Genomic DNA, 66,415 nt, shown 5'->3' with positions numbered 1-66,415 from the left:
AGTCGAAACATGTAATGCCCATGTTCCACGGTGAATAAATTAGTTTCACTTCCTTCAAGATAAGGAAGTACTAAATAATCTTCATTTCAAAATCTTCTTGTACAAATATTACTTTGGGTGTGAAATGCCATCTATAAACCACACCGTTTTCATTAAATGCAAATCCATCATCAATTTCATTTTCACGTCTTCAGTCGAAGACGTCATCAACGCCGGGTGTTTCATTTTAGCCTGGAGCACATTATCTTTTATTATTTCTGGATTGTTTTAAGAAACTCCTCCACCTTGTCCATATTTCATTCGTAAGGCTGTTGTCTCAAGCCATCTCCGAAAGCTCTTCCATACATCATCCATGTGTCTTGACGGTCTCGTCTCGGTGTGACCGCAGTGCCAGGCTGAACGCAAACTGAATAATTCTGAATCAAGAAGGAATATTGCTTTATTCCATACATCATGGGTTTTAGAGTATGACTCATCCAGCTGGAAGATGCCATATTTATGTCTTGCTTTTTTCTTGGTTTGACTTTTTTTTTTTCATTTCCGTTTTATAATGGATTGGATTCCAGGTAGATCAATAAGTTATGACAATTTTCTTTTTGTTCATGGGATAGATTGCAAGTAAATTCCGGATTGGAGAATATCAGTTTCTATTTTTCCTGCTAGTGATGTATAATTATGTGTTTATGCGCCAAATCTCCAGGAGAGGGGACAGAGATGGTTAAGTAGCATTCTCCCCATGCATTATAAGCTAGTGTATCGGGCAAATGCTCTGAAATGCATACTGATACGCGCGAATTATATTCAATACCCCCCCCCCCCCCTTAAAAAAAGGGTCAAGATTAAAACTTTAGGAATGCCCCAGATCGCAGAGTTGAGATCAAAGATAAAAAGTCTGAAAACCTTGTGGGGGGTTTCGCCCTAGTCAGTAGCCTCTACTTTTAAATTTTTTATTTAAAATTTGTTGAGAAAGCCTTAACTAGACATTCTGTACTTGAACTTCTCCAGTAAGTAATTTTCTTGTTGTAGGCTCTGGTCCCAATCAATATACTGCAGAGATTCCACCACATATTACCTGAATGCACCATCAGTATGTTAGCAATGAACCATAAAACTGATTGGCATTGATTTATGTGAATAAGGGAAGATCACGGCTGCTTATGGGAGAGAAGGAATTTGGCGTTCAGCGATGAGCCTTTCACAAAATGCCAACCTCTGGAATGGGCTACGGACCGTCAATCATTGAATTCTCAGACGTGGGTTTGGATTCAAAGAAACACATCAGACATTTTTCTGGATGTTTTTAAATGTCATTGTGGACTTGCCATTCTTGTGTAAATACTGTGGCAGTTTTTGCTGTTTTCTCTGCAAGTAGACACTATTTCACAAAAACTTTTACGTGTGACTTTTGTTTCATCTTTCTTTATAATTTTTCCATTGAATCAGCATTACCGGGTATGTTGACAAAAACCCAATCTGTGACCGTTCATTTACAAAGGCGACTCAAATCTTTATTCATAATAATTCGTAATATGAAATAGGCCTAGGTACATGTGCTAAAAGCAAACAACCATGAACTTATCCCCAAATAATTGAACCCACCTACAGTGTACTTTCCCATTGTACTAAACTTGTTCAAGTATAATTCATTCACAAAAAAAGCGGTTGTAGAAATACGTGTTTCACTACTTAAAAACCGAAAGAAAACAAACATGCCTGTTTCCCCAGTGTTCCCTCCCCACATGCTGTTTTCAGTAATATTTTGCGGTTCACTGGGCAACTATTTTATCACACTTACGGTTCACTTGGCAACTCTTTTATGATGGCCCTCCTAATCACCCAAACCATAATCCTTAGCGCTGCCAGATGAGCCATTTTCTCAGCTCCCACCAAACAGGTCTAGATTTCCCAGCGGAAAATGGATTTCCGGTGATGCTTGAATAGTGAGCCAAGTTTGTGTAACGACTATTTGCTTTTCCTGAAAATCGAGTTCCATTCTCGGATGATGAAAACGAATCATTCAGGGATTTTGTGGGATTTCTTTTTTTAGGGCGCCCCTTTTTATTTCTCTTCTTTCGCGTTCCCTCTAACTGCGGTTTTCCACACCTGCAAAAACATGGAGGTTTGACAAACAACTTTTAGTCACATCAACTTTTTATTTACTTTTTTTTTTAAAAAGAAAAACATGTTTGTTGTTGATCTGCTCTTGATGGAGGATTTCATTAAACCCCAAAGTAATTTGTGTTTTTGAAAGCATGAACTCTAAAAGTTCCTGCAAGTTTTGATGAATGTTTTCCACTGTTACAAAAACTCTGCTTTAAAGACACTGGACACTTTTGGTAATTGTCAAAGACCAGTCTTCTCACTTGGTGTATTTCGACATATGCACAAAATAACAAACCTGTGAAAATTGAGCTCAATTGGTCGTTGAAGTTGTGAGATAATAATGAAAGAAAGAAAAAAGAAAAAAACCTTGTCACAATGAAGTTGTGTGCTTTCAGATGCTTGATTTCGAGACCTCAAAATCTAAATCTGAGGTCTCAAAATCAAATTCGAAAAATATGTACTTCAAAGGGAGCCGTTTCTCAAAATGTTTTATACTATCAACAGCTCTCCATTACTCGTTACCAAGTAAGTTTTTATGCTAGCAATTATTTTGAGTCATTACCAATAGTGTCACTGCCTTTCACAATCGTATTAATGTACTTCACTGTGATATACAAACTGTTTGTAAACCAGGCACCACCTGCCTGTACTTGAGTCCCAATTATAAGCAATTGAATACTGACGGCAGGACTTTACGCGGTTGAAAACATAATATTTAAAATGTGTCTCATTTGCATGATGAATGGACTACTTTTACTCATTTTTTTTCTCCCCTTCAATGGGTCATTCATTGACACATATTGCCTCCTGTCGAGAATGCTTTTTAAAGGTACATTTTCAAGACGCCCAGAAACTAGGTCATCCAATCTATGGTAACATTTAATAATAGAGTCCGTAGGGCGTCACTGACACTTCGCATTCAAATCAAGTACCCTGGCCCCCTAATTGCATCCACCGATGGTAGCACAAGGGGAGTTAGAAGAACTACCGAGTGCAGTGATAGAGAGGGGGGGGGGGGGGGCATTTTGTACGACGCTGCAGGGCTCGTAGCTAACCACCACGGTTTCGTTCCCCGTACCAGGGCTCTGGGCCGCGGTGCATTACTCACCCACTGTGCCTTGGCCAGGGAGAGCCCTCCTCTTGATGGATTGGCTGAGTGAATAATGCATTGGTGAAATGTTAGTTGGGTTTGGCGGCGGCGGGGAAGCTACTTGGGTCTGTTAATGCGAGGTGGTTGACCTCGTATCCAGGAAAAGCAAGTTTCTTTAGCATCCATATTGACTCTTTTTTCTGCAGTGGGTTTTCTATTTGTTCTCAAATAAACAGTGATAAGTTGACCACTGTCTATGCAGATGTCACTTACAGAGTTTTCCCCCACAAATAACATCTGTTCTGAATTGAAATCATTTCAAACTTTGTTTTTAAAAATTTCACAATATATATTCATTGTGAACAAAATACCTACCATAAAAATAAAGATGATGCTGTTTGGATTAAACAAAATGAGAGGTCATGGCCTCTGTTGCCTTTGTCTCCGCCTTGGTGCCCCTACAAAAGTTTTCCATTTATTTCCTATTGGAAGTGCTCTTTTCAAAATGAAAATGGCCTCGCCCTCTCAAAGATGATAATCAAGGCGTGATAGATACATAAAATGTAGGTCCTCCGTGGTTAAAAAAATAAAATAAAAATCATTAATTTCCTTTAAAATATCTGGGAAGCTTTCCTCCCCCACTTTTTGAAATGCACTTTTCCCTCCATCCTCTAAAAGTCATACACTTTCTTTAAAAGGTAAGAAGATTCAGACCGATATGAAAGTTTCCTTTTTCCATCGCAGGATACACTGCAGGCACAAGGCAAGGATTATGCTTGTGCTTTCATGCCCCCCTCCTTGAGTCAGGTGTACACACATTGCGAACCCACATACTATACACTCCAAATGAGTCATCAAATCTCTTCACAATTTAATAATAATTTCTCAATCTGTTGAGCTCGTACAGAAACAGAAATTGCAGAGAAAAATCTTGCCAGCCTTGTGGAGTTTTCCTTGTGCACGCTAATTCATCATGACGTTTCGCATCCTAAACGCATTAGGACCTGTCAGCGATGGATCACTTGCTACTCAAACTCAGGCTGAGATGCTACGCAGTGATTTTTGTAAAATCATTTTTTATCATCGGCGCTTCAAAGAGAGTGCACTATGCCACTCAATTGATGAGGACGAGTGAAGTCTCAGATTCTTAGGGAACCCAATTTGGGGTAACCCAATTTGTGGATCTCTGTCTGTTCTCCTTTGTTTCTTTCTTTGTTTTTTGCTAAAAGTGCATCTGTCAACAGAAATTTGGTACAAATTTGTAGATCTCTGTCTTTTCCTATTGTTTCTTTCAACAGATTTGTGTACACATTTTTTAGTCCTATATTATGGAGCTGCTTCAGTTCAAAAAGTAACAAACGATATCTTGCTGGGTGTGGTGGCGGGGGGATGTTTTGAACAAACATAAGAAATGTTCAGAAAACCCACGTAATCACTGAATCAGGTATGGACAGGAAAACCTATCCACATGTAAGGCTCGTTCTGAGGTGGGAATAGAACTGGGGTCCACTGACTTGAAAGGCTGGGAAACAAACCACTGAGCCAACATGATCACCAATGTAAACACTTATTCCAATACTTAAAGTATATCTACAAAAACTTTAATTAGGTCAACAAGGTTTAACTTTCATTATTAATTTAAGAATGTTCATAGAGACTAAAATCTTAAACCTGAAGCTACTTTTATTTCAAAAACAACTTTTTTTGTAAAATCATTGCATAAAAATATTCACAAGTTCTATGTTCACAGAGACTTTATGAAGCATAGAATAAAATGTATTTGATTTATTTAAATATATGCCTCTTTTGTGTTGACACCCAGTACGAAGGACATTTCCTTCCTCCATAATACTACACTTGTTGTCTTCAAGCTATTTCTGTGACCATAGAGTACCTGAGTACCTTTCTCTATGCTGTGACTATGTAATTTATTGATAGTGGATTTTTCAATAGAGGGCGCTATTGTGCATGACCACTAGTATTGCTACAGGTAGGTACATGTATTTGAAATGCAATGTTGGCTGCATACATGTACGCTTGTGTGATATGTGTACAATAACATGTGCAGTTGTATTTAGTGCATTATCAACATTCCACTTTTAATTAAGACATCATCTGAATTAACAATTAGGTGCATACTTCAGGCATGACGCCTAACCAAGATGACAGTACTAGTTATCTCATCTTGAAAATGCTTTATCTTTTACACTATTAAGATTTTCTTGACTGGAATATTTTAAGAACAAGAAGGATTTGCAAGTGAAATGGATTATAGGCCTACTCATTGATTTGTTAGTACATTATTTCCTACTGGCTCATCTCAAGAAACTTCTGTGGGATATTGAAATATGTGATAAATGTTTCTTTTTATGTTTGAAAAATATGTCATAAATTCATTGAAGTAAATTATATGATTTGTATATTTACTCAAACCTAGATGTGTGTAAAGCAATGTGAGTCCTGTGAAAAACAAAATCCACCGGCAACTGAGGTGGGATTTGAACCAGTAACCATATAGCCATTCTAGAGCAGAATGTCTAACCACTAGACCATCCAACTTGCCAGAGGAATCTATACATTTTGAATAATTTGTTTATTTTACTAGTGAGTACTGCTTTTTAAACTTGTGCCATTGAGAGCAAGTTGTCTCTGAGCAAGACACTTAACTATAATTGCTTCTCTCCACCCAGTGGTAAATGGGTACCTGTGAGGGCAGAGGTGGTTCTTGTGATTGATTTAGCCGAGTAGCGCATATTAATGTTGCACAGGCTGCATACTCCCCACCAGGGAGTTGAGATGGTTTAAGGAATGATTTAAAGCCCAGTGACCAGGGGTAATAATGTGAAGCGCTTTGGGACACCCTCCGGGTGTGAAAAGCGCTATATAAAAACGGGTTATTATTATTATTATTATTATTATTATTATTATTATTATTATTATTATTATTATTATTAAGTTGTTTCTATTTTTTTCCGGGGTTAAATGGTATGAGGGCAGATATTGTCTTTGTGATTGATTTAGCTTTGTGCGCTACTTACGTGCATGGAGCAATAATTGGCAGCGCAGGCTACATACTCCCAAGGGAGCTGAGATGGCTTAAGGAATCAAATAAATGTCCCATTGATCAGGGGTAAGTGTCTGTGAAGCCTAATAATCATTCCTAGAAGTGCACTATGTAAGAGCTGTTATAAGTTCTTCAATGTTTTTAATTTAAATCATTTTGTTTACTTCTTCTGAATTACACTCCTCGGTCCTTGGTATAGGATCAGCTGCAGTGAAGTGTCACTAACTTTGTCAAGTGGAGCCCCGTCTGAAAACCCATTTATCATCTATTTTGATGAAGTTCTGATTAATCCCCCCCCCCCCCCCCCCCCCCCCCCCCCCGTAAAGACCGTACACAATGCGGAGTGTTTGTAAAGCCGATGTTGCATTCATTGTGCATTGGTAAATCATCTCAAGCTCTGTTGACCTTTGATCGGATTTCCAAATCTAATCACGCACCAAACATTCAGTTCAACAGTGTTGTTCAACAGTGTTAATGAACATCGCTGAGTGTGTTAAATCAAGCTACAAGCTTTGTTACAAGCTGCAACCATCAACAAAGTAGAGTGGAACAAAATGTGGCTTTCTGCCCACTAGGCTTGTAGGGGTGTTGAATATCATCAGGACTGCATTCCAGGCAGGCCCTGTTCTCTGCCACTGCCAATTTAAGTTAACAATTAAATAGAATCCTCGCCATTGGCTCTCCACGCTGGACTCCACTGTGTGGTGGAGTGAAAACCCGTTAGCTTGTTGATCAAACAATTCTTTTATTGGAACCAGAGGACCAACTGATAAGTCAATACATGCAACTGTTCACAATTGCCTTTAAAGTGTACTCGGTGAAGAGAAAAAGCCATATAAAACGTCCATATAACACAAGTTAGATTGTTGTGTTATCCCCTGCTCGTCTCAGGAGCTGCCTTTGTTTGGCTTTGGATTTCAATGGAATGAGGACCATGTTTATACCCTAGTTGTTGTGTTGTTGGACTGCCTGTGGAATCTCATCCTTGAAAGCAATTGTTGTGTTGGGGGGGCTATTCACTCCGTAATCCCCTCAGGACAGGGCATTGTTGAGGGAAAAGGGGGAACCCTTTTATTGCTTAGGTCTTTGACATAGCAGTTTACCCCCTGACTGGCTGGACTCTTTTAGCTACTGGTAATGGAGGCTCGGGTGTTGGGAGAACGCATATCACAACACATTGGCTGGTGCCTTCCCTCTGTGGTGCTATCGACTGGAAATAAGCAGATCTGTCAGCTGTGGATGTATAGTGGGAATACAAAGTGACAAACGTGTTGTAAGTGCTGACATTTTCAACATGCCTTCATAGTATTCTTCAAATTTGTTTTCACTGTGACTACCGGTACCTGTCTGTACATCACTCACAGATTTAAGATTTTTTTTGGAAGTCATTTTTTTCACCGCAAGCAGAATCCCAGATTGGAGTGGTAGAATCTCTACATCAGAATTCCACCATTTATTCCAAAAGTAATTCCATATGTTCTGTTACTTCTAAACACAAGATTTGTTTAATGTAAACCGATAGCATTTCACATTGAGAGGATAATGGTATTATGCGCTGTTGGACTTTGACTGCAGGTACTGACTGGATAGATTACACATGTAGTAAGGAATGAACGACGACGACGCTGCATAGTTGGAAAGCCCCCAACATAAACAATCTACGATAGATCACGTAGTACACTAAGAAATCTTACGCAATGCTCATAGATGTTGTAACCGTTAGAGTTTTCAAGTACACGGATCAGCTAGACTGAAAAGATGCTAAACTGACCTGGTTTGGATTTGTTCTGAGGAAGTCAACAGCGATCTCTGGGAATTTATTGAGTATTTGATTGCTGGGAATTTATTGAGTTTTTGTGATTGACACCGAAGAGTGCCTTGCACATTTTTTTAATCAACGCCTTGGAGTTCATTTTTGTTATTGAACATTTACCAGCGAGTGATTGAACCAAAAGTTTATTGAAAGATGCAAAACCAACTACGGATTACTTGAGAAGTGTGAGCTAGTCTAGATTCCCAACACTCTAGAAGTAAACCAAACAGAGAGAGAGGTGTTATACACAAACAAGTAATAATGGATTTTGGAGTTGTTTGACGTTGCTGTGGCTACGCATCCCAGCGTTTCTTACCAATGTCCAGACCAGTTGTATTCAGTGATGGGTCGTCCTCTGCATCTGACGATTCACTATATGAACCCCAGCCAAATAAGGTAGTGTACATTTACATAAATTAACATAATTGAATAAATGTAGTTGAAATTTTCCCCAAAGAAAATAGTTTGTCCACCCATTTTACCTTAATTTTATCTAAGTGATTACAAAGTCACCACATCAACCATTACACAAGCCTGGAATTACATGCAGGCCATGGAGGCATTGGCCTCCATCGCCCCTGGTCGTTGCCTTGGTGCCCCTTCGAATGTTCCCCATAGACTTTATGACTGTTAATGTTTTCGGTCAGTATGCTCTGATCGTCTGAACCATTCTCATGAAGATGATCAGAGCATACTGAACGAAACATTGAGTTGTCAACCACCCATTATTTTCAAAACCAACACTATTTAAAAGAGATTTCACTTGCATGGTGCTACCTCAAACCTCACCTGATTAATTTATACCCTACCCCCACCATGCAAAGTTTCAAATCCTACTTTTTTTTTAAATGGTTGATTTCGCGTCTGGTAGTATAAAAAGCAGAGCGGATTTGAACACTATTAACAACTTGATGAATTCAAGATGGTTTTGAACTGCGTAGCTTTCTGCTTGGATCGCAGCTTGATGGTGTGTAAAGGCCTCTAGATTAGAATATGCCACTGCAAGTGAATTAAATTGTGTTTTTGGGGGACTGAGTTCAGTCAGAGCATACATGTAGTCAGAGCAACACACGTCACCAGACTGCTCGATGGTGCCAATGACGACCACCAAAGAACTCCTCATCAAATTTTTACTTCCAACAAAGTAGACATCATATATTTGTACATTCTTCTACCACAATGACTCATTGATTTGTATGCATTGTTAATGTGTGGGAAAACATGTAGTCATGTACCAGTAGATTTTAGGTGCATGTGAATTTTTCTTTTACGAGTGATTTGAGTGTCTTCAAAAAGGTTGGAAACCCCTAGAGGTGCCATCTTTTGTCTTTCGGATATCAATAAAATATGGACATTGTTTGCAGACGACGTCTCTAGCTGTAATAAGTGTCTAAATTACTGGGAGAAAACAATATGCATTTGTTGGATCATTTTGGGACTGCAATTTCAACGAAACATTATATTTATACATTGTGATTTCTTTAGAACGGAAATCTTTATTCACTTTTTGGAATTTGAATGACATTGCATGCATTTTTTTTTATGTCTGTCTGAGGCTAACAGAACACTGACAGAAAATTGTCATGGACATTGCAGACTATGAATTTATGACTTCAACAGCAAAGTATTTATAGCACACAGCGTTTTGATTTGAGCTTGTCCTTACACATAATACATAGGGCCTGCTGCTGTATGTTAATGAATACTCACTACACTGATATGTTCAATAGCGCCCTCTTTGGTCATAAGACTGTACATTATTTTGTGCACATTACTTGTGCTGGAATCTTGATGTTTGTGGTGAATATTGCAACAAAACTTACCGATTGCCTGACAAATTGTTATATTTTAGGCCACAGAGAGAAATCACCCATAATTTGTGATTTTTGTATCCTAGCTAGATTGATTTTAAAGGCCACAACATAAGGAAATACAGCGACAAATTGGCATATTTGGGGTTTGTTTTCGATTTGTGGAAACTTGGTTTGTTCTTTTTAATTATTTGTTAACCAGTTGTCTTTAATTTTGTTATGTGTAAATTTTACTCCCCTGAAAATTAAACAACAATCATCAGTTTTGTAAAAAGTTGAAGTTTTTAACATGGGGGTAAATAAAATCTGGTATAAACTCATATGAGCTTGTTGTAATTATGTTAAAAGGGTAAGCCAGGGATGTAGAGTCTGTGGATGAACTACCATGCTAAAGAACCTGTATTCTCTGTTACAGTTTACTGAAAGAGTGACCGTGTACATTCCAGGGCCTTTCTGGCAGGCAAGATATTACACTGGTCATATGGACATGTTGTGTCATAATTTCCACATTAATTCAAGAATTAGAAGTGCATACTTTCTTCATATTAAAAGTTGATGAAATTCAGACAGTGCGTTCTGTAGTGTATATTAAGTTGATGAAATTCAGACAGTGCGTTCTTTAGTGTATATTAAAATGTAAGATGTTATGTGTTCTTCCATTGGGCTGTGTACTAATTGTGTCTGCAGGAAGTCTACAATACATGTAGACTCTGTGGCTCTTTTGTAAACATGTGATGTCACATGTTACTTAGCTCTATACATGTACTTTAGACACAATGTGTTAATTACCGTTGTTCACTTTTTGAGAGAATGATTGAAAAGGAAGTATCACTTTCTTGCAAGTGGCTCCTATAATTCCTGTGTGGTCTACCTGATGTAGCAGCTGTAAACAGAGTTTCAAAATAGAGGCACCCCAGTATAGAGTTGTCACTATGCCCAGTTTTATTTTAAGACTGATGTTTATGTTGTTAACTACACTGGCTTGTGGAATCTCTTGTGTCTCCCAAATGGTCTGTGCCAGTGGGACTCTTTGGAATAAACAGCCCAAATTAAATTTCTGCCAGGGGCATTGTTGACACAAGGGGGTATAACAACAGGGTACCCTTTACTTGAGGGATAGGAGAGACTTCTTTCAAACAATATGAGTATGGTCGTGGAGCGTGGAGGCTTCTTCATTGTATGTGGAGAAAGCGTAGTCTGCTGGCCAATTGCGTCATTATGTATGCTACATGACTGGGCTTGATGCATGTGGAACGTAGAATGTGGTGTAGTTGGCTGTTTTTTTTCTTTTCAATTCTCTTCACCGTGTTGTGAGAGAGAGAGAGAGAGAGAGAGAGAGAGAGAGAGAGAGAGAGGGAGAGCGGACCATGCATCTTGAAAGTCCACATGCCGCCTCCCCAAACTAAGGTGAGGGAAGTCATTGTCCTTGTAGAGTCTACAAATTGTGTAAATTAATTACACATGAGTGCTTGGCAGCTCTTGGTGTAGAGTCCGAATGTGGGGGAGAAGTACATGATTTACCAGTGCACCATTTGGTTAGGTTCACACCATAGAGAAAGGACATTCACACAGACCCTCACCTCTCCAGGGTTGGTCAGTGGGTCAGTGGAGTGTCTGGATTGTGAGAAATACTGGTGCACCGTTTGGTTGGGCACGGATTTACTTCTCAAGGGTTGGTCAGCAGTAGGTACATAACCTTGATCACCTCAATGGGATCAAACACTTGAGATCAACATTCTGGATGTGCTAAGGGTTTTTGGACAGTGAGTCTGTGGTTACACAAACCACACGCACACTACGCACAGACATAACACAAGGAGAGTCACATGGCCACATTACACATGGGGACTTGTGTCTGCTGCTAGTGCTATTGTGTTGGTGAACACAGCCGTGCGTGTATTTTAATCAGAAGTCAGTGTGTGATTACATCTGTATGAATGAGGAGCTGTGTTGTTCGTCTTGTGTTGTACACGCTGCACAAGTCGGATCTTCATTGAGGTTGGTGCCTCTTTTTGGGGGCCTAGGCGCTGATGATAAAAGCTGTTGATGCAGATCTGTAGATGGATGGATACATGAAGGAAGTTATAAGAGGCAGATTTGTTTAGCAGTCATTCATTTTAACCATGGTTTAACAATTCTACCTCCATGGTTTAACTAACTGTCTACACAGTATTGACAAGACTGTCACAGTGATAAGCTGCTCTTATGGGACAATAAGAAGAACCCTATCATTTCTCTAACAGAGTTTTAATCGTTAAACTGGATTAGACACCTTGGAGATTTAGACCATGTGGATTTATTGTAACTTACTCAGGAATATTATGCTTCGATTAGGATGAATAGTATGCACAGCCAAAGACAGGTGCAAAAAGTGCCGCCAAATGAGGTAAGTGAAAAACGATGCATACCAGCATGTCTGTCTAAAAGTTGGTGTCAGAGTTGAATTTTTTAATAATGGTTTTAATGAGGCATCCCATTGATCAAACAATAATGATTACAACTGATGCTTTTCACTTGGATAATTAAGGATTTAAGCTGATGTATACTTCTAGAAAAATGAGGTTTGTTCCACTACTATGGCATGGTTAGGGGAACGAACCGCATACACACACTGTAGTTCTTAGAGTAATGTATCATAATTAATAGAAATATTGAGTGACATGCACCAAATTAAGTTTTTTAGTATTCAGTAACTGAAGTCTTTAGTTATTTGTTTAATAGATGATGAAAGCTCTTATTAAACAAGAAGCTGAATTATTCTTATGAAGTAGGGCATTTCCATTACTATATTACTTTTAAAGTCACCCGACAAAATTGTGAAAGGGCACCAAGTCCAAAGTTATTTGTTTTATTGATGATGAAAGCTCCTAAACAAGAAGCAGAATTATTCTTATGAAGCGGGGCATTTCTATTGCTGTATTACTATTAAAGTCAGCCGACAAAATTGTGAAAGGGCACCAAGTCCAGAACCTGGGCAATTTAGGGCTTAAAAGTGGTAATTTCTTTATTCTTGATAAGCGTCTACACATGTACACATGTGCGTCTGTGAACTTCTATACCTGTGGTTTAAGTTTTCTTGTGAAGGACTATCCCTTCCCGAGGCCTTGCCACTTCTAAAATTCTCCTTTCGAGTTGATGTTTTCTAATTATGACCTTGTAACTGAACCCGCCACCCCCATAAGGGAAGCAAAATCAAAATAAATAAAAACGTAGAACACTCCAAGAGAGTTTGAGAAAGCGGGTCAGATTCAGATCAGTTGCCATCTTAACCTTTGACTTCTAAATATCAAGGGATACATAATTTGTCAAAATACATACCATCATTATACAGTAATAAGATTTCTGAAGCAATAGTCCCCAAGCCTCCTTCAATACTTATTGAAACGGTGAAACCTTTACAACCTCAATTGGGATCATTGACAAGCCGCACTGCTTAGGTCCCCCCCCCCCTTTCTTGAGCAATGTAAACTTGAAGACATCTGTAATGTATTATAACCATCATCTAATAAACTAACCCATCTGTCTGGTGTTTACAGCAATTGGAACTGGCTGGCCTGTGTGGTAGTAGCCATATAAGGCAGTAACACATTGGAGAATTTTATTATCATCATTCACTGCCCCTCTCTCTCTGATGAGTTGATGATTAAATTAACTGTCGTTTCTAGCCTTGTGAACTGTGACAATTTTGTTTGGGAAATTTTTGTTTCTTTAGTTAGTGGCAGAACTCTGCACTCTTCTGGGAATTATATGAAGGAATTCTCATCATGCATTATCTGAAAATTCTGATTGATTAGGTAGTTTTGTGTTTGGATGTTTTTTTCTTTTTTTTCTTCTTTTGCACGTTGGAAGCTGGTTCTCTGAAGCATGTTGCCCTTGTGTAATATTTGTGTAGGTGTTAAGTAGTTATTTTTTGTGAATAAGAAGTTCAGCATTTTCAATTCTGAATAATTTCTCTAGCTGCCTCAGTACATGAACACTATTCAAAACATCCATAGAAAGCCTTTCATATTTCCACTCTCCTCTTTTTCAACTCGTGTTCGGGTCATTTTCCACAGACTTTCACTTTCACAATTATGACTCCCTTCGTCAGTTTTTGAAAATAATAAATAGATAATACAACAAAAATTATGGACACAATCTGAATGCTTTGCATACCACCAGCTCGATGTTCCGTTTGACTGGGTTGGCAAAACACGGTTTAATGATTTATGAGTTATTGTAGCCATGGCTGACAATTTGAATTGATGTGCGCTCAATGAATAAGTCAACATCACGCTCTCAACTGGAGAATGGGGCCCCCTCGTCCAGCCCTGAAGAAAGAAAACACTATCCCGGAGATTTGTGTTGGTACAAAATTCACCTCCATCGCCTCCAAGTTTAAGGGAAGGATAAACAACTGGAGGGTTTCATTCTATGGCAGTGGGAAAACTCTGAAAGGCATTTTTTTTACTTGTGGCAATTTTTACAGGCAGTTGAGTGAGAGGCAGAGGCAACTGACTGCACTGCATGCCAAAAGGAATCACAACATGAGCACGGGAGAGATCTATCTAAAATTCTACTTCTATTTTGCTACCTCCATGTATCAAGGATGAGCAATTTCAGACTCTTATCTTAATTTCAAATTTCTTGGGTCTAGTCTGCCTTGACACAAGAAAAAAGTAGTTGTTTTTTCTCTATTTCATGAAGAAATCCTGCCAAATTTATCTATTTCTCTACTGCTAAAGATACTGTTTCCAAAAGCTCCTAGATCCTTGAATTGAAGTTTATAACTCGAGGGGTTTACTAACCTGCTCATATTTGCTAAGCATATCTCTTCTCTTCAATCAGTATGATCAGGTCAAATAGTTTGAAGAGCAATAGTTTTTTTTTGCTTAGCAGTCAGTAAGTTTAGCGAAACCATTTCAAGCTGCATGAAATGGTGATTTAACTGTGGTCATAATAAGTGTAAATGTTGGTCTTGTGCTGTGTCATGTGAATTTAGGTCAGAGGTTAAATATAATAAAAGCAGTCTTTATCACTATGTGCTGGTTGGTTGAGTCAATACAAATATAGGTATTACAACTCTTGTCTGAATGGAAAGGAATTTAAAGACAATATTGACTTTACTTCACAATCATGACTCTGGTTTTGATAACTACTGTTATGTACACATCATACTGCATATATGTACGCAGTGCCTTCTCGTTAAAAAAAGGCTACGTGTGCCTAGAGGCCTAAGCACACGTGTACATTAATATGAACATGTGGGATGGATGATATGATTTTAGCCACCTAAACATTGCATCGATACTTAATGTACTGCTCTTAACATATTGGTTCTGTGCAAAATCTGAACAGTTAGGCGTACTACACAAATGTAGGCTATCGTGCTCTGTGGTATTACACACCCAACGATATTTATTCATTCCACTCATTCTAATGGCTTCCACTATACATATTTTGTGCTGGCTTTCCAAATGTTCCTGTCCCGCATGCAGTTGCCTATGGTCAAGCTAGAGTCCTCCCTTGTATAGCATAGCAAAATCCTAAAATGTAACAGTTGCTACTTCAAAATCATCATTAAAATTGCTTAGCAATACTAGCATTCATTGTGGGCAAAACATGTCCACGTTTTGCTATGCAAAATTTTCATACAAAATCGGTCCCTTGTACGCACAATGGTACAGTGCACTACACTCTAAAACACCCATATGAAGCCTATAGACACTTGTAATGTACCTGAGGTTCCCAACTACATGTATCATTGGGGACTGGAATTATAAACGGGAGCTTTGAACATGTCACGATCAAAGCTACACAAAAAAACGGTCAAAGGATTTCATCATAACCCGGGGTCTATGTTTCAAATCCCAGGTTGTATTTCTTGTCATTTTTTGTGTTCTAGATTCATGAGTTTCTGGTTTCATTGTCTATATCTTCATTACGATCAAAGCTATACACAAAATGGTGAAATATTTCATCGTAGCCCGGGGTCTATGTTTCAAATCCCAGGTTGTATTTCTTGTCATTTTTTTGGTTCTAGATCTTGAAGAAGAAGGATTGTTTCATTGTCCATATCTTCATGGTGTCTGTTTGCGGTTCCCTTTTCCCTTTTCCCTCCAGAGTCCTATGGTTCATTAATGACGCGGGATGGAGGGGTTGCTTTGAGTTTCGGTTACAGCATTGCCCGAGGGAGACTACCTAATTTCCCGCACCTTCAATTATTTGCATGTGTTACTCGTTTCTCGGCTTGTACAATGTGGCTATATTTAGAGCATGATGCAGTGCATACACCATGGAGGGAAGGGTTCAACTTACATGCATGTACAGGGGGAGGAACACTTATAAATCTATTCCTCTATTTTGGCATCAACAGCAACAGCACAACCCAACAAAGTTTGTCTTGAAGAGTTACGACTGTGTTTGCTGCAGGCCTGATACTTAGCAGAGGCAACGGAGGCGATTGCCCCCATGCCCCCAGGTCATTTTTGCCTTGGTTCCCTTAAAATGCTCCAGTAGAAGTTTACAATTTCCTCATAGGGTGCCCTTTACCAAGGAGAAAATGCCTTGGTACCCTTGCTCTTTCAAAATCGAAGCATACGGGCCTCGTCTGACATTGTTTTCCCCTGAATCTCCTTGTTTTCCCCTGAATCTACCTGAGGCAGTTCATTACTCATGAATGGGTATTTGTAATATGGAAGATTGTTATTTACATGCATGATGAAAGGCAGTTGCATGAAGCGTCTGGTGAACATTAACCACCTAGCATGATGTTTGTATATTAATAACTAAATGTATAGTTAATAACAGAAAATGTCAAACGGAACTGCAAAGTAGGCTAATGGGCATTCAACATTTTACAGGCCTACATGTTCGAGTAATGTTTACAGAAAAAAAAATTCTGGGAAGATTTACAATTGCTATAACAATGGTTACATTGTACTATAAAAAAACGAATAATTTTTTTATTATGCACACATTTACAAATAAAACTGTCCAAGCCTTGACTAGGAACTATTTATTTTATTTTAATTGTCACATGGAGCCAATTGAATTAATATGTTTCTACATTGTTAGTTGGTTAATATTTTTGCCCCAAAAACCTAATGATATTGGGTTCTGCACTTGTTTTGTTGTTGTGTGTGGAGCAAGTGTATTGTTCCAGGCTCTCAAATTTTGGACTTAATCTGAATTTAGACTTGTTTGTATCTGCTTGATGACAGAAATAGTCGTTTTCCCCCCCCCCCCCCCCCCCCGATATACATAAATCCTGCTCTTTGATCTACCTAGAACTCTTATATATGTAGCTCTGAGGAAACCACAGAAATGCCTTCAATTCTTTGACCTATGTTAAAGGGTTACCGAAAGGTTGAAATGCCATCATTTGAATATACCTTCTAAAAGTTTAGACCATAAGTTTCAGACTTTTATTGGAATGACTCTCACGCCTCTCCCCTTTATAATATACCCAACACTTTTTAATTTATTTTTTTATTTAAAAGCTTGACAGTTGCACAGTACATAGATTTTTTTCTGCATCGAAGGGCCACAAATCACAACTTGTTCACCGCCTTAAACAAGTAGAAAACTGCAGGCGTAATTATTAGCAATGGTAGGAGGTCTGCTCAGCTCAACACCTCCGTCTGCACAACTCCAAGTGACTCCCCAACCTGAACAATGTAGCCACTGTTACACCAGGATTTACTGAATCTTTCATTTTCTGACATTTGACTCTGATAAAAGGGCCTCTTAAATCCTGTGTGGTTTTGAGTGACAAATGTTTTTCTGTGGAGTTAGGTTTTGCCACTGGCCTTTATTACTGCTGCTGTATGATAATACTGGCTGGAATGGCCGATTTACCCAGATAAACGACAATAAAATCAGCGGTTTCCTCAGGATCAGTAAATATATTATCATGCTTGAGTTGTTCCTTTGACCTCAAGTGTGGTAACCTTTTATAACTTCCCCAATCAACATGACATGATTTATAGTTTATGGTTGTTCTTGGAGGTTTGTCCAAAGCCACAACAAAAAGAGAATTGCCAAAACAAAGGCAGTTGTTAGTTGATATTGACCTAGACCAAACTGGAAAAATCTTTCAAAAGTCTACTTTGTCATTGTGCACCTGTTCAATAATTTGAGATACTAACTCTAAAAATGCTCAGACAAACCCTTAAGGCACTTGACACTATTGGTAATTACTCAAAATAGTACTTGCAATGGTAGCGAGCAACGGAGAGTTAATTGGTAGTATAAAACATTGGGAGAAATGGCTCCCTCTGAAGTAACAGTGTTTTTGAGAAAGAGGTAATTTCTCACTCGAATAATAAAAGACTTCAGCTGAAGCCTTTTATTATGCATCTGAAAACACAAAGTAATGCAACAAGGGTTTTTTCTTCATTATTCTCTTGCAAATTCGATGACCAACTGAGCCCAAATTTGTACAGGTTTTTTATTTGATGCATTTGGATACACCATGTGAGAATACTGGTCTTTGACAAATTACCAAACATGTCCAGTGCCCTTAGTAGTAAACAGCCAAAATAAGAATGTCTGAATTGAATATTGTTGTGTTTGTAAAGTCACAGTTTAGTGTGGCAAGTTAAAAAAAAAAAAAAAATCTGACTGACCTCATCGGACATTTTTATAGTCTGCTTTTGATGTAAAAACCATCAAACAGAAACCAGGGTTTGTGGTTATGAAACTAGTGAAATGAGTCAGATCAGAGCTATGTATGGTATAAACCATAGAAGGAAAGCACCGGAAATGTCAAAGGGTTGTTTGGGGCCTTTTCTCAAGCGACAATTGCTGTCATATGTGTTTAGTTGACAGGCTTGCTGTACACATGTGCTTTTATTATGTAGGCAGGGCTCAAATTTGGGGGAAAAATCTCAACAAGACTGAGGACTCTTGGGGCTTAATATAATTTACTGGACCAGAATTTTGTTTACAAAACAGGAATCAAATTAAGAATAGACCAAAAACAAAAGGAGAAGACAGTTTGAATATTTGGATTAACAATGCCGTTAAGAAGACCACTCCAAATTCAGTGTTTGAAACCTACAATATCTGCTCTACACTATACCTCAGCTACTTAAGAAATTATTCAAAACTGTATTAATGCTAGTCGTGCTCCATCACCACAGTGCATTTATCTACAAGCCAACCTAGGATTTGTGCACTATTCAGGAACTTTTAATTATTAGACTTTTTGTTATGGTTATTAATTTATTAAATTGAGTTTCTTGACCACAGGGAGGGAACTTTATTGATCCTCAGCAATTTTAACCTTGACCATGAGATCACTGTTAGTGGAGAACACTGATGGTACCCTTCATGTACAGTATCCAATCAATCATTTGACCTGGTACCTTGTAATAAAGCCTTGTCCGAAGTAGATTTTGAATGAAGTCTGGTACTACAACGACCACAAGGAAAATGACCACAACTAAACAGTGTTTACTTGTAACCAGTCTGAAATTGGATTCCCCAGACCAGAGGCAGTGTTTCTAATTGGTTTCTATACCCATAGAGAAAGGACAACCACAAATGGGCGAAGCCTCACGTGCCTACTACCATTGTAGCATACACATTCAATTAAAAAATGTGTTATGGTTCGACATCTCTTACTTCACTATGCAATAGCTCATTCTCCGAACCATGTGATAGAGTAACTACTTCTAGTTACGTGGTCATTTGTGACTAAAATCGTGTCCGCGTTAGCAACTTACGGCTATGGCTGTATTGCTGCGTCATTATGCGTTGAAGACTAGAACGCCCTTAGCCAATTCGGATACGGCGCAAGCAAAAATTCATTTCATTTGTACCAAACAATATTCAAACGCAACTCACAATCGGCATATTCCATTGAAACCTCTCTCCCATTTTTGCACGTCCTCGCATCATGTAAGAAGTCTCAAGTACGTGTCTTTTCCCGGCCTCCCTCCCTCCTTCCCAATTAGCTAATACTGCTACTGTTAATGATTGATTAGTACATGCTAAAACTACTAATGGAAATCGTTAGCACCTCTCGACGTCAGGGTCTGCCCGGATAATTAAGAACAGTGAGTGCTCATTGAGGTGTTTCGGACATTGATCGGCACGCGCAAAATCAATATTGGTTTGGTTGGTGTCTGCAAATAGGTCACACTTGAGCGATTCTGACAAGACAGTTACAATACAACTAGGAGATTATCATTGTGAATTAGTGTATTACTGCGGGTTAATCTGTTTTGTTTATTAGTTACAGTTGTGTGTTATTTATTGTTGTTTACTTTGATTTGTGGAGAGGTGTAACTTGTAAGATGGGGGAAAAGCAGGTAATTTGCTCCAGATGTTTAATCCCATTCTAGTTAAATCTTTTTATTTGTATTTGTGATTTGAAGGCGTTATTCATTGTGGCGTATCAATATTTTATGTTTGGTTTGCGGCAACACCATTTGGATAGTATCTTCTTTCTTGTGTAGAATTGTTCTGATGTATCCAACTCTGATTAGTTGCCGCAGAGTAGATTGGGAAAATCAGGAGACCATCTTTTTCTCGCAAGAACTTGGCCGCTGGTTAGATTTGGAAAACTGGGAGACAAAGACATAATTAGGGGAAGGAGCTACCATTCATTAGTAATGCAGTCTCATTCAGATTTATACACAATTCATCCAAGGTATTTTGCAAGGAGGGTAGCTGCGGTTGTACATGTTCCTGTACATCTTTTAGAATTTAAAAACTATTAAATGTTAGCGCATTGTGGCCTTTTTATTAGCTTACTACAGACACAATTTGTTGACAAGTTTTTCAAGATTCTTGCTAAAGCCCCCAACCAAACAAGGTATTTGCTAATCAAAATAATACCACATGATCTTCAGGTGAGCTGTCACCACTTGCAAGGGGCCAGCCTAACAAACAAAATATTTATTGCTGACCAATCTCTTCTGGTTGTCTCATAAATCTTGCTTTGTCCCTGAATTAAATGTTCAAGTCTCTCTTCACCTTACCTGCAAGGACAAGAAAACATTGCAGGTAATTACTTCTCAGTTCTTATCGTTCCTCCTGCCCTGGGAGATTTGTGTAAGGCCTTGGATCACACATTTTAGGGGTGGACACAATTTGAGAAGAGAGGTTTAGAAATGTTATCAGTGTGTGTTCATCTCGTTTGAGTTTGTTGAACCGTAGAGCAAGATCCTTGCTTTACATCAGACCGGGCGTGCTCGGCTGTCTTTGACATGTTTCTTCCATCTTTCTCTGTCGTTAGTAGATCTGTGAACCTTACTGCATTGGGTACTCCTCCATCAATCAGTCAATATAGGTCTTTTTTGGGCAACCTGGTGTTTGTCCTGCCATGGGCGGGTTGTCACCGAAGTATCTCCAGCGAGTTCCCCTTTGCTACACCAGGAATGGCCAGCAAAACGCACTCTTTGCTTTATAGTTGAACCAAAGTGGGAAGGATACTGAGACATGAAACTTTTTTGGGAAAATTGTCATCTCAATCGTCCCTCTGTTCCCCCCCCCCACCCCACCCCCCTTCAAATCAATTTAACCAATGCAAGACTGATTGGGAAAATAAACTAGGGATCAGGTTCTGTGAGTTGTTTCTTTCCTTGACTTTTCACCTCTGTGGACCCCGGTTCGAATCCCACCTCAAACGGGAGCCTCGTATGCGGATTGAGTTTTTTTGTCCTACCTGGTTGCGTGGGTTTTCCCTCATTTGGGATTTTCTGATTCAACTACAAAGTTCCATGTTGCAAGCCAAGAGAAGCCATTAAAACCTATGAGTTGTGAGAACACATTGATAAAAAATATATGTTTTATTTGAGGCATACATTTAATATTTTGTCAATATTTAAAAATTTTAATTTGGGATGGGTGAACGAGTCAAAATAATTTTTTTTAAAGATCTTTGGGAACGATTTCATCCAGCAATTTTGCACAGCAAAATATTTTGACTGAACCGATTTTGTGAACAGTGAATGCTAATAATAATATTGAGTAGCAAATTGTGATTTTTGAGTAGCAACTGATACATTGTGTGTAGCATTTTTCTCTGCTATACAAGGGAAATCGCTCACTGAGTCTACATTGTCACGGTTACCGGCAGTCTGAATGGTCTCGTTATGCATAACCTTTTCTAGCATCTTTTCTTCAGAAAATGTACATGTACTTACAATACAAATACTGCCCTTGGGATGATTTATTGTTTGACGATGTGACAGTAGATACGCTCGAGAGTCTGAATATTCATCATGTTTCATGACACATCCAATCCCTCTCTCGATTTCTCACTATCCCCAAGCTTTCTCACATTCTTCACTTACTGGCCCTGGTGTCTAATAAGTCATCTGTCAGCTCATGTTTGTCACATTCTTTTATTGGGCATTTCATGCCTAAACATCAGCTCTGACTTTTGCCAATTATGGCTGCAGGGGGAAAGAACTGTAAAGAGATGGGAGGTAGTTTGAAACTGGAGCTTCTCAAATTTCTGATGGAACTCATCAAGGACTGTTGTCTGTGTGGTTTGAAGTGTGTCTGTGTAAATCGCACTCTTCTCAAAATAGGGTCAATCCACTCTTGAGAAGGGAAATTAGACGCTTTTAATTTTTGGGGTGAATTTTTTTTGGTGTGAGACAGCACTTGAAAATATCTGTCTGAAAAAGGAACTTATAGGTATACTTTCAACCTAAAGAAGGCTTTTGAACCTGTTAGTGTTAAGTGCCAAGTTACTCTAATCATAGAGAAAGCTACATGCGCTAGTTCTAAGTTACTCCTGAATGGAACGTTAAAGGAACACAGTGCCTTGGTTCGGTCGAGTTGGTCTTTGAAAAGCGTGTGTAACCGTTTGTTATAAAATGCATATGGGTAGAAAGATGTTGTAAAAGTAGAATACAATGATCCACACAAATATGCCTCGAAATTGCACGGTTTTCCTTTTACCTCGTCGACTACTACGATCAGCCATTTATGGGAGTCAAAATTTTGACTCCCATAAATGGCCGACCGTGTTAGTTCGCACAGTAAAAGGAAAACCTCGCAATTTTGAGGCATATTTGTGTGGATCATTGTATTCTACTTTTAAAACATCTTTCCAACCATATGCATTTTATAAAAACGGTTACAAATGCTTTTTATAGACCAACTTGTCTGATCCAAGGCAACGTGTTCCTTTAACCAGCGTTCTTTCTAAAATCTGTGCTTTTATTCAGGCTTCTGGAACATAGTGTTAGCCAGAGGGGTGTGTCTGACTCTCGGAGGGGGGGGGGGTCTTTTGGACACCATGTTATGAATTTGGACACCCTGTTTTATTCGTCATTTACATGTGAATGTATTGCAAGTGAACAATTTAGACACGCAGTTTTAAACTTGCAGCAAATTTTGACACCCTTTTACCATGGAGCTTTTACTGAATCCTGCTGAAACCTTGCTCTGGAACAGGCCTCTGGAGGCCCCACTCCAAGGCACTTTGGGTTCATTCATGGAGACTAGAAATAAATGTTGGATTTAAAGTACAGTTGAATGTTTCTATCTATAGATCGAGGTAGTCTGCTCCTCAAAAAGAGACTTGCATCTTCAAAGAACCCCAAAATAACTCTTTGTGGAAACCCAGAGTTCCCCTCATCACCGCCTTGCATTTTTTATGTGTCAGTACAGTCCAGTGATTTCTTTCCTTTCCAATCTCATCACCATTTTCTGTTTAAAAAGTTGCTGTGTGCCTCGGCTAATCATGAGAAAGGAGGCAATTGCATCACTGAAACCTACATTGTATAAGTCATGATGGTCGTATAATTGCTCCCATTTTTCAGGAAGAAAACTCATGAATGGCAGACAAAGAACTCCTTCAGATTCATCAGAGCTGCATTTTAAATTGATATTGCATACAGTGTTCAAAAAGAAGTTGGTGCGAAAAGTAGGGTAACTAATAGATTGGCAAATACTCCAAACAGTTTATGCGTAATAATGACCATAAAAACTTAGCTGGTGAGAAGCACTGCAGCTGTTGATAGTATAAACCAATTTGGTCTGGATAATTTTTCACCCCAGAACCAGTGAGTCTGAGAAATGATTCATGCGTGAATCATTTATCAGATTCCAAAGGGTTGGTGTCTGTTTGTAAAGGCTGCTGTCACTGCGCTTAACATGGATGGGTGAAACATTCTTGTGAAAATAACTTGAAAGTCTTCCTTTTTTCTCTTTTTTTTTCCCCCAGCAAGTCAGAGACACTGTATTCTTTTCACATGTGACTTTCACATTCTTTCTTTCGTGATAATTTTGCCTATAAATCAGCATAATGTAAACAAAATCAATGAGCTTTTATTTGGATTCAAGCATAAGTAGCTGCTCAAAATTAGTCTTGATCTTCTTGTATGCGTTGTACATTTGTGTAGTAAATATATTCATCAGTCACCCCTGCACAGTTCCTCAAATCATCACACACTTTACATTGCAATTTTTGCAGCACCCCCATCTTGAAGTCATCCTGGTCAAATGAAAGCTATGGCTGCATAGTTTTTGCTAAGCAAAATTTTCCAAGGAATGAAAAGGGAATGTTATTCTGAAGTTCCTATCCAGAATGAACTGGACCTTGGTTAAAATTAGCGCACGAGTGATGCTGGAGTATCTGACAAGGCAGTGGAATGCTGATGGTTATGGGTTTGTTTTTGTTTTTGTTTTTGCCTAGTATTATTTTGTCTCTGGTAAAGTTCTCATGCAGGAAACCATCTTGTACATACATGCATATTTTACTCTTCGCTCTGCCTGACATCTTGTTATGTATGCTCACGTTTCCTGACCTGAAGGACCACTTTCTTGTGCCGTCCTTGGTGTTCACTTTTCAGGCATCCCTTTGAGTGATGTGCAAACTGATTGTCAATTACTGAGCAGCAAATGATGGTTTTTGAGAAACAACTAAATCATTTTTTTAAAGAGAGTTTATTGCAATTTGTCCTCCATGGTATGACAGTGTGGACTTTGTTCAATGCAGTAAATGAATACAGACACAAGGAGGGAAGTGAAGTCAAACAAAATATCAAGTATATGTTCAGGGATGTTCTTAGTAGCTGTAAATGACAGCCAGAAACTCAGTGAAGTCACCTTTCGGGTTGTTGCCAACCTCATTAAAATGGCCCCTGGGCAGCGAGCTAAATATTACTCATGCAGTGGTAATATGTGTGGTATGCAGAGGATGATGATGATGATGATAAAGTTTGTGCACTTCATCTCTAGTGGTAATTCAGTGATATGACCATGGAGCTATCGGGTTACGGGCTTGTATATTTTTAAAACTGCAAGGCTACCAAAGGCATCTTCTTGGTAAAGGGAATCCTATGAGGAAGTTGTAAATTTCTAGTGCAGTTCAAGGGCACCAAGGCAATGACGAGGGGGCACGGAGGGGATCACTTACATTGCTTCCAATGTTATACTTTTTGTTTTAAACCACAGTATGTAGCATACTGAATGCCGACGATCATATGCATGATAAATCTCCTCATATCTATTTAGTATATTTGATTAGGCATGCCTCTAGACTTGTGGACACTCTCTCTCTGCCCTCTACCCCACATCATACGGACGTAGACTCAAGACAGTATTTCCAGGCCTGTATGCTTTGTATTTGAAGGGCAAGGGCACTGAGACATTTTCTCCTTAGTCCCTTCAAGAGGGTACAAAGCCTACTGTGTTTGTCGGGATGTCCACCTTGCCAATATTATACCATCTCTAAACCAAAGTATAAATCTCTACATCTCTATTCAGTTTATTTAATCAGCAATGCCTCAGACTCTCTCCGTCTCCCCCTCACTGCCCTCTACCCCACAGCAGACATATGTAGACTCCATCTCAAGACAGTATTTCTTGACTGCCCACATTCTTGATGGTTCATGGTCAATCCATGGAACATCTTGATACTGACAACTTACTGATTGGCTTGGAGACTAATTACTGGCAATCAACCAAGAATACATCCCTGGCTCTAACATGTCGGGATAGGGAGGGGTTGAGATTGAGAAATTATGAGCAAAATAGTTTAAAGGCAGAGTGTACCTAAAGTAGAGCAAAACCAGACACTTCTTATTTTGTTCTAGATTTTCCTGTATGGCTTCATAAGTTTAAGGAGATCAGACGGAGCACAGCTCCATTAGTTACAGGCTACTGTAACATTCCATAATACCGCTGTGAGTCAACGTAGTTACAATAGGTCAATTGGTCTCCATACTCCAATGTTAACTCCAATGTTGTATCCTGGTTTCTTTTTACATTTCCCTGCGGTTTATGCGCACATGTATGTAAACTCAACTTTTACTCAAGTTGCAGACTGAGATACTAGCCTGAAGTTTTTAAAAGGCAGTCATAGAGACGCATGCCTTTAGCTTTGTCTTTTATGGTGGGGACTGGTGGGTATGTGGCTTGTAAATGGTTCCTCTGTTGTCCTCAAGTTTGATTTTAACAATGCTCTTGTTCTACTTTCTATAGGCGCCATGTAACCTGTGATATCCCATGTTTACAAATGAGCCATAGAGCCTTGAATTCCTGCTGCAGGCACAATTTTTATGCAGTGCAATGGAAGAAAACAATAAATCTTATACTGTGACTAATTTTTATAAACTTCTTTATACTGCAAAAAAGGCACACCTTAAAACTTGTTTCCCATATTGTAGTATCTTGCCTGCCTGCAAAGCCCTGTCATTTGCAAGGTAACCTTTTTTGTAAACAAAGGTTTTTGTCTGTTAGGCACCTACACCTGTGCCTTGTTATCAATCATGGTACTACCATGGTACTACTTATCATGGAGCTCTTTGCTTATACTGCACCAGGTCACTTCCGTGGTCAAAATTTCTACTAGTGGAATTTTTGGTCAGAGGTCCGGACCTCCAACAAAATTTAGCAACGTTTGAGAAGAATTCAGCAAAAAAATATTGTCGTTTCAAAGGAGTTGCATTTTGTAAAATTGCTAATAATTCTCTCGTGTGAAAAAAGGCTGTTGGCTTTAGGCAAGTACTGTACTGTACAGGCAGATCAAAAACATAGACGGCCCAATTTTTAAAAATATACCGGTTTACTGATAATTGAGTCTAGGTGGATAGGCAGTAAAATGAACTATATAAAGGCTACCTAATTTCAGACATAAATATTATTTTAATCAACTTGTCCCATGAGACACTGAAAACCAAGGACCTCATTATATACCATTGACCTCTGTGGAAGAACTGGAACGCTGCGCATGTGGTCTGGATTGACTTGAGAAGTTGAGATGTCAGAACATGTGCCAAGTCAAGTGAAAGAGACTGACCAGACAGCGGGAGACTGGTACCAGACCAGTGGCTAGACACAGTGGTGGGTTTTGTTAACGCGCCTTTCTGAAGTTGTAGTAAATTACTGTCAACATTGTTTTTTATTTTTACCAGTTTATTGTCTGACCACCCAATATTATATCTGCTATGGTTTTGTATAAAAATAGATCAACTATGCAATATGCATAAGTGTGCAATATGATATTTGGTGGACGCAGAGACACCGCAAGAGCAAACACTGTTGTGCCACCATAGGAAACCGGTGCAGTTTAATTGTTTCATTTGGTTGGTCTGCTTGCTTGAAGATGTTTTCAGGTGGATGGGTTGATGATAGGTTTGGCACTAATTTTGTGCCACATGTACATGTACTGGTAACACAGAAAACTGTGAGCCCTCCAAAAACATGCTCCAGTGCCATCTCAACATGACATTTGTTGTCATTTGCTTATGATTATATCTTTTATTTTTAAACTTGAGCATCTATTACTTCTATCATCTATTTTTTCCCTTATTTTGATGGAGCCTTGTCTATACAGAGTTTGAAGACATTCATTCTTTATGATTGTATGGATCACGGATGCCAATCTAATCGGAGTCCAACTGTTTTGACGATGGGTTTGCAAGGTACCATGATGTGAGATTTTGGTGAATACTCCGGTTAACATTAGCCTATAGGAAATTTGGTTCACCCCAACTCTCAAGGCACTCGGACCAGGTGCTGTCATACATCCAGAAAAAAACTCCACTCTAAAGCAACTCCAATCTCAAAAGTTAAGGCAGTACAGTGCCGAATCCATTAAATTCAAGCAAACACACAATGGATCTTGGAGGGTTTGGATTTTGCAGAAGTTAGGCATACATCCTTGAATCGAAAAAACACTCCACTGAAGGCTCACCCCACGAGGTCAAGTAAGTCAGCTGCAAATTGCCAATAAATTTCGGTCTGCCAGCATCCAGAGATTAATTAATTTGATGTTGTTTTGGGAAGATTTGATTAAAAAATCTGATATGAAGGGAGCTAATTTGATAGTGAGCGACAAAGGTATCACTTACGTGTTACGTGTATACTGATGCATTCCAGCAGAAAGGATTTCCTTTCGGAAAACTCACTCCGTCACTCCATGGTCACTCACACTCTGAAAAACAATTGAGAGGGTTTTCAGTTTAAACGTATCAAACATTTCTGTGACAGGCTCAGGAGTGAAAGCAGGACCTGGGCAAAGTACAAAAATTGCATTAAAACATGCATTGATTGATATAGGGATTCAAATACAAACTCTGTACTTCGAGGTTTATTCAAGTACATCACATTTAGTCCCTAATTCAGGTTTTTTTGTGATGGCCTCGTTATTGGTTGGTTAAGTCAGTCTGGTTTGTCCTGTCTTGCCCTATGGTCGGACGATGCAGTGAGAACGCTCATATGATCATTCCTGACTATAAAATCATGAAACAACAATGTCTTGCACCAAGACTCCTTGTGTCAAATTCATATCAGTATAATCATAGAGCAGTCGGAGCGTTCCTGACTTAATTATGAAACAACAATGTCTTGCACCAAGACTCCCTCACGCCCAACTCGAATTAACCATAGTCTGTAAGTACAATCATGGCCACATTGGATGTATGTGTTTGTTAAAGTCTTGCACCAAGACTCCTAATGTCCAATTCGTATCAGTCTGTATTACAATCATGGCAGCAATTGGATGCATGTGCATGGGTGCAATTAACACCAGCTGTTATAAACTGGCTGATCAGTCACACCTGGGCTAATTGAAGGTGCCTTGAGGGCTAACAAATTACATACGTGGCCAAAATTTTATGAGGATTAGATTAAGCGCAATAATTACTCGTGCCTGACCTATATTACATTATTTGTCCTTCTCCGTCTCTGAGGAAATTGAAATCGAGTGTGTGTGGTTTTCACCTAATTTGGAATCAGACAAAAGCATGGAAGCAGAAATTAATGGTGGCGATGCTGTTTCGGGGATGGGGGGAGGGGGAGGTTGGAAAGCCAGTGCTGCTTAAAGCCATTGTTATATTAAAGGCACTGTACACGTTTGGTAATTGTCAAAGACCAGTGTTCTCACTTGGTGTATCTCATCAAATCATAAAATAACAAGGCCTGTGAAAATTTGGGCTCAATTGGTCATCGAAGTTGCGAGAAAATGATGAAAGAAAAAACACCCTTGTTTGACGAATTTGTGTGCTTTAAGATAGGAATAAAAGACTTCTAATAGTAATAATAATAATAATAATATGAACACTTATAGTGTGCCGGTATCCACCACAAGTGATGCTCAAAGTCTTTTATTATTTTAGTGAGAAATTACCTCTTTCTCAAAAACTATAATACTCCAGAGGGAGTCGTTTCCAACAATGTTTTATACTACCAACAGCTCTCAAATGCTCATTACCAAGTCAGTTTTTAAGTTAATATTTGTTTTGAGTAATTACCAAACATGTACCTTCCCTTTAAAGGGGGATATATTTCCAATGAGGGCCAAATGTGAAAGAAAAATTGGAACAGTAAATAACTGGGTGGTTAGTGTATAGACCTACAGCCCTTGCCCCTCACTGCTGTGGTCCTAGTTCGATTCCCTGCTATGTGAGTTTCTGGTTCATATAGCAAGTCCCCTTGTTTGCAGGTTTTCTCGGGTTTGCGAGCTCCAGTGATTATTAAGTTAATGTGTGATGAGGCATCCTTGATTTCATTACCAGAAATGTCTAAAAAATAATTATTAAAGGAAGAAACTAACATGTAAATGTTAAATATTAAGTTAAATTTAGAGAGAGAGAGGGAAGAAAGAAAATTGGTTCGAATTATCATAATTCCTCGTGATACTCTGTCGAGAATTGAAAGTACACAAGGCCTCAATCTTTATGTACCATCCTCCCCACCCCCCCTGCAAATAACATTTACTTTTATGCAAGACATGAAGCCCCAATGGCTCTTCCTTCCTCCTGCACATTCATGTCTAAATTGACAGGATCAATCAATCTTTTCTCAAAACCGAGAGTTTCATTGGAAGCGACATCAGTCTTAAGGATTTTTTTTATCAAAGGTAATTACCCGCTATGTTGTAAAAAAAAAAACTATCATTAGATTACCTTCATTAACTGTCCCTCAGCGCTTCCTCTAATTATGCAGTCTGTTGGCGACGCTACTCCTGGCTGAAATGTTGACGGTACATGAGTTTTGACGGATACTCATGTTGAAGTCTGCGGTTTATTGACAAGTGCGTGTACATTGGGATGTTCAACATATTTTTTAATAGCCCGAGCTTTTCAAAATCATGTAACTGGGGATTTTTTTAATTTTGTATTTATGCAACAGGAAAAAATACACCTTTGCGATCAGTTCTTCCTCCATGGTTCAGGGGACAATGGGAGGAGATTCGGTGAAGCCCCATGTTGATCTGTCACCAACTATTCAAGTTTAGATGATATGGAATTTATAAACCACAAGGAAAACTAGCCTAGTATATTTCTAATGATTTGGGGTTGAACAAAGACAAATTATATACAGTAAGGTTTGCAGTAACACTCTCTAATAAATTGGGGTGGTTCTGAAAAGAACTCGACATTTCGATCAACATGCTCTGATCGTCTTCTGGAGAAAGACAAATCTACTAGATTGGCTAGATAGCTCAGTTGGTAGAGTTGCTTGCGCAACTGATGATTACCAGAATAAGGTTGGGTCACCAGCCAAAAGACCATGTCACTAGGAAATTTTGTTGACTGGTATCCTGTTAGTTTATGCTAAGCAGGAAAAAGCAACATTTTCTACATAAAGAGGCTCTATGAAATTGGGCCCAGACCTTCAGATACCTTTTTGGAATGATGTAGAGGGTCAGTTGAACTCTCAAAATGAAATCCTCTTTTGTATTTGTTGTACGACTACTGTTCATCCATAGCGAATTCTCAATTTCCACAATCACAAACTATTCCCATTGTTGTTTACCTTTAAAAATTCGGGAAATTATTGGATTTCCGGCTACACGGTAGGGCCATCAAAGAAGAGCAATTGTAATACATTTCTGAACAAGGATTTAGAGTTCAGAGAAGTCCAACAACAGAGCTGTCATTATTATTGTGTGGCGAACTGGTGGTCCTTATGCAAATTGGGAACCCAGTAAGTGGCTAATGGGGCATGAAGGTGATTTTATGCAAATGAGAAACCCAAGTTAAAGCCCATAGGAGATGTCTGGTTTTTTTTTTTTCATGAGTGATTTTTTTCCCTCCAGCCAGTGATTGGCAGTGACACTTTGGGCAGTGACCAACACTGTGGAGATGTTGTTGGTTTATTCATAAGAAAAGGAAGCTATTGTTGTGTTAATTCCTTTTAATGGGGGGATTAAAGAGTGTTAACTTGTTGTTTGTTGTAATGGGATTTAGTGGAATGGATTGTGGTGGTGGTGGGGAGGGGGGGGGGCTTAACCATGGATGGCATAATTAGCAATGTGCATGTAGGGAGCTCTGAATGTAAACTCATCAGTAGTGATGAAGAATCCATAGCAAGAAAACACAGCTGTCTGATATGTTATTTTCTCCACTGATGATCAGTTGACAATCTCTTGGGTTCCTGTCTCTATTCAGGGAGCTAGCTGGACACAAAACATAACAACAGACTTTTACTCTCTTGGGGTCAGGTGACTAGACCCAAGACCTACATCTGTCAGTTTGACGCAGTTTTAGACTACTCTTTGATATATTACTGGATGGTACTACTTCTAATTCTGGCCAGGCTGGAGCAACTTCTTGGCTGAGAGGCCAGGGGGACCCAGAGGTGTCTGTGATCTTATTATCTTGAGGAGAGGGGTCCAAGGGTTGATGACAGATCAAGTTTTGTCTCTGTTCAGAATGGTTAATAAGGAGCTGGAGCCATGTTCATTTTGTGACGTAAGTAAACAATCTTGTACAAATCTAGTGATGTTTGATGAAAAAAACTCTGACATATTTTTTAACAGTTTTGTCTTTGTCAATGACACAAATCAAAGAGTAATAAATTGGTGTTCTGATTAGTATGCCGTCCAGTGTTGTGGTACTCTGGAAAGCAGAAAATAAACAAAAGTCTAGTGGTGACATTTGTAGAAAACACTGAAATATTTTAACAGTTGGTGTGCTTTTTGTAAAGGTCACAAATCATTGTGTAATAATATCTTAATGTTCCCATTAGTAATAGTATGCTGTGATAAACTTTATGTGATAAACAATCTACTGATGTTTGTAAAAAATAAAAAAAAATCTTTTATCTATCGGTGTGGTCTTGTAAAGGTCCCAAACCATAGCGTAATATCTTAATGTTCTGATAGTATGCTACGATCAACTTAATAATTAGGCTCTAATTTTAGAACAAGTGTATAAAAAAAACTCAAGGACTCTTGCCAGTGGCCCAGTGGATATTTCAAGCCCTGTTCTTACTTTCGTTTTTGTAAAAATCATTCCGATTTTGTTAAAGCCATTGGACACTTTCTGTAAACAGCATTGTCCAAGGCTCACACCTGTGAAAATTTAGGCTCAATCAGTCATCAGAGTCGGGAGAAAATAACGGGAAAACCCTTGTTTCCGCACGATTCGCCGTGTCATGACATGTGTTTAAAAAAAATCGATAAGTCTCGATATCGAGAATTTATATTGTTTTCATGTTTTCTCAAAAAGTAAAACATTTCATGGAATAATATTTCAAGAGAAGTCTTCGACCATTACCTTCTGTAAACCCTGTAAATTAATTGTAAATCTGTGAACTTTTAATTTTTTTTCTGTACCGAAAGTGTCCAATGGCTTTAAAATCATTTCGATTTTGTATCTTATTTTCTCTGAAAATCATTCCATAGTCTGTTTACCAAAGCCCCACCTCTCCTCATCAAAAAAATTTCCCTTTCAACAATTCCTGAAAATTACAACACAGATGTTATTCACCTACTGTGAATCCCATGACGAATGCCTATAACAAAAGCCAACAAGTACTTTCAATGTCAATAATGCATTTATAATAACTGTCTTCTAAAAAGATAACCTTGACTTTAAAATATTTCACATGTGATTATTTTGACGTAGGATTTTTGTTGTAAATCCCGGTCTCTTTTGTCTTCATTGTTGCGGGTAGTTCCGTGTAACTGTTTGAAGGACTTGCTTTGTGGATGTGTTTAAACTGCTTTGGGTCAAGGCACTTTATCAATAAAGGATCTTCATCACTTAAGTTGACTGGGCATGTAACCCTTAAGTGGTGTTTGAAGCTTTTCAAGGTTTGAAAAATAAGAAACAACTAAAAGTAATAGTAAACTTGGGGGAAGGAATGGAGGAATGGTACATTCATATATTAAATCTCTTTTATCCCATGTAACCTTTGTTTACAAAAAGAGACCTTGTACATTCCAGGTCATTTTCTCAAAGGCTAGATACTACAAATGGGAAAATTTATACCATGGTCATACTTTCCACATAAATTCAAGAGTAATAAAAAGGTAACAGCTGAACAAATTTATGATGTCCTCCCTTTCTTTGGATCAAATGTGGATCAAAATCAAGACAGTACAATCTCCATAAAATATAATATTTGATGTTTTCTTCCATAGGACTGTTTACTTATCATGGCTGCAGGGGTCGATTTCACAAAGAGTTAGGACTAGTCCTAACTTAGGACTAGTCCTAAGAGATATACAAATTGCATGGATAGTCCTAAGTTAGGACGAGTAACTGGTTCTAACTCAAGATAAGACTAGTCCTAACTCTTTGTGAAATCCACCCCAGGAAGTTTAAGGCTCTGTAGCGTGTTTTTTGTAATTATGTGATGTCACATGTCACATGGTCTTTAACAAATAGAGTTCTTGAATTTGCAATTCAGCGCAGAATGTACGATTCTGCACTTTAGATATTCAACTTATTTTCCCCTTGGTGCTCCTTTACAAAAATCTATCCTAGGGTAATTAACGTTAATGCTTATTAAGTGCACCTTATTTACTTGAGGAAAATAGATAACGCTGCTGCAACTGCTTACCAACCATATGGTACACAAATCCAACAAATAGTTGGCCTGTTGTTTTGACCCTAGCAGAGTCTTTTTGAAAGGCTTATTTATTTGAATTCTGTTAAACTTTTTAGCTGAGTGATTTGTTTGGGCCAAGTACTCTAAAGCCCACTTGAATGGTGTTTGTTTGTTTGATGGTGTGAAAGATGCCAATCCCAACTTCCCTGAAGGATTACACACCATTGTGTTACTTGGGCTGAGTTTACATCTGTTAACTGTTAGGGGGCCTATTGTTGTTCTTGTTTATAAACACAAATGTGGACCTTTCAACATGCAGTTTATGAAATTAACAAGGGCACAATTTGTTCATGTATAGCGCATTGAGACATGATTGTGAAATGCGCTATATTAAAGAACTAGTTTTTCTTAGAATATTATTATAAATAGGATTTGAAATTTTGCATGGTGGAAGTATTTGTTTGTATCTGAATTGGCGTTTAAAGCTACGGCTCTGGCTGTTGCTAAGGACGCCCTATACCTCAAGGCATGATGACGTGAAAATCTATCCGTAGCTGTTGCCGCAAATTCGGACCGACCTAAGAGAGGTTTGCGGTAACACCATTACATGTGAATACCTCTTTTGAGTAGTGATGGCTCTAAAAAAGAACCGATGGTTAACGACTCACGATATTCCTTCCTTTACTCAGGCCTCGGAGACAAATCTATTTGAAGAGAATACCATATTTATATTTAGGTCGGCCCTAGTTCTCAATCAAATTGTCCTACTTTTTTCTAAGCGACTATCATCATGCCTGTTTCCTTTTTTTTTCTTTTCTTTTTTTCTCCTCTCCCCCCTCTTCACAAATCAAATAATAAAGTTCCCTGTCTATTTTCAATAACGACCAGTTTTTCTCCGCGTCCGAAGATCTTCAGAAGTTTTCATCTCTTGTCAATTACATGCCAGGGTTTCCACCAGAGGCCTACCAGTACTTAAGCTTCATCTCTACCCTGAAGTTTGTTTGCCTCTCTCTTAATCTGACTCGTAATAATAATACTCCGTTCTGATGAGTCCATCTGCTGTCATGCCTTCTAGCTAGACGGCGAGATCATTTTCTCGTTGTGATAACCGCAGAGCATGGTCTGGAGAATCTCTGCTATTCTACAGTGTCTGTTGTGTAAATACCGTCTTATGATGGCAGTACATCTGATGTAGGCCCAATTCTATAGAGCTGCTTAAGAAGAAAATATTGCTTTAAAATGTTCTGCTTAGCAGGAATGAACATGATGATACCAGTCACAAATGCAGGCCTGTATGCTTTGTTTTGAAAGGGCACGGGCACCAAGGCATTTTGTCCTTGGTAAGGGCCCTTTGTAAATTTCTACTTTAGTATTTCAAGGGCATCAAGGCAATGACCAGGGGGCACGGAGGCAATCGCCTTAGTTGCCTCCGTCAAGTATCAGGTTGCTTAGCCACCAACCTGATTCTGGTAAGCATGATTTATTGTTTGCTTAGCTACATGAAATTGGGCCATGGTCTTCATGATCAAAATAGGGAGTCTTACAGTTGCAACAGTCTAGTCACATTTGTTAAAAAATTGGTCCACTGACACCATGTGATACTCTCATAGTACATTCTAATTTAATACAGCTTGCCACCTTGCTGCATACGAGAAACGCATTTAATTGTTTCCTTATGGCTACTACATCATGTAAAAGCACAGCCTAACATTCCAGTTAAAGAAGATAAAAGATAATCCCATCTTCAGATCAGCTTCCTAATCCCCTGAAGCCATCATGGGATTACATGCTTGGGGCTTTCACGATTGGGAGATTGAAACCAGCAAATGAGATCTGCTATTGCTAAAGGAAGTTGGGGGTGGGGAGTTTAAGGTGTACTGCCTTGGTACCTGGACCCAATTTAATAGAGCTGCTTTAAGTACAAAAAACAGCTAAGCACAAGGAAATTATACTTACCAGAGTAAGGTTACCGGCCAAATTACAATATCATGTGTACAATTTGTGACTGGTATCCTGCTCAGCTAAATAGAAATTTGTTAAGCAATTTCTTCTGCTTATTAGAGGGAACTCTATGAAATTGGTCCCTGCTTGTTTTTTTTTGTGCATCATCCAACCATGTGTAGGCCTACTTCATAGAGGCAGTGGAAGCAGTCATTGTCTTGGTGCCCCTTTGAAAAGTTCCAGCAGAAATTGTACTTTCCCTCACGGAGTTTCTCTTCATTAATTAAGGAAAATCTGCTTTGCCCTAATTACAAGAATTAAGTATCAGGCTGGCATGTACTGATAGATGCAGGCCACTGTAAATCACTAGCCACCAAGTTGAATATAACTACTGGCAAGCTAACAGTATGGGGATAAAATACACGACAGACCCTATCTGTGTAGGTTTCTTTTAAAAGGGTAAAACTTCATAATGGGTCCTGAGTTGTATACATGTATGTATGGATTGTTACTTCAGTGTCTCTCTGGAATGCACTGTGTTATTTTACTGTAATTGTTTGTTTTCTTAGCTTTTCCACACATCTGAGCCTAGGGTTGTTGGTTTAATAAGATTTTCTGTGTTCTTCTCCTCTTTACCTTGCCTGGGACTGTGAATTTTCTCTCTGATTTTTAAAAACTCAGGCATTAAATTTTGAGATCTCAGCATTTCAGCAGTTCATTTTTTTCTTTTTTCAGAGATGTATTATGTGATAAATCATTGTGTAGTTGCCAAAGGTTACGTTTGCGCCATAGTTCAATCTCTTATGAAACACTAACAATTCATCTTCGAAGATGAGTTGTCAATATTGCCATGGTGACTTGTGTTGTGTCGCCACATTTTACACTTTTACTTTAGGCTAGCAATTAAGATTGATAAACATCTTAAGATCAATATTTAGCTCTTTGTAAATTCGGCCAAGAAGAATTTTTTTTCTTTCCCCTTCCCTTTTTTTTGCAACTTGCACTTGCCTGCCTGATCACTTTATTTTCTTGAGGACACCTTAATTAAGACGCATCCATGATATGGAGTCGTGTTACACCGTGTAATTCATTTTCTTGAAGTGTTTTCGATATTAGAGCCATGCAAAGATGGGACGCATCAATCATTCTAGATCTTTAAACACATTTTTATTAAATCCCCCCCCCCCCTCCCTCAAGGAGATGCAGAGAAGAAGACAACCACCCCAGCATTCTGTTGCTTTAAGAGAAAAGTTGTTGATTGCTATTCATTTTAAAATTAAAGGGAAGGTGTATGTTTGGTTATCACTCGTAAAATTCATGGCAATGAAAACTTAGTTCAGTAGAAGTGCAGCAGTGTTGGAAAAGTAAAACGCATTTTGAAACTTATGGGCAAAATTATTTAAGTTTGAAAGTAATGTGGTTATGAAAAAAAAGTGTCATTTTATTCCCCAAAATTTGAAGTTTGAGAAATGTTGCTGTCAGGTATGAATCTCAAATGACAGATTTTCTGTTAATCATGGCCAAATTTCATAGAGCTGCTTAATCAGATAAATATTTCGTCACAGATTTCTGCTAAGCAAAAATAAGCAGGATACCAGTCATTAGAGGGTACATGTGAGATGGTATTTGGGCTTGTAACCTTATATTCTGGCAACCAGAAATGTTTTATGCTTAGCTGCGTTTTGTGCACTGCTACTTTAAATTCATGATCAAGAAATATGGCGGTCCAGCCAAAGAGATAATAATGCCTATCATAACATATTTTAGAACTGATAAATTTGCGATAGCAAGTGGAGTTCTTCTGGGAATGTTGGCTAATGACAATTATTTGTAAATATTTATTGATTTTATTTTCTTGCAGTTACATCTGGCTGCCCTGGCCTCCTTGAAGGGTGAGATCATTGAGCTGAATAACCGGCTACAGAGGGTTAGCTCAGAGAGAGATGTCTTGGACAAGAAACTTGGAAAGGCTCAGGTATGTTGGCCCAGTTATTTTACCCCCCCTTCTTTTCCAAAACCACTGTCCTTCCTGTCCCCTCAACTCAACTGTCATTGACCCCCCCCCCCCCCCCCCTGCATATAACCAACCCCTCGGGCCATTCAGTATAAGCAATGTTTTGAAATTCATTTTTCATTTGATGCACACATTTGTCTTTATACAAATTGCCCATCAACAGGGAATATTGCAACGCAAACTTTGTGACTTGATCTTTGGTGTATTAAAAGCTGTGCTGCTTGCACATACATTTTTTGCCCACGGAAATTTGTCTCTGGCTGATAAGCCAACAATTATGCTACATGTATAATGTGTATTATCACCCACTCCAATTCACTTGCTAAGGTTGCGATATTGCTTGTATAAGTTAATTTTTCTGTGGCGTTTCTTTTGTACATGTTTATCTATATTAGCAGATGGATGGTACTCGTTGAAAAAAGGAAAACAAGTATTGTACTCGCATCAAATCTGAATACGGAAGTCCGCTTCCTGTTTTGTGAAACCTGTGTACATGCACTTTGAAATCAATAAACTGCATACCGGCCAACATGTGATATCCATCACCTTGCATTCTTCCAGCATCTCTTCATATTACGGAATTAACCAAGCGCACGAAACAGTGTGTGGCGAATCCATTCAAATTCCTTCATGCCATGATCGGTGAAGAAGCGACTAGTAGTAGAAACCACGAAGAGCTAATCACGTAGACCATTTCCGCTTGCCCCAGAATGAAACATAGGATCTTCATCCGCGGCGACCGAGGTGTGTGAAATTCGCCGAGGCATATTTTCTCATTGGCCCACACAATTAAAATGCACCAAGAGTATCGCCGCGCCAAAGAACCGATTGCCAAATGTCAACAGAGAACAGACAGACCGACTCGCATCTTTCCCTCCCACAACGTCTTGCGGGGGGACCCCTCGGTCACTACGGCACCGTGATGCTGCTACAGAATCATGTTTCCACCCAACTTCATTTTGGCGTATGGATTTTTTATTCCTGCCCCCTTGTTCCCTCCCCACTAAGAAACTCAATCCACTAGTTGGAATATGCAGGATTGCGGGCGGGTATATTTTTTCCTAGATTTCCGTCCAAAACTAACAAGTTTTTTTTAGGGACACCGATCAAGGCAATGTTGTGGTTAACTTTATCATAACCTCCCTCTCCCCATAATTATTTTTGAAATAACATGGGAGGATGGTTGTCTTTATAAAGCAGAGCTGAAGGCTATGAGTTTGTTAGTATATGATGAGTAATGACATTCCAATAGGTGTCACTTAATGCACTCCCAGCCTGAAGGCATACCGTGGCATTATTATCCAGAGAAAAAACTGCCTATCCTTATATACATCCCCTGAACGACCTGATAATATGTCTGAACAACCGGTCTCTGATGGAATTCACTGTCTATAGGAAACCCTGAGGTTTAAGGCCTTTTTTTTTTAATAGCGGAAGTACATGTCATTATAGAGAGTGAAACTGCTGGCCATTTTAGCTCTTAGTAGAGAGTCTTCTTCGACATCGAGGCACGGCGCTTCATTTCCGGTTGTGTTTTCATGACGTCCTTGAAGAGTATGACATTTCTGTCGAGTAGTCGGCTCAATTAAATGCATTGTATGTGGTTGGTTTGAATTTGTAAGGGATAACTATAGACATTAAAAAGATGTTTGAATTGTTGAAGTAGAATTTTAGTAAAGTGACCCTGTCCGCACCACCATAAAAAATTAAAGACCAAATAATATATCAAGTGTTATCGTAAAGCAAGCTTGGATCCTTGATTCTGAATGGGTCGATACATGGCAACAACAGTGTGATAATATATCACACCCTGAATAATTGGGCTGTTTTTTTCTTACTCCGCGTGTTGCACGTTTACTTCACGCGTCAAGTTGTGAAGACAAATTTGTTATCCCACTCACATTGTGGAATACAGAGTAGTCTAGTGCCACTGTGTTTGTGCCTGTTTCTTAGGCTGTACTACCATGGTCCATGGTGCAAATAATTGATTTTTAACAACATTTTCCCTCTATCCAGAATCCTTTAGATGCAATCCGTGGTTAGACAGTTTCAGGTTGAATGGCGTCCGACTTCAACTGGCATAAATAACAAATATTGCTATTTCAATTTGTTAATTTACTTGGACGTATATTTTGTTATTTTTTATTGTTTTATTATTTTATTTATTTACTTATTTACTTATTTGTTTATTCCCATCCAGGTGGAACGATCGCGAGTACTGCGTGAGAACGAGGACAGGTTAGACCAGCAAGCCATCAGGTATGAGGAGAGAATCACAGAGTTACACAGCGTCATCGCAGAACTCAACAAGAAAATAGACAGATCCCATGGCACGGCGTTCAGGTGAGTTTGACCAATGTGAATATATTGCTGTGCACACAAGTGCCGTGGTGGGGGCCATCTTGAAAATATGCCACAATGCATCTTGGGAAACAAATAGTTCAAAAAATATCAAGTGGTTTCACCAACCAACCAGTCAAGGAATTCATAGCAAAACCCTCATTTACCACAATGTAAAGATGGCCCACTTAACACTTTGTGACAATCAAGTTGGAACAATAATGCTGTTTACTTGCCAACAAGGTAGTTTCTATATGTGTATTTTCCATAATCGCTCTGTGTACATCCATGGTACATCAAACATTTCTGAAATAGATGTCAACATTGGTTTTTTTTTTGTCTTTTTCCTCTGAACATAGGCCTACTTCATTTTATACTCAAATTTTCTCAATCATTAGTTTGGGCAATAATAATAATGATTTAACAATAACAAGAAAACTTCTGTGCAAAATGTCAGGTACGAAATCCCACCCAATAATACCGTTCAAATAAAGTCTACATAATGTACATGGATGTACACATAGCTTACATGCACTTTCCATTCCAAAGCCCTTCTGAAAATAAACCTTGCAGAGGAATTCCTTGTTATGATTACTGGAGTGGTCAGACATCCAGAGGAGAGAGGGCTCTGATAAAAAAAGGGGGATTTGGACTGGGATCCAGCGAGAGTACCTGATGTATCAACAAACCACAGGCTCCGCGTGCCCCCCCCCCCCCCCCCCCCCCCCCCCACACTCACTCTCCCGTGAGAGCTTGTGGCGGAATCGGTCAAATTGAGCAGAAAACCTGCCGTAACAGGATTGTTTTCGTTCCCCTTTCAGTTGACAGATCTTTAAAAGGTTTCCTTCACCGATTTGTCTTTAACCCTGAGGTCTGATGTAACTTATACTTGGGCTGGAGGGGCAGAATGCATTCAGTTGGTCTGACCTCTGACCTGGTGGCACTTAAAGGTCACGTGGGAGGTCACGTCAGATTGGGCTTTCAGAGCTATTAATGAGGTGTGAGTTTACTGGTTCGACCCCCGAGGTGAAAATCGGGAGCAGTTTTTAAAGCGTTTAACTTTTTAAGTGGTTAAAATGTCGTTTGGGTTCTGAAGCTCACAAAGTTTGCAGAGTTCTCAAAGATTAGACTTTGTGAGAATGTCATTGCTCTTTAAAGTCAATGAACTTACCTAATGTGTAAGTTACTGACTTATAGCTGAAAGGGAACTTAAAGATGGTTACTAGTGAAAATACCAGCCAGCCTGAAGACGGACCTAAATTTGGGAGCAGTTTAAATGACAATTTTGCTTTCTGGAACTTGTTGTGTACCCAGGTAATAACCGATTTTGTAATTCAAACATTTCTAAAAGACACTGAATTGTTAATTGTCAAAATATAAATTGATTAATTTCAATCTGAAAGCTCACTGAAAACCAAGTACATACCTTTACCAGTTCTCACAAGGCGCATAGGATGGGCCAACGAGCAAACGGGCGCCCTACTCAGTCAAGTGCACCACTGCATTAAACTTTCCACAAAATTTTGTGATACTTTCACAGGTTGGTTTGATGTGACATAATATTTTAAACTTGAGGATTGGACTTCCAAAAACCAATACACCGAATACTTTCCCTTTTACCACCTGCACATTCTGGCATTGTTCTAGTCCAGTGTGTGGTGGACAACCTGAGCATCTGAGATCCATCTATCATTTCAATGCTACATTATCCCCATTTTTGTGTAATATAGCTCCATGGTCTGAAGATAAACCCATGGAGGTTTAAAACTAATATCTGGATAATGTTGCCTCGGGACCACACACATCAGATTGGTTTAGCGAGGACTGACACAGGGGCAACTCAGAGCCAAGACATAACGTGACTTGTAATTGTCCTTGTATCTTGGGAGCTATTGAAGGTCTACACTTTGACCTAGCTGCTCTATGCTTTGACCAAGTGCGGAATCCCGTGTGTGTAGGAGTGAAGGTTTTTGTTCAGGGTGTGGGTTTGTGGCATGATGAGGCTTCAAGAATTTGGGTACAAGTACGAGAAATTATGCTTGCCAGGACAAGGTTACCAGCCAAAATACTATGTCACACGTGTACACTTTATGACTGGTATCCTGCTAAATTTTGTTTTAACAAAATTTAGCAGGATACCAGTCAGAAAGTGTGCTTAAAAGCGCTAAATTTGTAAGCAATTAAGCTGCTCTGTGAAATTGGTCTTATCCTTGCTTCATGCCATATCCTATGCCTTACAAAATGTAAATGCAAGTTTGCCTCAAGCAAGGCTAAAGTGCCACTCTGGGTAAGGGGGCTACAACTACAAGATGAAAACATTTAAGATGAAAATAACCTGGGAAAGCTGAAGGTTGGGTTTGATATTGCTCTTTATAAAAAGCAGTCTAGATTGTAGGTTGGGGGGAAACAAATTTGGATTGATCTTTCGTTGCTGTACGCTGCGAAGCAAGGGTGTATGGGTAAGGGCAAGCAGAAAGCCGTTTTCACGCTCAGGAGGAACCAGGTCAGACACACTGGTGGCACATTTACCATGAAAATATCTATAGAAAAGGCAAAAAAAAAAGAAGAGCAAATGCCAATTTGGAATTAGATATAGGTTACCAGCCAAAACCCCTCGGTGTGGAGCTACTCTAAGTTTTTTTTTTCTGTTCACAGAATATGTTCAATAAATTAATAAATATATAACAAATAAGCAAGTTGATGATAACCCCTCTTTAATAATTGCTGCTATTCTCTAGTCTCATCGCTTTCAGAATGTTAAATCCCTGTGTCATCCCATCTATATTGAACCATTAATCATTGATACAAATCGGAAACGAAAATTCCAAACCATCTTTGGATGCTTACGGAATCCTCTCCGTATGGCGTCCTCAAAGGAACACATCAAACACGGACAACCCGGTCGACAGACTTATCAAAACATAAGCATCAGTCGGGAGTGCTGCAGTCGCGTCACGATGGGTCACATGACCACTCAAAACCCAGCTGCCGTAATCACCCGCACGTCCCCTCGGACACACCTTGCAAAAACAAGACGTCTCGTCTCCCCCTCTCTAAAATAAATTACAGGGCGGGTCACCCAGGGGAAATAATGTTCCTTGTCGCCCCTCAAGGGAACTCCCTTGGGGTTGTTTGTCGGGAGCATTAATGTGAGAGAGTGCAGAAATGAATGGAAATGTTTCACACTCATACTCGTGACGGTGATAAATTACTATGACATTATTTTGTAACCTCAAAGCAGGCAGTTTTTTCCCCAGAAAGTCTTCATAAAATTCTTCATTCCATTCTCCCCCCGCCCCCCGAGATTTTTTCACGCATTCACAATCATCAGAGCAGCATGCTTTTTTTTAACTTCCTTTTTGAGGGAACCCAGCGTCTGGCCGATCAAAAAGTTAATTGTCACCTGCTCTGTGTTGCCTCGGTGCGTTAATTTTTTATCCACCAGATATGTTTCCTATAATCTTAAAGATATTGTTCATATACAAAATGGCTTTGCATTTGGGGTGCAGTTTAAAAAAACAATACATAATTCCAGTTCTTTGATAACACATAAATCAGAAGCTCTGTACAAGAGAAAAAACTAAATTAAACGGGATTATTATCAGTAGGGTTCTTACAAAGAGATACTGTGTTATTGTGATACAGCTTGATAGTTTTCTGTCCCGTGGATTTTCTGAAAAATCTTGCTTAAATTCAGCCATCTGTTTCATGTAACAGGCAGTAAATTTAGGCTAAATTGTTTGTCAAGGTGATCTGTACTGTAATAAATTCACCCCTAACTTTAAATGATATGAGATTTTGTTACTAAGTGTTTGATCATTCTGAATTAGGTCAGACTCCGCCCAAAAATCACCTCTAATCAAGACACAGTCATGTTTTTGTCCACCACTAAAATCAAATGTAACCAAACCGAGGCATTGAATGGCAAATAGTCTGGTACCTTTTTGGCATGTTGAGAGATGGTGTTTGGTAATTGCTATTGCACACATGGAAAGAGACAAAGATTGTGGCTACATGATTCAGACAATAGTGTTTCTCTTTGTTTCGAGACGAAAGTGTTGGAAGAGGCTGAGATACATGTACATTTTATATATAGCATGCCTTTAAAACTTGGAAATGGAAAAAGCGCCCCTTATTTACCCATCCCATTAGTGATCTTATGTTTAAAAATAAAAAATAAAAAATAAATAAATTTGGGCTGTTTTGCCATAGAATGGCCTCTTTAAACCAGACCTTATGCATAATCCTGTACTTGGCGTCTGGTTAAAAAAAGCACTAGACATTGCTATCAAGCGATCCAAGCAGGATCTGAGTAACTCGGTCCTGACTCCCTGAATCCTTGATGCCATTTTAAAGTCAAATAAGGCTCGAGAGTTTGAGACCCTCTCAGCCTAGATTGTAATTATGCAGAATAATATTTGTTTGCATTTTTGTTATTTATGATTTGGGTACTTTTTGTAACACAAAACACAATGTCACACATTTACATAAAACTTACACCGTTTGAAGGTAATGATAGTAGAAAGCGTACCTTAAAATATTAGCTGCTAAAGGTGCTGTAGTTTTTGAGAAATGAGTAAAACAATGTCATAAAAGTACGTTTTTACATGCTTACAATTCTTTTGTCTCATGATCACTGAGACGAAAACTAATTTCATGACATTGTTTTACTCATTTCTCAAAAACTACAATGTACAGCACCTCAGCAAGTAATATTTTCAGGGAAGCTTTCTACCATCATTATCTTCAAACTGTGTAAGTTTAATGTAAATCTGTGGACATTGTGTTTTTTGTCCTACAAAAAGTACCCAGACCCTTTTAAGGAAAGTTATATCCCGGAATATTGTGCGATACTAACTTTAAGAAATAAACATTAAATAAGTTATAAAATGTTACAAAACAAAGCTGTTATCTTCCATTTGAGTTTAGTTAGTTGAATTTCTGCTTGTGGAGCGGTGTTGAAAAAACCCAAATAATAAATCCTTTCTTAAACCAATGGAGTAATTACATTATTTTTAATAGGATTTTCTCCTTTGTATTTTATTTGAAGAAAAGTTTAAGAAATAAACATGAAATAAGTTATCAAATGTTTCAAAACAAAGCTGTTATCTTCCATTTGAGTTAACAGTTAGTTGAATTTCTGCTTGTGGAGCCGTGTTAAAAAAAAGCAAATACTAAATCCTTTCTTAAACCAATGGAGTAATTACATTATTTTTAATAGGATTTTCTCCCTTGTATTTTATTTGAAGAAAAGTTGTAATAATTTATCAAAAGAAGTGGACCACTATGATGTTTGAAAGTTACATACAGTTTTATCTTTGGGGATAAATCAATAAACCCATGGTACAGATATATAAGTCTCGTTTATACACCATTGTTTACAGATGTTCTTTTTCAGAAGCTGTTTCAGCTCTACACGAATTTGTTCAAAAGGTTCCAACTGTCTTGAACATCTGCATGTATGCAGACATTAAGAACATCCCATGGCTTTAGTAAAAGCTGTAACATCTTGTATCAGCCTACCTGTTGTATTCAGTGACCTAAATTGTAAATTTAAATTGTTTGTCCCTTTGACATTTTCCCCCATATTAGGGAAGAAGATGAGTTTTCTCAGTCGGCCTCCAGTCCGCACAGCAACATCAGCAATAGCGGTGGCAGCTGCAATGGCAGCTTCCATGGGAGTGACTCGGCAAATATCGGTAGGTTTCTCAGTCTTGTTTGTTTACATCTCATCTGTCTGTATGTATGTTAAATTTACATTGGGCAGGCATGGAATTTCACGGAGGCCATGGCCTCTGTTGCCCTGGGCCCAATTTCATAGCGCTGCTTAGCGGATGATTTTGTGCTTACAGTGCAATTTCTATTTCATAGCGCTGTTAACCGTAAACACACGAAAAGGCATGCTAACCTTGCGGTGCTTACGGCACGAAAATAAAGGACGTCACAATGCAAATCCACGGTAAACACGCAATAAGGCCGACCAATTTTTCTGCTAACCTGTGAAATATGCTAAAGCTTACGCAAATTTTTCTGCTACAGTAAGCACGCAAATTTGCTTACCGTTAAGCAGCGCTATGAAATTGGGCCTTGGTCTTGTCCTCGGTGCCAAGTGTCCCATAGACTTTTAAGATTTTCCAATGGAAGTGCCCTTTATAAAATGAAAATTGACCTGCCCTCTCAAAGATGAAATTCCAGGCTTAATGATAAAAACAATTATTTGGTTTTACCCATACACCTCTGGCATATTACTTGGGTGGGATTCGAACCCACCACCTTTGCCATTTCTAGAGCAGCCGACGATTTCACAAAGAGTTAGGACTCGTCTCATAAGGTCTGCATGCTACAGTGCAGGGTTGGGACTCGTCCTAAGTCCTAAGATTAGTCTTAAGTTAGGAAGAGTTTTGTGAAATCGATGGCAGATGTCTTATTAACTAGACCACCGAGATTGCCCAGTAGCAAGAGGCAGTTCGAATGGTATTTTTTAGCTAGGGTTACCACAACAATTTAAAAGATGTTAAATTTTCATTGGTTGGTTTCTATGCGAATACAGTGCTTTTACACACATCAGTGTGTGGGTATACAAACTTAACAAAATTCTTTATCCCACCCGAATTATTTGCCTGTGGAATTTTTAATACCAGGCTACGGGGAAAGTACTGATTATACAGTGCTTTACACACATCGGTGTATGGGTAAAAACCAAATAGAAATGTCTGTATGTACTTGCTTTCTCTCTCTTTTATGGTGCGTGTTTGCTTGTCTGTTGGGGCGTAGAGCTGCTAAATCAGTTTCAATGAGGATGACGTGGCATTTTACAGTTATGTAGTCATTATTACATTGATGTGTTTGATTTTTAGCTTAAAATGCTCTGCAGCTATTAATCGACACCCATAGTTAATTCTATGATGTCGAGAAAGGGTTTGGTTGTGTCAAGAATTTTGTGTTTGTCTCCCCCCATTATTTTAAGAAAAGGAAAAAACTTATTGATGCTCAGCAAACAGTTTGTGTGGTTTTCTTTCTGTCAAGGTATTTTACTCATATTTCCAGATTTAATTACAAGTCATTCATCGATTCCACCAAACTCTTTCTAACTTAGGATTAATCTGAAGGCTTAAATTGAGTTAAGTTCCGTAACCATAGATGTTATAGGGCGCATTGAACCCATCCTAAAAGTTAGGATGAGTTACTCGCCAATCTTTATAGTATTTTGTGAAACCGGTTACAGGTTTCTTAGGTATGCAACTTTTCAGCTGATCATCTGATATTTTTTGTTTTTGTTTCTCAGCTATGCCATTGAGAATTGAAAAACATAGTAAAACATGTTCAAAGTCATGTTGTGTGTGGCACTTTCCTTTTTTTTATTTTGTTGACCAACTGTAGTTGCATGCCTTGTTTCTAGTGGCAATATATGAAGTCTGCCTTTCTGTTTACAAAAGCAGCCTCATGTTGTTGATGTCTTATCTGACAATAAGTCAAGTAAAGACAAATCATGCCTTCATCTCGAGGTGCCCGTATTCCTTTCATTCAGTAAATCTGTCTGTACACACAGTCCATTTTCCATGGAGAGTATAGACCACTGGGGTAATTAGACCATGGAGACAACCACTCAGGGATAGTGTCCCCCCCCCCTTCAACCCTTGGCTTAGCAAAAATGGCTTAGCAGAAATGAGCAGGATACCAGTCGTAAATTGTACATGTGACATGTTATATTGGCGGGTAACCATGTTCTGGTAAGCATAATTTTGTTGTGCTTAGCTGCTTTTTGTGCTTAAGCAGCTCTATGAAATTGGGCAGTGGACACGCTTCCTCTCCCTGTCCTGTGGCTCCCTATTTCTTGACAGATTGAAGGACTTAGTCAAGGGAATCCATCTTGTCTGTCAGTCTGTCCATCATCTGTCAGATGCCAGTCGGCTCTGGTCAGAGTGGTGCAACCTCCTGGTCATAACTCCTGGACCTCACTCCACCAGGCTGCCTCAGCATGTCCAATGATGTTGTCCGATGTTGTTGTTTTTACCTCATATAAAGCTGTGGTCTGGTGTCCTTCCCCTCACCCTCCCATACAACCAATGAGTAAGGATTTTGACCTATGTATGCCTAGGTGCCATCTCACTAAGGCCAGCTTTGGATTGATGGGTCACAGTTGCTCACAAATTGGATTGCTTTATCATCTTGTCTATTATAGCAGGCAATCTTGTTGCTGTCTTGTCATTAGCTGATGACGTCCTTAAGCACCTCTTACATGTAATTACCCATGTGGGTCTGCCCATTGAGTGCAATTGTTTCTCCATGGTGGGTAGGCATGCACAGAGATATGGGGACTAAAACACAATTGAACGAAGGTCCCCAGGATGAAAAACTGGGTCCTCACATTGTGAATCTTAAGAAAAGGGAATAATGTAACAACGATAGACAAAAGCGTGTGTGTACCTCTATGCTTTAAACCAACCCAACAGCTACTCTGTTTGACCCTTTTGGGGTCAACTTAGTCACCATGTTTACTGAGAGAGTGACCTTATACATACCAAGTTATTATCTGGTGTGGTTGAACGGCACTCACCGTATGAAAATGTTGAACATTTTGTACCATAATTAACAAAAGCAAGGGTCTAGTTGGTAAGACACTGCTCTAGAATTACAAGGGTCGTGGGTTCGAATCCCACCCGAGTAACATGCCTGTGATATTTGTTCACAGGACTCTGGAAAGTACTGAGTATACAGTGCTAACACACATCAGTGTATGGGTAAAAACCAAAATGAATATTCTTTGTCCTGATGCAAATTTAACATCTGTTATATATCGTTGCGTTACCCCCTGCCAAAACATAGGGTTTGAACTGCCTCTAGCTACCTTGCAATCTCGGTAGTCTAGTTGGTAAGACACTGCTCTAGAATTGCAAGAATCGTGGGTTCGAATTCCACCCGAGTAACATGCCAGTGATATATTTTCACAGGACTCTGGGAAGTTCTAACACACATGGGTGTGTGGGTAAAAAACCAAAATTAATATTCTTTATCACCGATGCAAATTTAACATCTATTTTATAAAAGCAAATCACCCGACTTCATCATCACAAAAACCCTTGTTGTGTCGTTTGGTGGAGTAAATGTCCTGTGTATACACTGTACATGTACATTTTAGGGGACACATTGTTTACACACTTGCCATAATTTTTACATGCAATTTGACAGCCAACATGGCGACCGTGGCAGACAGTAGCCCTACGTAATGATGGTGCAAGGGGCCAGTAGTTATGGCAGGCATGATATTTGTCATCTGATTTCCGATTGACGTCATCATCACATCAGAAAAATAGACTGAAATGTCAATAAAAGCCTTCACCAAGAAGTAAACCCTTGTACTCAAACAAAATGTTCCTTCTTATGTATTTCCCAAGGACCAAATATGATGCATGCTGTTTGTGTGTCCAGTCCGTCTTGTCTTTCTTTCCCAACACTTCTTACTAGCTACATGTAGTCGCCATATCAATAATGTCAATTCAGATTGATGGGTCACAGTTGTTCACAAATTGGATTGCTTATCATCTTGTCTGTTTGCTGGCAATCTTGTTGTCTTTTCATTTAATTACCCCATGTAGGTGCCTTGCTCCATGGGTCTACCCAATTAGTAAGTTGGTAGTCTATGGTGTAACACCATGGCTAGCTTGCCCAATCCAGCAGCCAACTTGTAACCATTTCTGAAAAGGTTAGATATTCGGGTCAGAAACAAAAATGTCCAGTAAATAAAAATCATTAACCCAACCGCAAATGTTATCAAAACATTTTGTTTTCATCTCATCATTTTTACTTTACACAATCTTAGAAAATAATCCCCCCAAAACAACATAACAAAACAAACTCTATGAGAACAAATTTGTACCTTATAATGCCTACAGTAAATTTCTCTTTTTGTTCATCCAGCTGTTTGATAAAGCATGTCACCTTTTTGACAAATAGCGTGACCGTGTACATTCCAAGGCATTTCCTGACGTACATGAAATTTCAATCTTGTGTTATTATGAACATAAATGCAAAACTTTTGTTAACAAAATAATAACAACAGCAGAACACATTTCTTTAGTTGAACCCCTTTCTCTCTTATCAAGAACTTAAAACAAAAAGTCATTTCTGCAAAGTAGAAGATTGTATTTTGTCCTCCATTGAGCTGTGAGTGTGAGATTTATCTCCTTTGTATATGGGCAAGTTTTTTTTCCAATAACCAACGGATTTCAGACTGAAAGGGAACATTTGACGACAAACACAAGACGGTCGGACTTGCCCGGTCATGAGTTTTCTACTCGCCTGATGCTGTAATCACTAGGCCTGTAGGCCAGTGTAAAATTCAAGCAAATAATGCCGCAAATGTATCATTACCTTCTGATGGCCCCCACAATCAGGCTAATTATAAAACATGACGATAGCATGGAGGTTATTTCTAATACCTCCGTGATAAGACTCAAAGTGTGACTTGAAGCTTATCCCACTCATTAAATTTAATCGTAGCCACAACATCTCTCTGTATTTTAAGCTCCACCAAAAGCGTAGAAACAGCTGTGTCTATGTCCATTCCATGTTACACACGTCATTAAAATATTTATTTAAAATAAAATAAAAAAAAAGACCCTGATAAATCCCTAATGGCCATGGCACGAAGAACATCCAGCCAAGAATGTCTAATTGAAATACAAGATTAGGTTACGCTGATTGGAAGTGAACAACGTTTCTCTTTCATCTGGCCTCTCTGCAATGGCCATGGAGGCAACCCAAGAAGTAGTAGTTAGGGAGGATTTGTTTAGAGGGGAGTTAAAGGGAGATACGTCTTAAATAAATAAACTGTGTGATACTAAATAATAACAATAATAAGAAGAAGAAGACTTGTATTGCGCACATATCCACCCTGCTGGGCGTTCAAGGTGCAGAAAAAATTATGCGCGCCCGATGTGGGGCTTGAACCAACGACCCTAAAACTAAGAGTCCCATGCTCTACCGATTGAGCTAACCGAAACTTAGTGTTTAAAAGTTTAAGTGCGCAGTCTTCTTTCCCTCACACAGTAAAACAATGTTTGAGGGAGCCAACAGTTCTTCAATTTGTTTTTAAGTCTGTTCTAGACCTGTTTGGTCATTTTGTTGATGGTCTTAATGACAGAGCTGGTTACTCTCCCTGATTTTGCAGAAAGTTCCTTGGATTTTTTTTATGGTCTTCAATTCTGACGGGAAAGCTAGTTATATGATCTTTTCTTCGTAGCAGTTTGGTCCCTGAAAAGATCTGGTGACAGTGAAAAGTTCCCCTTTTACAGCACAGTAAAGTTTTACGCAAAATGTACGAGTTGCTAGTTGCTGGAAAAAAAAAGAATTCCCTGGGTCTTTTGTCATTGTATTGACTTGCTTGTGCCAGTCATTCCTACATGTAGCCTAGAAATCAGTGTTAGTGTTCGTATCAGAAGTATTGAAAATACCTCTCCGACCCCACACATGTAATCAAAGTTGTTCCCATGTCTTAATTATTAAAAGCTCTCTGCTTGAACAATACCAGCCAGTGAGCCTTTATACTCATACTTCTGGCCTTTTTTTGCTGCATAATGAAGGACGGTTTATTCCTGAAAACTCTTAAAACTCTATCCACCCACGATCTCCCTCGGATCTCACTCGTTGTTAGCGTTGGCCATCTTGGATTACAACATTAGAAACTGACAAGTGATCGTGTTGAAGGCTGTTGGGAGAATGGAGAGAGACTTAAGGTTATATCCATCTCACTGGTGGGTGTCTTGTTTAGGGTTCGTTGACATTGTGTGGGTTAAACGATTGTAGGTGAGGTTTGCTGTAACACCATTTGAAAACCTCTTTTGAGAAATGTTCGATCAGTATGCTCTGGCCCCAATTTCAAAAAACCTGTAAGCACGAAAATTTGCTTAGCATGAAATTTCTTCCTTGATAAAAACAGGGTTACCAACCAACTTTCCATTTGTTGCATATTGCTTGTTACATGGTATTCAGCTGTTTGCTTGTCCTAAAAATCACGTGGAAATTTGGTTGGTAATCCTGTTTTTATCAAGGAAGAAATTTCATGCTATTCAAATTTTCGTTCTTACAGGCTTTATGAAATTGGGCCCTGGTTGTCTTCAGGAGGAAAACATTGATGGATTAAACTACAACGATTGATGTCATTTGATTTTTGGCCATAGTCTGTTGTATGATTTGCACGCAGGGTGTGATTTGAACTCTCCCAGCTCTGTGTTGCAGTCACTGTGTGGACATTCCTTTGTTCAAAGGAAATCCTATTCTTCAACACTGTAAATAACACTGTGTGGACATGTGTAAGTCCACAAAGTGTCTTAAGTCCCTATATTGTGTGGACTTCTTTTGGTGAATCGCATCCATTTTTTCAGAAGTGATAAATTGATATCTGAGACACAACCTTTTCAAACATCCACAGACATCATGGTTAACTAAAAGGCAAATTATGCTTAGCTGTTTTAAGTTCTTGGTAAGCAGACTATATTTTCTTTCCCCAGTATTAAGAAGGCCATTTTTGTCTTGCGAGGATCAATGGATTTCTTTGTATGACCCAGACCATAACAAAGTATTTAGTCTGTTGTGGGATGTGGAATCTCGTAGCTTGAATGTGCTTGGCTTTCATTCAGTATGTGGCCCATGTCCTATTTGACTAAACCCATTCCGTGATCAATATTAATAAAAAAGGCTAGATTGAAATAGGCCAAGTATTCAAGTAGGTTTCATAAATATTCATTGGATATTACACTGTGAATGTACACAGACGTAAGTGAATAAACTCTGCGTTCAAGAAAGAAAAATTACCCACCAAGGTAATAAACGGCCTTTCAAAGCTTATTTGTTGAACGTATTTAATGACAGCAAATTAACTCTGAAAACGGCAGTTTGGATAACCTGTAACGATTCCCTTGTACGGTTCTCGAGTTGTACGTTGTTAGACATTAACGTCATTTATTAACCCTCATATTTTACCCAACAACATGGACTGGGGTATCAGTCTCCATCTGAATGAGTGGGGGTTTTTCCCAGGAACAATTCTCTGGGATGTGAAACCTCCTTCCTTGTTGTCTTCTCTCCATCAGCTTCTTGACTAGTACAGTGATTAAGTTCGCTTTCCTGAGAGCTATTGCCCCAACAACCAGAATAAATTAGATAAAATTAAATGGAAAAAAAAAAAAACATGAAAAAAAAAAAAAACTATATTTTTCCTTGGCTTTCAAAAAAGACTCTGAAAGGGTCAAAACATCATGCCACTAACTAATTTGGGCATTTCTATTTTTCTTTTTTTTACAGATCAGTGCAATGATTTATCAGCGGAGCTGTCCAGGGTAGTAGGGGAGCTAGAGTGTGCTGTGGAGGAGAGGAAGGGTAATGATAACTACAGACAGCACATCGACTCGGCCGATCACGCCGTTCAGCAACTGACCAGTGCCTCACATCAAGTGGAACAGAGATCACTGGAGGTAAAGGCAGGGTTCCCCCCTTAGCTATTCAGAGACCATAGCGGACACAAGCTGCTTATCAAAATGCCCATAGCGGCCGTTCATAGCGGCCGCAAGGTTTGACCTACTTCCATTAACATGAAGAGGTCAAGGTAAAGGTTCGGATATGAAATGCAGCCATGTTTTTCTATATAGTATCCCAATTTCTAAACACAAAACCTAATTTCTGTTCCATGCTATTTCTGTTGAAATTTTACTGTCAAAATTTGATCACAGAAAAGAACAACAATTGAATTTGTTTTGAATTTCTCAGTCTTAGTTCTATTTTTAGAATTGTATCTTTTAATTCCTTTAGTGTTTCGACAGTGCAAAGTCTAATAATATAAATAAAATTAGCAATGTTTTGACATTTTGTGAGGATTATACAGAAATGAATGGTCTCTAAATGGTTAACAGTATGCCTTAAACAAAATTCCAACCACAAAGCTTAAATCGCTACATACTTACTTCAAGTTTTCAACCGCCTTTAATTCATCTAATCTTAAAGGTCGTCAAAGAGGTTGAAGGCTTGCATTTTGACTCGACGACGTCCACCGACCACTCCACCCCGAACGGCTTCCAAAACCGTAGCCACGACACCAGGAGGCGCAGCAGCCTGGAGCAGGAGATCGGTGTCCTACAGGACGAGAACGAGAATCTCAACACGACGCTGTCCATGAAGGACGACGAGCTGCAGAAGATTAAAGCCAATCTTATTGCCATCAGAGACGAGAGGGATAAACTGAGGAAAAGGGTGAGCAGTCTTGTTGGAGAGACCTGGGCACAATTTCGTGGAGCTGTTTAGCTCACAATTTCTAAGCAATATTTGCTACTCAAGCAGCTCTGGGCTTGACTTCACTCAAATCTAAGATTTATCTTAAGATTTGAATCCATCTTAATTGCTGTGATGTCACAATATAAAATCACTTTGGAAATATTGATAACTCAACTTAAGTGTTTGTGAATTCAGCCGTGTTGTGTCTGTGACATCACAGAGCTGCCACTTTCCCTGGTTCTGAAGAAAGGTCCCTGAGAATATAACAATCTTTCCATGTTCTGATTAACAAATTTCAAAGTATATGCAAAGAGTATGGAAACTTTTCCCTTGTTATGTTGAATGTAATCCTAAATATCTCCCTGATTCTTGTGCACAAAATTTCCCTGTTTGCAAGATGCAAGTATTAGTAGCTCTGACATAAAAAAAAACCCAAGTTGATTAGCTTTACAATAACGATCTGTCTTTCCTTAATAACCCAAAGGTAAGAGACTACCAGTCCCGCAGCAGTCAACAACAACAACTCTCAGGAGCTGCTGCCAGCAATCACAAACAGCAACAGCACCAGCAAGGTTACACGTCGTCATCATCCGAACAGCTCAGCTCGCCGGGTTACCGCGCCACCCCTACCCCATCCACAGTCTTACCCAATGGCATCAACCCAAGCACGGGGGAGCTGAGTGTGTATGGGAGCGAGAGGAGAGGGGGCATGCCGGTGGCGAAGGTCGCCGAGCGGGTCAGGTTAAAGCCTTCCAGGTCGTCGGACAATTCATCCAGGTCGGGATCCGAGAGGGGGCTGACGGCGTCGGACCTCAGTAGTATAGGGGTGAGTGGTTTGGGTTTTGGATGTAAAAGTTGAAAAATTGAAAAGTCGCAAAATCACTTCATCTGACAAATAAGAGATTTTGAAATGTTAGGTGGCATCAGACTGAACAGGTAGATTTCCATCATTTATGTGGTTCAAGGCATGCTAACATTAACAAGAACTACAAATTTTACTAGCAAATCTGCTGCCGCCTAGCATCGTATAATGCCCCCATTGACCCATTGCAATATCAGCCCATGATCTGCAATTTTTGGAGTCAAAATACATGTAAAGATTTAATGGTCTGCGTCTAACTGCGCAGCTTTGACTAAAATGTTGTGAGTTGTTGCTGTTTCTGACCAGCAGAGTATGGGTTCAAGTCCTGGTCTTGAAATGTGTGTCCTTTAGCAAGACACTGATTCACGAGTATGAAATTGCCATAATGACCTTGTAGAACTGAGCGGACGACTTGTTCTATTTAGTGCCTATGAGATATTTTCATGATGGCAAGCCACTCAAGATTGAAATTTGTAAAAATAAAAGTTTTACAAACAGCTGTATTCTTGATCTTGACCACAGGTGGGCAATCCCAAAGTCGCCGAGCACCTCGCCCAGTCATTACAAGAATGCTCCAGCGTGCAGGAGATCCTACAGGCCATGAGCTCCCACGGTCTGTCCATCCCGGAGAACAAGGCTCGGGACATAGAGGTTGAGATGGAACGTCTCAACAGCAAGATCGAGCACCTGAGGTCACAGAACGACCTCCTGCAGCTGTCGCTGGAGGAGAGCAAGTGCAGTGCCGACCGGCTTACGATGCTGGTGGGAAAGTACGAGAGCAACAACACGGCGTTGCAGCTGGCGGTCAACTACTGCGACCAGACGGTGGAGGCGTACGAGGTGCTGCTGATGCTGTGCGAGACAGAACAGCAGGTGGTGCTGGCCAACTGCAGGGCGGCAGGCGTGGGAGGAATCGGGACTGGTGAGAAGAAGAGTTTTGGGAGTTTTGCTAGCACAAGAAAACCCTTTTCACACTTTATCTCTTATCCCCGGTGAATGCAGCCCAGGGGAGGACCCAGGAGGTGTTTTTATCCCACGGTTACTCCCGCACACTTTTCCCTGCCTAGGTTCCTATTCCAGGGGGTTCCAGCGGCACATTTCAAGAATTCTCGAAGGTTTTACCGCTTTTCCCTATTTCAGAGTAGAGGTGCCTCTTCCCCGAAGTATGCCCTTGCCAGGCGGACTAGGGTCAGACCAGTGGTTAAAGTGATCATAGTGTGAAAAGGCTGGCCGGTATTCACCAGGGCAACCCGGGTCCTGGAGTGGTGTGAAAAGGGCTAAAGTCGTAAGCAATCGTTTCTACTCAAAAGTAATTTTGAAATTGCACAAACACCGTACAATTAAATACAACAATTTTGTTTTTTACTTGTTGTTTTACCTCCAGGAGAGAGTTCAGAAGGTTCAGGCGAAGACACGGAAGAGACGACGATGGTATTGAAGAGGGTCCATGAGAACCGCAAGTCAGCTGAGAACATGGCCAAGGCCCTGCTGCAGAGGCTGGATAGAAGCTGTGGTACAATGGTGTGTCATGTACCAGGGTGTACGCTACAACCCTGGGAAGATGTGTCTTCTCATAGTCATACTAGGTATGGATTAAAAACCTTGAGTTGCAGATGTGTGGTTTGTCATGATTTTTTCCCTTAGATTTTATTTTGTCTGTAAATTTTCAAAAGATACATGAATTTGGAACCATATTCGCACAATACTCACTGTTATCCAATGGTGATTCAGAGAGTCTGTAAAGCGTCTGAAGTGTAAGATCCTGTAACTCAACCAAAGGAAAGAAACAGACAAATTTAAACATGAATGTTTTTTCTTTTCTGTTTTGCAAGCTGCAACTATTTGCCAAGTTCCCCTTGCAATTTACAATTTTCAACCAGTTTCAGACAACCTCCATGGAGGAAAGGCATTCGGATTTTGAATGTTCACATATTTTTCTTGGAAATTGTAAGGCACTGTTTTAAAAATAAGTCATCGAAATTGATCCTAAAAGCATGCACTGCAATTGGACAAGGCCCTTACATTTAAAAATACTGACTTGAATAGTCTGGCTGTTTTTATGCATATGTTGCGAGCATGTTGCTGTAACTGTTTGATACCTTTCATTCCGCTGTTTGGTTAATCACCTTTTTCCCTCTCCTCCCCCTCCCCCTAATCAGCACAACAAGTTCAACGGCAAGCAGCTGCGACACAGAGTTCAGCAAGGAGGACGAGCAGCGACTGCGAGACTACATCCAGCAGCTGAAGAACGATAAGTCAGCCGTGCGGCTGACCGTCATGGAGCTGGAGAGCGTGTACATCGATCCGATGTCCCAGGAGGTCATGTCCAGTGTGGATAGCCAAAGGCTGGACCTGGAGAATGCTGTACTCATGCAGGAGATTGCCGCTCTCAAGGTAAGTTTTTATTTTTTATATTTTTTTTTATATAAGAGTTTGAGGTACCGCACAACTCACAAAAAACTTCCATACACATATTTCAGGCCTCGAATTAAAGGCACTGGACACCTTTGGTCAAAGACCAGTCTTCTCAATTGGTGTATCTCAACATATGCACATAAAATAACAAACCTGTGAAAATTTGAGCTCAATTGGTCGTCGAAGTTGCGAGACCTCTGCTCAAAAATCACAAGGTTGTAAGTTCGAATCCCCTAGCTAACCTCTGATTTTCACAATGACTAAAATAAATATTGTCATCTAGTTAACTGAAGCACAGTTTCTTGATTTGTGCATTTCCTAATCATAGACGTTAAACCAATGTTTGTATGAGAGAGATTGGTTGTTGCCAGCTTGGTGTTTATATCTCCTTGTGGGAGTTTGCCGAGTTCCTTTGATGGGAAGATCGTCTAAACAAACAAACAAACAAACAAACAAACAATTAAAATATTTTAGTGAGAAATTACTTCTTTCAAATATTTTAGTGAGAAATTACTTCTTTCTCCAAAACTATGTTAGTTCAGAGGGAGCCGTTTCTCACAATGTTTTATATTATCAACAGCTCGTTACCAAGTAAGTTTTTATGCTAACAATTATTTCGAGTAATGACAACACCCATAGCAATTGCCGTGGTGCCCTGCGCATTTGCTGTTGTGCCCTTTGCAAGGTTCCAATACAGCTAACATTTTCCTCATAGAAGTGCCCCTTACCAGGGAAAATAGTTAGTGTTCAAAATTCCAAGTATGCCCGACTTACTACTAATGAGGCAAACTGACCGGTAATCTTGGCCACATCGGATTCCAAAGACCCTCAGTTATTTCACGTGCAGTCAGTCAGTCAGTCGGCTTGTGGTCAATCGATACAGAGTTTCCTTAAGCCTGGAAAAAAAATAATAATAATAAAGATTACCGAAAAAGAGACAGTCAATTTGGAAAGCAGCTGCCCTAGTATGAGCCACATGTGTGTGTGTTGAAACATGAGACTGCTCTACGCTGAGTGATTGGGGTCAGCTTAAAAGAGCACTCTGGTTTGAGAATTTTTACCCGAAGGTTTGATTGTACAACATGTACATAGCAAAGACCTGCATCATGCATTATTGTCAGGTTTCCTGTATGACTATATGCACTTGTAGTTTGGATTGCCTTTCCATGAAAAAGGGACCGGGCCATTTTCTCATTCCAGCCTCATATTGTTTACAAATTGATTTTTAAGGAGCCCATTTAGTCTTTTTTTAGAGGGCCACATTTATCCAGCTGCTTATTAAGATTAAACCTGAAGAGCAACTCAGCACAAAATGGGGACATAGTATCCCAGGTGGGATTTGAACCGGGGTTCCAGATCTGGAAGGCGAAGAAAAGATACCAATATGACAACCTGACCACCTGAAAAAACAATCCTTTTTTGTTTCTTGTTACCAGGAGGAGAAGGCGGAGCTCAAGGCGCAGTACTACCTCCTGGAGAAAGAGAAGAAAGCAGCTGAGCTGAAGATGAGCTCGAGGGATGCCCGGGAGATGGCTTACCTGGCCCAGATTGATCATCTCAAGTCAGAGGCGCTGGATAAGAAGGTGATGCCAAAGGGCCAGAAGGTATGACGCTGATGTGAAATTTTGTAGATCACTAGGGCTCTGATTTCAGGATTTTTTTCCACTGCCTTAAGATTTTCTTGAAAGAGGCAAACTTGCCTATGACCAGACCTTCAGGTATCTATTTGAAATGATGTAGAGATTCTGTAAACCTCTTAAATGTACCATTCTGTATGTTTAGGGAGCTTCATTTCCATAACAAGAGGAAGTTGTAATTACATTTTTTTGATTTTTCATTTTCCTACAATATCATCCCCGTGAAACTTCATTTTCAGAAAAAGTTGTTCAAATGTTTACACTTTTTGTAATGTTTCTATAAAATGGTTTGCTTATTTCTCTTGTCTTGGTATGGAAGACAAACTTGTGATTTGTTTCCCCTCAAGAATTATAGCTTTACAGACATGTGTTATGCCCCATGTGGAAACCATCAGGGCTCACTTGAGAAGTGCCTGTTTTGGCCATGGGGCATAACAATATTTTTCAGAATGATAGGTAGTTGCGCAAGTACCAAACGTATCCCAAGTAAAATTTTCAGAAGAGTAGCTTCCAATGCAATTTTTGATGCTCAGTCACCATATGTACCACTTCCTCTACAGCAATCGGCCAACTCTACGCCGATGATCACGCTAGCTGAGCTGAGCCAGCTGGACGATCCCAGCATCTCGCTAGACACGGCCGAGATGCTGAGACGAGAGAAGAAGCTGAGATCTAAGATCCACGAGCTGATGGCCACCATTGAGAAGCTACAGAAGAGCTCCGAGATGAGACACCAGCAGTCAGCGGAGTTCATCACCGACCTGAAGAGAGCCAATAGGTAATAATTATTGAGGGGAAAAATGTTGGTGTCGGTGTAGAAATGTTGTGTCTCGATTGGGCAAAAGAGGTGGAAAGGTAGTTCATTCTGCTCTACCAGCCAGGCTCCTAGTGGATGATACCCATGCCTACATCCTTACAGGCTGTGAAGGGGGTAAAACTGTTTCAGCTCCAGAAGTAGGTTGCAACGTGCCCCTGGTGGAAGTTGTTCTGGGTCGATCTTGTGGGTTGTGCGACAATAACAATGTCAATTCTCCACATTATCTGTAAATGGCATTGTAATGTTTTATCATGTTGTTGTTTCAGTGCCCTTGTAACTGCCTACGACAAAGCCAAAAAGAAACATCAGAACAGACTGAAGAAACTTGAAGCTCAGATGATGGCCATGGTGGAGAGACATGACACACAGGTGAGATTTCTACATGTATTTGTCTATCTATCCTGTTGACAAATGTGACTGTTAAGTCCACTGAAAGGCTTGGTACATATGTCACAGAAAGTGAAGTGGATTTCCTTGCATCAGTCCAGACAACTCTTGAAGCATAAGCGCAGATGAACTGAAATATTTATTGGGTGGAGAAGGGTTTCACGCTGAGGGTTCCTGGAACCCCGTCCTTAGAGAATATTAACTGCAATGCAAGATAGAATAATTATCTATTGGTTTATCATTCTCTTTCTGCTCAGGTCCGAATGCTGAAGCAAAGAATAGCATTACTGGAGGAAGAGAACCAGGCCAGCAGACCCCCACACAACGAAACCTCCTTATAGATAATCCCCCTCCCCAAACCTCCCTTCCTCCCCCTCCCCCAACCTCCCTTCCTCCCCCTCCATATCCGTGACCTCTCGGATCCCTAATCACTGCCAAATACCTAAGATGTTCTTCCTGCCTTCGACTAGATGTGAACCCATGACCATGGATTGATGTCGTTGTAAAAAATGTGTGCCTCCTCTCTTCAAAGAATGGTGCTCCTTTCAGTACAAAGATAAACATTGTCTTCAGTGATGCAAGAAAAAAACTGTGATTTTCTTTTTAAAACAAACTTGATTATGGAGGAAGGACTCTCAAATATGTAAATCTTAAACAGCTGGATTACTAGAAGTGAAAATCTGGTTAAGATGGTAATCTTGCAAAGCAGGATTACTAGAAGTGAAAATCTTGCAGAACTGGATTACCTGAACTGAAAATCTCGCAAAGCAGAATTACTAGAAGTAAAAATCCCGCAGAACTGGATACTTGGAGTGAAAATCTTGCAAAAAAGAATTACTAGAAGTGAAAATCTCGCAGAACTGGATAACTAGAAGTGAAAATCTTGCAGAACTGGATTACCTGAAGTGAAAATCTCACAAAGAAGAATTACTAGAAGTGAAAATCTAGCAGAGCAGGATTGCCTGAAGTGGAACTGTCACAAAGCAAGATAACTAGAAGTGGAACTCTAGCAAAGCAAGATTACTAGAAGTGGAACTCTAGCAAAGCAAGATTACTAGAAGTGGAACTCTAGCAAAGCAAGATTACTAGAAGTGGAACTCTCGCAAAGCAAGATTACTAGAAGTGGAACTCTAGCAAAGCAAGATTACTAGAAGTGGAACTCTAGCAAAGCAAGATTACTAGAAGTGGAACTCTCGCAAAGCAAGATTACTAGAAGTGGAACTCTAGCAAAGCAAGATTACTAGAAGTGGAACTCTAGCAAAGCAAGATTACTAGAAGTGGAACTCTAGCAAAGCAAGATTACTAGAAGTGGAACTCTCGCAAAGCAAGATTACTAGAAGTGGAACTCTCGCAAAGCAAGATTACTAGAAGTGGAACTCTAGCAAAGTAAGATTACTAGAAGTGGAACTCTCACACTGCAGGATTACCAGAAGTGAAAACCTTACAAAGGTGAAAATCTCGCAGAGTATGAAAATTGGCTAATATGATGATGAACTTTAAGTTGGTGATGGAAATTCAGAACTCCTCAGAAGTAAGACAGAAGTAAAACTTTTGACGATAGTTGTAAAAAAGAAAGAAAAAAAAAGTCTGGAGAAACTCTTGCCTTGTCAGAGTCGGAGCTGTTCAATGTGGTACTGCAGAGGAATGCTTGCTATGTATGTATGTCGGAAATGGAAACTTGTCATGCATGTAAATAAAAGGGCCCTGTACAGGCTTATACAGATGTTATCGGACTTTTGAAAAGGGGGGGAAATCGACTGAAAAATGCAGCAGTTTTCAACAAGCCACGTGAAGGAATGATCTGCCGTCACAGATATTTAATGTATGATTGGTGAAGTAGACTTTAACCAATATGCATGACTGTGTGCTTTTCGAGTGGAGACCACCATTAGCAATACACAATCGAATCTAAAAGTAAATCTCTTTTCGTAGATACAAAGTTTGGATCAGAACACGGGCCAAATTGTTTTTGAGTGATTTCAAAACATTTTTGTGCTCATACAAAAACTTTAAGAGTTTCAGTAATCTATTTAAAAAACGTATAACCAACTCAAAGAACTTTTCTTAAATATGGATATAAAGTTTTTGGGTAACATTTTGTGTAACGTTATTTTCCAACAACCATGCAGAGTTCACATCTGATGATTTCAGTCAAGAAAAGAGTTCTTAAGATTGTTCATTTTGGCACATGCCATCTCAGAAATTCTGAAAAACTTGAGAGTGTTCAGATTTGTCTATGTACTAAGGGTGCATTTTTTGCGGTCGTAACCAATAACTGTTCCGATTGAATTGGCCATTAGTTAATCACGGACCAATGGCAAAAACAGTTATTTGTTACGTTTGCCAAAACGCACCTCAGTGCCCAAAGAATGATGACATTCTCAGTGTTAGACATCTGCTTGTGACTGTACATACTGCATGTATCTCATCTCAACCATCTACAAAATGTGGTATTAACATTTTTAAATATTTAACAAATTTGAGAATGATACTCTTTTTTTTTTTGCCAGGTGATTCTTGCTGTTGTCAGTAATTTTCGTTATTTCTGCAAAGGCAGAGTGTACGTTTGTTCTTGGCCGTGTTGTCAAGATCTTGCGAAAGACACTCAGAAATTGTTTGAAATTGTCAACCTTTTTCAAATGAGAAGAGTCAATCAAGAGATGGTCGTATTCTTGTTACTGAGGTGCACAGATTGTTACATAATATGGTATTTTTTTCTTTCTGAACATCAACTTAAGCGCTGTAACTTTATTTAGACATTTGAAAGTCACTCGCTCAAAATAGTTGCAAAGACTTAAAACTCAGGGAGGCTACTCTCTAAAAGTTAACATCCTCAAGAGCCAAAGTTTCTTTTACCCTGCACCAGGTGTCAACATTTTCAAAAACTGCTGACCAACTACAAAACAAAGCGTTAGAATAAAATGTAACTAGCTGGCAACTTTGATCCAGTGAGGGACAACTTTCCCAGATTTCAGAACTTTTCAGAATTTGTTTTTGTAGCAATCATGGCATTTAAAAAAAAGTGAAAGGACAAAATTAACAATTCTCTGCTTTCCATTGGTTCCTTTGTCTAAACTTCTTCAGTTCAATTCAAGCAACCAATCCCAACGTTATGACAGTTTTGCGTTATACAAAACATAACCACAATCCGATTCCATATAGAGATGCTAAGAATAAATTGTTGCTTAACGAACCAATAAGGAGGTCCTCAGCGTAATCATGAAATGGTTTTATATGTAGAAAAATGTGTCTGCCAGGGATGTGACTTCTCAGACATTTAATCTAAATTCAGACATTTTATTTCTGCGAGGTGGAAAAAATGTCTGTTGTTTTCTTCAGATATAACAAAATAATGCTCTGATCTGCTTCTCGAGGATATGTGCTGAGGATGCTGTTCTTAGAAGCTCTTTAGAATAACTCAAGGGGTCACCACAAGGCAGAACGAAATGTCAGAGTTCTATGAAATCGGCTTTTGGTTTGACCTAGTTTATGTTAAGCATTATGTTTGTTTTACAAACTGCTGTGTTTTTGTTTGTTTTTTCTTGTGCATATCAATGATATAATTACTGTAAAAATGTACAAATTGCTCATTTAATATTGTTTATACCTATTTATAAAACTTTCTTGTTTTTGAAAAAAAAAAATTATAACATGTTGTATTTGAGATCAGCTTGTTTGTCATTATTTTGTTATTTTTTTTGTTTGTATTTAAGTTTTTACAATGTGCTAGGGTGAACATTGCAAGGGGAAGCTCAATAGTTTTCGAACAGGTAAATGATGGAAATAAAACGATATTTTTGTTAAAAAATTAATCCCATGTTGCAGTGAAGGAACATTCACAGTCATGAAGTAAAAACACTTCTAGAGCTGTTACAGCCCTTCTAACAACTGTCATGGTCCCTCTGGGTAACAACAGCTCCAAGCTATCTGAACAATGTTTTGGTTAAAAACAGGCATTGGGTTTCTCACCATTTTGTTCTGATTTCGGGACTTTCTTAGAATCGCCTAGCACCTTTCTCGGACGAAGTAATGCAGTCACCAAAAGAGAGAAAGGAACAGTCTACAATGTGTCAAAATGTGTCTAAAAAATGACAAAGATGCTGGCAACCTAAGGTGTCTATAGAACACCTACCTCACTAGACTTGTGGACAAGTCGTTAAATGTATGTGCGTTGATAGCGTTCCAACTTAACTGGGAGTAGAAGTCGGGCAACCAGCAGTTCGCTCGAGAGCAGTGAGCACCGCCACAACTGGACTATCTCACCGCGTGGGACCATTAACGACTTGTCCACAAGTCTACTACCTCACATGCCACTACAGTGTCTGCTCGTGATCAGTGCCCAGCATGGGATATTTTTGCAGGGATCCCATGCTTACTTTAGAATTGAAGTGATTCAACCAGGAACTCAAATCCAGTAATGTCCAGTTTCTTTGTTTGACATTGTTATAGGTTATTTATTGTGTTTTATGTTGACAAGTACCAAATTTGATGGTGCTAAAATTCTCCAACTCAAAACAACCTTAAATCTGTTCTGTTTGTAATTAATTTTTTTGATAAATGTTTGAGTTGTCAGGGTAAATTATTCAAGTAAGAAGGAGTAAAACAACTTGGATTTTTGTTCCTAAAGGGGACCAAATTTAGACATCTTTTATTTGATCCTTTGCTAGCACTTTGAAGGTTTTGTGTGATGGAGGCACTGAGTTGCAACACATCATGTGGTTGTGTGTCTGTTAAAGCCATTATACACTTTTGGTACAGAAAAAAAAAAAAAGTCACTGATTTACAAATAATTTACAGGGTTTACAGAAGGTAATGGTGAAAGACTTCTCTTGAAATATTGTTTCATGAAATGCTTTACTTTTTGAGAAAACATTAAAACAATATCAATTCTCGTTAGCGAGAATTACGGATTTTTTTTAAACACGTGTCATGACACGGCGAAACGCGCGGAAACAAGAGTGGGTTTTGCCATTATTTTCTCCCGACACCGATGACCGATTGAGCCTAAATTTTCACAGGTTTGTTATTTTATATATAAGTTGTGATACACAAAGTGTGGGACTTGGACAATACTGTTTACCGGAAGTGTATAATGGCTTTAACTGCAAACAGTTCACTTTTACTCCACCCTTCAAAGCGAAGACCTTGGTTCTTTTGTTAAATTCTTTGTTCCCCTCAACTTCCTAAAATTTATCGTTTTAATCTTATACCAATTTCAAAGAGCTGCTGATCATAAATTCTTGCTCGGGGCATCAGTCAAAATACTATGTAATGTTGCAATTGTTTGTAAATTGTTTGTTCCCTGTGGTTAATTGTTTTTTGGGCTGCTCTTTGAAATTGGGCTTGATTCAGAAAGAGACTAATTAAAGACCGTCCAATATAATCAGTGAGAAAAAGATATCGGCAAGATTTGTTTGTTTTAAAATTTGTATTGTTTATTATTTACTTTTTTTATTTTAATTTTATTTAACCCATGTAAATGATGTAATTTAAAGATATAGTTTTTATTTCAAAATGGTTTCTGATATTAATTTTGTTTTTGTGGTTTTTTGGCAAGTCACCCCCAAAAGGGTGTAAATTAATTAATACATGTAGGTTTTTTTATAGAAATCATTTCAG

General features: G+C 39.1%; 1 protein-coding gene across 2 annotated transcripts; it reads left to right on the top strand.

Moving 5' to 3' along the window:
- Window positions 1-11,296: 11,296 nt before the first annotated feature.
- Window positions 11,297-65,595, top strand: LOC117287847 (colorectal mutant cancer protein-like). 2 transcript variants are annotated; one of them, XM_033768400.1, is made up of 14 exons: window positions 11,297-12,267; window positions 37,921-38,034; window positions 40,274-40,416; window positions 46,006-46,112; window positions 53,716-53,885; window positions 54,412-54,657; window positions 55,163-55,504; window positions 56,063-56,462; window positions 56,925-57,126; window positions 57,700-57,934; window positions 59,392-59,559; window positions 60,153-60,370; window positions 60,676-60,778; window positions 61,054-65,595. In XM_033768400.1, exons 1-14 carry the CDS (start codon window positions 12,217-12,219, stop codon window positions 61,135-61,137), a joined length of 2,583 nt encoding a protein of 860 aa, XP_033624291.1. In that variant the 5' UTR covers window positions 11,297-12,216; the 3' UTR covers window positions 61,138-65,595. The 2 variants fall into 2 exon arrangements, with proteins under 2 accessions (XP_033624291.1, XP_033624290.1); XM_033768399.1 differs by lacking the exon at window positions 11,297-12,267 and adding an exon at window positions 31,858-32,032.
- Window positions 65,596-66,415: the final 820 nt, after the last annotated feature.

This window comes from Asterias rubens, chromosome 3 (assembly GCF_902459465.1).
Source record: "Asterias rubens chromosome 3, eAstRub1.3, whole genome shotgun sequence".
Lineage (NCBI taxonomy): Eukaryota > Metazoa > Echinodermata > Asteroidea > Forcipulatida > Asteriidae > Asterias > Asterias rubens.
This window is presented reverse-complemented; position numbering and strand designations above follow the sequence as displayed.

What these genes read in the sequence shown, in the direction of transcription:
- LOC117287847 (XM_033768399.1), top strand. Translation starts at nt 31,964, where the DNA reads ATGACAGATCAAGTTTTGTCTCTGTTCAGAATGGTTAATAAGGAGCTG. An exon ending in AGAAACTTGGAAAGGCTCAG is followed by an intron (nt 38,035 to 40,273) that starts GTATGTTGGCCC and finishes ATTCCCATCCAG; the next exon opens with GTGGAACGATCGCGAGTACT. An exon ending in CGGACCTCAGTAGTATAGGG is followed by an intron (nt 55,505 to 56,062) that starts GTGAGTGGTTTG and finishes TCTTGACCACAG; the next exon opens with GTGGGCAATCCCAAAGTCGC.